The sequence below is a fragment of the Xenopus tropicalis genome, chromosome 10 (genome assembly GCF_000004195.4).
Source record: "Xenopus tropicalis strain Nigerian chromosome 10, UCB_Xtro_10.0, whole genome shotgun sequence".
Classification (NCBI taxonomy): domain Eukaryota; kingdom Metazoa; phylum Chordata; class Amphibia; order Anura; family Pipidae; genus Xenopus; species Xenopus tropicalis.
In genome coordinates, this window is record NC_030686.2 from 30,544,806 (window position 1) to 30,616,894 (window position 72,089).

At 41.2% G+C, this 72,089-nt stretch overlaps 1 protein-coding gene across 2 annotated transcripts; it reads left to right on the plus strand.

The window, feature by feature from the left end:
- Positions 1-24,603: 24,603 nt before the first annotated feature.
- Positions 24,604-52,465, plus strand: sox9 (SRY-box 9). Of its 2 annotated transcripts, XM_031894108.1 has the most exons (4): positions 24,604-24,691; positions 46,939-47,805; positions 49,553-49,806; positions 50,721-52,465. In XM_031894108.1, exons 2-4 carry the CDS (start codon positions 47,375-47,377, stop codon positions 51,482-51,484), a joined length of 1,449 nt encoding a protein of 482 aa, XP_031749968.1. In that variant the 5' UTR covers positions 24,604-24,691; positions 46,939-47,374; the 3' UTR covers positions 51,485-52,465.
- The last annotated feature ends 19,624 nt before the right edge of the window (positions 52,466-72,089 follow it).

The window sequence follows — 72,089 nt, forward strand, 5'->3', positions numbered from 1 at the left end:
TTACAACTCCTTTAAGGCACAAGTGAACATTATACCTGCCATTGATCAGATGCCATGGTTTTTAATCAGGGTAATTTGTAATTTTAAATTGCTTAATTTGAATTCTGCTGAAATATAGTGGAATGTGCCTCTCTCTTAGGTGAAGTGTAAATACAAAAAGTAACCCTTTCAATATATACATATGTTGGAACCTCTCTATTGATACCTATCTCCCTTTCTGTAGAACTGTAAGCAGGGAATCAGTAACCTGTAATCCTTCTAACACTTACTAGCCCTTCAGATCTTTGGGTTTGTACGAGGGATGATAGCAGCGAAGTCAGTAAACACTTTCACTTGTTTCATTCCCTTTATACCAAGCAACTGGTTATGGGACAGGGCCATGCAAAATGTGACTTTTTAGCACATTATTTATTTTTTTATATATATTTATTTATATGAACTGCTTATTATAAAGTAACATCAGCTGTTTATATTTACTGAATTATATCAGCGGCTCCTACATGAACTTTCCAGCAGTGGGATGACTGGTTATTGGGCCCCTACACTTATGTAATTTATGTACCTTATGCAAAAACTTACATTTCTTTCAAAGAAACTTACATAACTTATGTATTAACTCCAGTAACCCCCAATTAAAAGACTGACTTATTTGCACATTCATTATTTTTACTATTTTTTAAAAGCTATTACTGACTAGTTATTGGGCCCATCAGGCCCTTAAACTTACACAGTTTAGGTAACCATTGCAAAAACTTACACGATATCCATATCAAGCAATAACAGCACAGAGCGGGGGCAGGAAGGAGTGTAGGGTTTAGGCTAATGCCAGACGAGGCGTAGGGCGGATATTTTTGGCAAGTGGAAAAACGCTTGACAAAAATTCCACCCTAAGCCTCCTACATGTGCCTGCACCTGAATGAATGAGATACGCTCGGGTGCAGGCACATGTAGCGTAAATACACATAAAAACGCCAAAGTTTGAAAATCTTGTGTTTTTATGCGTATATCGGCTACATGTGCCTGCACCCGAGCGTATCTCATTCATTCGGGTGCAGGCACAGGTAGGAGGCGTAGGGTGGAATTTTCGGCAAGCATTTTTCCACTTGCCGAAAATATCAGCCCTACGCCTCGTCTGGCATTAGCCTTAAACTCCACTGCCCCCAATAAACTGACTATTAAAGTCCATTAATGGAACTCTTTATATGAACTGCTTATTATAATGTAACCTCAGATGTTTATATTGCACAAAATGTTGGTACAGCATGCTTGCGTTCATGGGGGGGTCCCATATAAATAACCTGTATGGGGCCCCAACGTTTTTGATGGCGGCCCTGGTGGGGGGGTAGGAAAAAAATATCCCAGTTAATAGGATTTGTGTCACTTTATGTACCCTTTGTACTATTATGTATTCTTGCATACTGTCTTGTGTTGCACAATAATTCCTATGTATTGTAGTGAAAATGGCAATAAATTCATATTTGGATTGGCTTGGGAAAGCTTATACACAGTTATGGCAGCATGCTTATCCTGGTTTTAGTCTCTAAAATAATTAGTTATTAGATGCACTGTGACTCTGATAATCAAAAGTGCTGAATTCATACTGTATCACCCAAACTGTAAAATACCCAATATTGACTCATGTGCAGGGATATAAACTGCTCCATCCATAAGGAACATTAGCTATTTCATACACATGTATATATATATGTATAAATGCCTGCAAGACACCCCCCACCCATTAATTGCTGAGACTTCTGTCTATTTTTATGCATATCAAGCTTTAGGTATATTTCAGATACATATATATGAGCAGAAGGAACTCCTATGAACTTTAGATCAATTTGTCTAGTGCCGGGGAATATTGTAGAAGTAAGCCAGCGCCAGGGACATCTTCCAAATTAAACAACGTATGTCCATGCAATCTTATTGCATCTGTTAAAGTAACCTCCACCATGCTCTAGAACTGTACAAAGGTAAGTGGGACTCCAAGCACCCATGGGGTGCATACTGTCAACAACAGGTAGCAGATAATCATGGCTTCAAATATGTGGGCGTATCACACTGAGAACTTAAAACAAGTAAAGCAATTCTAGAGTCACTTTTTTTTAACTATGGTCCCCCTTTTTATGGTATTTTACTGTACTAAACAGTGTCTGGAGTCATGAAATGTGATACACATTGTCACTTCATATTATCAATAACACAAGCCTAAAGGCCTCGTATAAGTGTAATTTATGCCCGCAGACATACTGGGTGGGCCTAGGGAGTGATTTTTTTTAGCTGCCGCTATTTAGGACACGGACTTTAGTCTCACCGTCAGTTGTGCAGAACCCTTGTGAAAAAGTATACTTCAGAGAAGTCTTGTCCCATAAGTGTGCCCAGCCAAAAGTGAGCTAATTGTGTTGACATGGTATTGAAATGTAATGCATACACTAGATGCATTTGTGGCTAGGGAAGGTAAACATGCTTGATGTGAAACACAAGGGTAGAATTTGGCTGGGACGATGTACTTGTTATGGGGAACAGACATTGAGGCAACCTACAGTATGTGTCTAGAACATATCCCAGTAAGGATCTGGAGGTTGCAGACAGGTAGTCATGTTTCTTTTCTTGGTCCCACAGGCTCTACATGATATTGATAATCCAAGGGCATTTCAACAACTCTTTAATCAGAATATGCATGCTTGCATTCACACAGTAAGGGGGGGGGGGGCAGCCAACTTACCCCCAACACTCCCTCCCCCCAACAGTGGGGGTAATAGATACCAAGTGTTGGCAACTGAGGTACCTGCCCAGCACTCCCTCACTGTCGCTCCCTAGGCAGGTACCTACACCTAGTTCCAGCCCTGCATTCAGTAGGCTTTTAGGTAGGATTTTACCAGCATGCTCGGGAACTGGTGTTTTTCGGATAAGGGGTAATTCCATAATTAAAGTGTACTATAAATTAATTTAAACATTAAATAAACCCAGTAGGACTGTTTTGCTTCCAGTAAGGATTAATTATATCATAGTATCAGATACAAGGTACTGTTTTGTTATTACAGAGAAATAGAACATCATTTTTAAAAACGTAAATTACTTGATTAAAATAGAGTCTATGGGAGATGACCTTCCAGTAATTCAGAGTTTTCTGGATAAAAATCCTTTACCTATATATATATATATACTGTATAAATTACTGCCACTCTTTGAGCAAGTGAAATGTTGTTTTTCTTTAAAATAAACCCTTGTCCATTTAGTATCCTTTACCAATATACTTTACATAGAGGTTAATCATTTACACTATTCCCTGCCCCTCTGGACCTTAGAATCTACTTTCCCTATAACACGCAAAAACACACACAAGACAGGGTCATTTACATGAGAAGACAGCTAACCTATTAGTATTTTTTGGAAACCAGAGCAACACATAGAATCTTACAATCCCAGTACTGTAAAGCAGAAATGTGTATCCCTTATATTAACACTCACAGCTAATAATGCATGAGGATCAGATAGATGGAAGCCCCTTTAACCCACCTGGTTTGATTGGGTTGCCATTTGGATTCTGACTATATGCAGTAAATTGTGCTGGTGTGATGACTTGATCGACCTCAGGGCTACTCAATTCCTGTGATATTGGGGGTAAGGCCTGTATTAGGGGAATATAATGTCTAAACCTGCAGCCTCCAGCTGTTACAGATCTACAATGTCCTATTTCCTCCAACTGATGTAGGATTTTGGGGGGCTGTTATCCAGAATGTCTGGGACCAGGGGTTTCCGGATAAGGGATCTTTCTGTAATTTGGATCTCCATACCATAAGTCTACTAAAAAATCATTCAAACACTAAATAAATTGAATAGGATTGTTTTGCCCCCAATAAGGATTAATTATATCTTAGGTGGGATCAAGCACAAGGTAATGTTTTACTATTATAAAAAATAAGGAAATCGTTTTTAAAATTTTTAATTATTTGATTACAATGGAGTCTATGGAAGATGGCTTTCCCTTAATTTGGAGCTTTCTGGATAATGGATCCTATACCTGTATTTATATTTAACAGAACCCTGGTCCCTCTGTGTTTCATGGAATGAGAAAGAGTTACATATCTTTCAGACCTGCCTTTCTGGGTATTAGTATAAAGTATAAAAAAAAATCATACTGGTTTTTACTCAGTTTTCTCTAATAGGAAATTATGGGCTGTGGCAGCCTCTTGTGTTTGTTTAGATATACATCATATTTCCACACCCTAGGTCCCCACAACTAGATGGTACCTCCAGACATCCCAGCTAGAGAGAGACTAAACACACGGGGAGGGGAGCCGAGCGAGTTTGCTCTTACTGTAGTAAAATTAACCGCACGGCTGCATTGTGGTAAATTTCCATTTTAAAATAACCCAGGAGCAAAAGCATTAAATGAATGATTGTGATAAACATGAGCCTTCTGTTACCCAAGATCCTTTGCTGCCCCACTAAGGGTTTTTTTAATTGAGTTTTAACATGTTTTTAGAACTGGCAGGATTCCTAACATTATATATTTAGGACAAATGTTGACTTTTTATTTATTCAATGGAATGTTTTAAATATTTAACTGGATAAGTCGGAGGTTAATATGAGAGGTGTCCAACGTGAAGTTCCTTCTATAAACTCCTCTAATCGTAAAGAAAAATGGGGCAAAAGTGAAAAGACGCCAGGGGAAAATCTGGTTTGTATTTAGGGATAGATAGGCCTCCAGACTTATAGTAGCCCCTGGGGGTTAAAACATAGATTTATTATACAGGTATGGGACCCATTATCCAGAATGCTCGGGACCAAGGGTATTCCGGATAAGGGGTCTTTCCGAAATTTGGATCTCCATATCTTAGGTCTACTAAAAAATTTATAAAACATTAATTAAACCCAATAGGATTGTTTTGCATCCAATAAGGATTATTTATATCTTAGTTGGGATCAAGTACAGGTACTGTTTTATTATTACAGAGAAAAAGCAAATCAGTTTTAAAATTCTGAATTATTTGATTAAAATGGAGTCTATGGGAGACGGGCTTTCGGTAATTTGGAGCTTTCTGGATAACGGGTTTCTGGATAAGGGATCCCATACCTGTATTATGTAAAAATAAAGATGTCAAGCTTGTGGACCTCCAACAATTAGTGGACTAAAACTGCCAGAATTCTACTACTACAGCAGATAGAATAACATTCATGTTACAGTATATGTTAAAGCCTTACCCCATAATGGAGGTTCAGCCTTTCTGTATTGCCATTGCCCTACAGTATTTTCTCCAATTGCAACTCTGTATAAAATATCCATCCTTGTTGCTCCCTAGCACAGTGTTTCCCAACCAGTGGCTCAGGGCAACATGTTGCTCCCCAACCCCTTGGATGTTGCTCTCAGTGCCCCCAAACCAGGGAGTTATTTCTGAATTCCTGACTTGGGGGCAAGTTTTGGCTGAATAAAAACAAAATTTCCTACCCAATAAAGCCCCCTGTAAGCTGATAGTGTGCATAGAGGCTGCCTAATAGCCAATCACAGCCCTTATTTGGCTCCTCCATGAACTTTTATGGTGCTTGTGTTGCTCCCCAAGTCTTTTTACATTTGACTGTGGCTCACAAGTAGGAAAGTTTGGGGACCCCTGCTCTAACTCCTATACCCTCTGTCTATATCTCTCACCCACTGCTAGATTGCTGAATTCTCAGTAGCCCACAAGAGCTTGACAAACAGTATCACATAATAACAATGCTATCCATATCATATAAATGCATTTCACTCTTTTAAGAAAATGTCCCTTTTCAACTGTGGTTGATACCATATAAATTGGTTTGAAAAATATACATTTCTTTTCCTATGCAGAATACAACTCACATGTATTCTACGGTTAATAGACTGTGAAAGCATTTTTTAATGTACACGTTCATTCTAGCTGTAATGGAATATTCCATATATGTCAGATTTGCTGTAACAGCCACAAACTCACATTGATTTGACCAAGGCAGCTATTCAAGAAGAATTTGGTAAGACTGAAACAGCGATTATTATAGTGCTTATTCTGTTTTACTATAAAAAAAATAAATGCAAGAAGATTATTGGAGAAGACAAGGTGCCTTTTTGTAGGGATACGGAAAAACAACTTTTTATTGTTTAAACCTCATGTCATAAGTCACGTGAGACTACTGCTTGGAATCATCCCAACACAAATCTTTTGGCTTCTGTACAGTCTTGTGTTTAAGAGTGTGGTTGGCGTTCTAGATCAACCATGATTGTGCTGTTATGTAGCTCACAAATGAAAGCAGATACCCAGAACAAAATGACCTGCTGATCCTGACCAATATCCATGTACTATGGCAACCAGTACAATATAAAGGGAACATGTGTGGCCCCTTATATGATCTCCTTCTTTTCCGCCTGTCAGCTGATTGGTCAGAGAGCATAATTTCCCCATATATGCCTGCCTTTATTTCTTTATTGAAATAACTGAGTAGAAATACAAGCAAGAAATTGATTGATTTCTTGTCCCGAAAGTCAATCAGATAAGTGCCGTAACATACTTTAGACACAGAACTTATAAAATGGGGCTAAAACCTAAAGCCCTTTATTCCAAGGCAACTTCCTTATAATCAATGCAGGAGGGTGAAATGTTTGTTTGTATTAACCACTGAATAAAGGGTTTCCATTTGAAAACTTACTGTTAAATATATATATATAGTAGCTGGTCTCCTTTGGCGAAAGGAGTCTCCCTAAACCACAATTTGGGTGCAGTGTGTTTTCCAATGAGAATGTTATTGGATTAATAAAGTTTAACTCTATAAATGTGTCCTCTTAGGGGTTAAAGTAATTGGCCAGGTAGTAGAGTATTTGGTGTGTTTAAAATGTTTATACGCCATTGTTTGCTTTGAGGAGAAGGCCCCCATTTTTTTACTTTTATTTATGAAATCCTAAAGTGCCTGGCCCAGGTTGGTGTATGGAGCGTGGCCAAGGGGGTGTATGGAGGTGTGGCCAAGGGGTTGTATGGAGGTGTGGCCAAGGGGTTGTATGGAGGTGTGGCCAAGGGTCTATATGAAGTGTGGCCAAGGGGGTGTATGGAGGTGTGGCCAAGGGGGTGTATGGAGTGTGGCCAAGGGGGCGTATGCAGTGGACCTTGCTGCATCTCTGGAAATATGGCTTCTCTCCCAAATTGTTTCTGGTTTGAACTGTAAAGAATAAAGTTTAAAGAGACTGAATTTGTTGATTGGTGTATTTTTCAGCCTTGCTACAGTCACAAAACACCATATTTTTCCCACAAGTATATTTTTATGTTGACAACATAACAATATGTTTAAGTAACAAGTAATATATCCAATTTCCATCTTTAAAGCGCTGTATCTGTCAACACACGTTCCTATGGCAGGATGTTCTATAGCTTTTGTTGGAAGAGGTGAAATGTCATTTCCTCTAACCTTATATGATCTCAGCCATATCTGTGTGCATTGCTGTCAGCATAAACCATCCACATGTTTTAATTCATATTCAAGTGGTTGTATATAGTTATCATATTCCTTGGCAAACAGTTCCCTTCCAATGATAACAATAACCCAGAATACTGCTGTGTTCAATTCCGGCCATTAGTTTAGTTCTCCCGTCAAAAAAACATTAGTTCTATGCATTACAAATATAGTGCTTTATTTATTGGCGAAACTGTCTGTACCCTAATAATACAATATTCTAAACACGGGTATACAAGGCACTTGTTGGATTGCTCATACATCTAATAGTAGCAATTTCTCTTAACTCACCTATGACTACAGGGGCATTTAAGCTGCTTAGTGCACTAGGGCCACATGAATATCCTAGTAGTGCATAACTGGCTTAGCACAAATGGGATAGCAATGCTTTAAAAATATCTTCGAGCTGGGCCCTTAGACGTTGGTGCTTTGAATTGCCATTTCTATTTAGGTTGTTCTGTTAAGTATAGGCTTCCATGTATCTAAATGCTTTCAAATACAAATATATAGAGGGAGATTAAGAGAATGGTAAATAAATTGATGCTCCACAACACTAATTGCCAAATATTATCCCAGAAAGAGTTGGGATGCACCAAGTTTAAAGGCTAATTTAAGAGTTTAACAATTTACCATTAAATTGTTGGAACTAAACATCTGGAGGGGTGTGTGTAAAACCCAAGTACGGGGCTTGAAACATGGTTTAGCAGTTTGCCTCCAACGTTTGTTCTGAATTCTTACAAAGCCACTCGAAGTCGAGCTGAGAAGTTTCCCAAGCTCTGTGCCTGCTGCAGAGGTCCAACATGCAAACAACAAAGAGAGAATTAGCGGGATTCTAGGAACGTTACAGCTTGCAGGGAGGAATTTCTAACATTCAGAGATAGCCAGAAGATTGGGACTCTCTCCTCTGTATGTCAGATTATAATTTATTGTCTACTATGGCAGCCGTGAGTTCCCACTGAGAACAGAACTAAAGAAACTTGACACGTGACACAGGATGGTCTGACATCTTTCATATACTCAAGTCCCCATCTCTAGATATAATGTTCTGCTAGATCCATTTTTTCTGCTGTCTCAGAACCCATTTGCCTCTGGAAAATGTTATAATTTCACAGCTTTCTGTCTCATCACCATGACTTTTATTTTAACGCTAATGTGCTTAAGCCTTTAGGCATAAGCTGGGACTAAATGAGTGACTTGATGTAACCAATGTTGCCTTATCTTAGCTGGCCAGCGCAAGTGCAAATGAAGTGTACAGAATGAACAGTATGGCGGCTCGTATTTGTATGAATGAGCAGAAATAGGAATCTAAATAAAGCTCCATAGGCAGTATAACCTTAAGGTGGCCATACACGTTAAGATCTGCTCGCCTGGTGAGGTTGCCAAGCAAGCGGATCTTCTCCCGATATCCCTACCTACCGGTAGGCAATATCGGGGGAATTAAGGCTAATTCAGTCGTTTGGCCCTGGGGGCGCAGTCGGTTCAATTCGGGGACCACACCAACGAGCCGATGCTGTCCCCGATCAGACTGAATTTTTTAACCTGCTGATAGATATCTGGACGATTTCAGGCCAGATATCGGTCGGGCAGGCCAGTTGTTGTTGCCCCTACACAGGCCGATAAGCTGCCGAATCAGTCCAAGGGAACGATATCGGCAGCTACAATCAGCCTGTGTATGGCCACGTTTAGATATGTTTTACTGAACAATTGTAATTATTTATCTATGTCTAATTATTGTCCTTAAAAATGTTTCCATGTCATTGAGGGCCCAGAATTGAAAAAAACTAGGATAGATTGTTCTCTTTAAACCCCATGCTAAACAATTCCGTTCCATAATCCCACACCCTTTCCAAAATGCTCCCAAAGTCTCCCAGTTTCTCTGACTAATTGGTCTCTGTTTATGTTTGGAAAGGGATCCTGAACATTGGATGTAATTCTCTCTGGCTTCTGCCAAGTCTTTTTAAATGATCTGGGATATTATATGGAAATCAGAGGCTGATTAGGCATCTCGCTCTGCTGCAATCACACCTTTCAAGAGTAATTATCCCAGACAGGATTCTGATGACATGAAACATCCGCCCCCTTGCCCCCACGCAGGCGTCACCCCATGCTTTCCGTCATAAGCCCAGGACAGTGATTCGAAGGGACAAAGTAACCCAGCACACCCTGCATCCTAAAGCTACAAATGGCAAAGGCTTAGGCAGGCTGATTGGCCCAAATAAGCGCGAAATGTTTGTGTGTAAATGCCCCATATACTCTGATTTCGGAGAAATGAAAGGGGTACTTCTTAGGGGGCGGGTTCCCTTTAGTGCAAGAAACCCACAGATTCTGTAAACTACCAATCCAGCAGCACAGCTGGAGGAAACTGGAATCATTTGCACTGTAGCCTTAGAACGATTGCTATACTTTACAGAGCCAGCATATGGATAACATTCATATTTTTTTCAGAATTCATGTTTTTTGTGCTAGAGCATGATTTCTTTGTGTAAAAAAACAAAAACAAGAATGTTTCATGATTTATTATATAAAAAAGACAAAAAACAAATACAAAACTTTGCCATCTAAAAGCTGTTGAGGTGATGTAGAAGTCAATGGGAGCAAATTGTAACAATCTTTACTAAACTTGTGCTTTAAGAAGTTTTTGGGATTTTTTTTGTTTGTAAAAATGTAAAAACCATGAAAACATTTGTGGTTTTCGTGTTCTATGTATTTGCATTCCGCAATTTGTTTGTGCTTTTTAAATTTAGATCTGTTAGTAAATAACTAGACACTCATGGTTTTAGTGAAAATGAGTTAAGTTGTGGTTTCATATACTCGAGTATAAGCCTAGTTTTTCAGCACCCAAAATGTGCTGAAAAAAGTCACCCTTGGCTTATACTCGAGTCGGGTGCCATGGGTCCCACTAGACTAGCACCCTCTCTCCTTTGTGTGCAAAGAGGCCACCTGCAACCAAACCCTCCAGTTCCCTGGCCTAGGCTCCCACTAGCAATACTTATTTCCCCTTACATCCCTCCGGGACTGGGACTGCTGCCAGTTTGCCAATGTGCAATGAGCGTGGGGTAGTACTCATATTGTTTTTGTTGACCCTCAAATATATACCCCACTGATGCCTCAATTAATGTAATTTTATTGGTATTTATTTGATTATTAAAACTTAGCAGTAGCTGCTGCATTTTCCACCCTAGGCTTATACTCGAGTCAATAAGTTTTTCCAGTTTTCTTAGGTAAAATTAGGCACCTCGGCTTATATTCGAATTGGCTTATACTCGAGTATATACGCTAGTTAAATATACATGACCAGCATAAAGGTACCATCGTGCCAAGGCTTTTGCTTCTAGACGTTCAAGTCCCCTTTTGGCAGGGGCAGGACCACCATCAGAAGCTTTGGGGCCCCGTACAAGTTTTTTTGGGCAAAATTTTGCCCAAGCCCCTTGTGTGTGCAATATGAACAGCTGATGTTACTCTATAATAAGTAGTTTATATAATGAGTTCCCTTGATTAAATTGCTAATAAACAGTTCACTGGGGGTCACTCGAGTTTGCCCTAAGTTTAAACCCTACACTCCATTCTGTCCCTACTCTGCTCTGCTGTCATGGCTCGATATGGAAGTTACATAAGTTTTTATGTAAGTGATGTAAGTTTTTGCACAAGTTACATAAACTGCATAAGTTTAGGGACCCAATGATCTTACCGTGTTGCCACAAAACTAGTCAGTAGAAGTTCATAAAAATAGAAAAAATAATTTAATAAGTCAGTCTTTTAATTAGGGGTCAGTGGAATTTATACGTAAGTAAAGTAATGTAAGTTTATGCCTAAGTTACATATATTGCATAAGGGTAGGGGCCCAATAACCAGTCATTTCCCTGCTGAAAAGTTCATGTAGGAGATGCTCATATAATTTACTAAATATCTCCCGATATAAAGAGCTGATGTTACTTTATAATAAGCAGTTCTTATAAATTAATAATTAACGTGCTAATATCAGTGGAGCTGACACTCAGAGGACCTGTCACTCTTTGCAGCATTGGGAAGTCCCCTGAATAACAAGAACAGCTTGCTGTAGAATGCAATGTAATATGTTGGCGCTATAGAAAGGTTACTAATAAAGAGCTACACCTGATGGAGGAAAAGCAAGGTGGTAAAACAATGTATGAAAGAAGCAAACATCAAGTGAGGAATTGGCACAGCAGGGAGGTGGAGAAATAGGTCAATGGACAATAACTATCAGGCAGATTCTTGAAGGGACATAAAATGCAGACAGGGACATTTGGAGGTTCAGCACAGTAGGAAAGTGTGGTACAATGAATGGAGGTGAAGAATAGGAACCATAGCAATACAGCATGAGACAGAAGTAATAAGAAGAGAGTAAGGTTTTTTGGCTAACAGCTAGAGAACAAATGTGTATGTATGGCCAGTGAGAAACCACTCTGTAAATCCACTTCCTGATGCAGAATTATGACAAGGGAAAACACATATTGTTTTGTTTGTTTGCATGAGGCTTGCCAGAGTGTTGATTTCCATGCCTAAGGAAACTACGCCACTGTTCCACTACAGTTAACCCCCTGTGTTTAGCATATAAACTCTCTACAGGCAGAAATGCTGCAGAACCTCCTCAATTGACCCTTCGCCTTGAGCCACCCCATTAAACCCCCATTGTTACGTACCTTAATGAAACACCAGGAGCCAGAAATGGGTAAAATGGCCACAATAAATAGGACCTTGCCAGTCTAACCCAAGGCAATATTCAAAACCAGAATTCCATAAGATATCACTACTATGATCTGCCATTTCTCACTGAAGACTTGAGATCAGCACTATGTCATTATACCGCTTATGCTTCTACCTACAGAGAGGATGGTCCCAACCTCTGCTACCAGCAGGAGCTGCATCTCCCACCATGGGAGAATTTCAGAAGCCCTGCTGCCACTCCTCATCTGCAGTCTCGATAATAGGAAATCCAAGCAGGCTGTCACCCAGCACAAGCAGTAGAAGCGTCTGTGTATATCAACCAATCGTGCAGTCACAGGGGAAAACCTCCTTTCTCCCTCTTCTAACATTTCCTGTGCAGTCCTCTGGCAAGGTCCTACCACCACAACAAGCCCAAATGAAAACCTTCTATTGAACTTACCCCACCATAACTTTATAACTATTGCTTATTAGTTAATAAAATGAATTAAAAACATAAATATTCACAAAACGTTTTCTTTGTATCAAACATACTGTACCACAGCATGGAATAAAATCGTCCATTAGCATTATAAGTTTATTTTCAACATTATATGCTGCTCTAAAACAGCTAATATACAGCCAGAGACTAACAAGAAGCCTGCTTGTTAGTGTGAGGAGTTAATGTGTATATACTGCAGCTAATAAAAATGATCCTACACAGAGAGCTTTCCCTCATGTTTCCACCTGCACAGAATATAAGGAAGTGGAGTTCTTCTTCCCCAGCATCACTTCCCTCCCCATCTATGCCCCCCAGGCCAGCCTTAACTCATTCCTTCTCACCCAATCACAGCTCCATCTAATTCTGCCAATCCCTAAACATACAGTAAACCAGTATAATCTGGCTGCTGGTCATTCAGATCCCTTGTCATGCCGCCCCTATGCTTATAGCTCCAGGGCTGTTCTTTACTGATGCTCAGCAGAGCTGCTGCTGGGGCAAACAAGTGCCAATGTGCCTATTGCAGGGTGTCCCACTTTTATCCCAGAGGCCCTCCTCACATTTCATCAACTAACCCGCTACCACTGTGGGGGCAACTGCCCAAGACCTACACCTACTCTTTCAAAAATGAAGTTTAGCTTCTACACTTCACCTCTCTCAGGATCTTAATGGAGTAGTTCACCTTTAAGTTAACGTTCAGTATGTTGTAGAATGTCCTATTATTCAGCTGGTATTCACTTTTTATTTTATTGTTTTTAATGATTTGCCATTCTTTCTGCCTCTTTCCCAGCTATCAATGGTCACCTACACCAGCAGCCAAAAAAGCTAATGTTCTGTAAGGCTCCAATTTTATTATTATTGTTACTTTTTAATACTGTTGTTTTTCTTCAGGAGTTCTCCCTTTTACCTTCCAGTATCTTGTTCAGCGAATGCCTGGGGTAAACTGGAAACGGAAAGCAAAATAATAAGAAAATGTAGACCCATTGCAAATTTTCTCAGAATATCACAGACTGCATCATACAGAGGTAAACTATCTAAAGACAATGACAGGCGGGTGACAATATGTCTAGAATACCTTCTCTGAAATTTCTCTGGATAGAATTTTTGCGCTATTATGCGATTTAACCATTTTCCAGTGGGTCAGCAATGGCAGTGTATTTTGGAGGTTTTTCAACCTGTGCTTTAACGTGGGTGACAAATCAACCTATATGTCCTAAGACTTCCCTACAAACCCACCCAGACCCAGGAAGACCCTAAGCTCAGAAAGGCAGTATGGGATGGGCCAATGAAGAGGCAGCATGGATCAGACAGGTTTCCCTTCTCATCAGAGAAGCCTATCATAGAGCAAAGCAGATCAAAACCACCACTGTTGGCTTAAATCGAAGGGCCAGCCTTGATTCACCCCTGCCTCCTTTTTGGGGTTCCTCTAGCATGACCCTTCTCTTCCACTAACTGCATGCTCAGTGTTCCAACCAGGAATTATTACTCCTATGATAATTTGACCACAGATAGATGGCATCCTTTTTTTCCATTTAATATTTGCACAGAAAGCAATATGACAGTAGTTATATTGCACTGAACCCACTTTGTTGGGTTCGGCCGAACCCCCGAACCCACTCTGAAGGATTCGGCTGAATCCCGAACCGAATTCGAATCCTAATTAACATATGGTAATTAGGATCGGAAGGGGTTAGAAATCGCAGCTGAAATCACCTATTTAACCCTTTCGGAATGCTAATTAGGATGCGGACCGCGAATTCGGCCGAAACCAAATCCTTAAAAAAAAAAGCCGGGATTCGGTGCATCCCCAGTAGTTAGAGATATGCAGCTATACAATGCTCTCTTATGTCATCATTTTGCTGCCTATATGGAACGTTCTGATCAGATAAGTAAGCTATATGGCAGATTCCACTACAGGTATGGGACCCATTATTCAGAATGGATAAGGGGTCTACTAAGTCTACTAAAAAAATATTTAAACAGTAATTAAACCCAATAGGATTGCTTTGGCTCCAATAAGGATTCATTATATCTTAGTTGGGATCAAGTACTGTTTTATTATTACAGAGAAAAGGGAATAATTTAACCATTAAATAAACCCAATAGGACTGTTCTGCCCCCAATAAGGGGTAATTATATCTTAGTTGGGATCAAGTACAGGTACTGTTTTATTATTACAGAGAAAAGGGAATCATTTAACCATTAAATAAACCCAATAGGGCTGTTCTGCCCCAATAAGGGGTAATTATATCTTAGTTGGGATCAAGTACAGGTACTGTTTTATTATTACAGAGAAAAGGGAATAATTTAACCATTAAATAAACCCAATAGGGCTGTTCTGCCCCAATAAGGGGTAATTATATCTTAGTTGGGATCAAGTACAGGTACTGTTTTATTATTACAGAGAAAAGGGAATCATTTAACCATTAAATAAACCCAATAGGGCTGTTCTGCCCCCAATAAGGGGTAATTATATCTTATTTGGGATCAAGTACAGGTACTGTTTTATTATTACAGAGAAAAGGGAATCATTTAACCATTAAATAAACCCCATAGGGCTGTTCTGCCCCCAATAAGGGGTAATTATATCTTAGTTGGGATCAAGTACAGGTACTGTTTTATTATTACAGAGAAAAGGGAATCATTTAACCATTAAATAAACCCAATAGGACTGTTCTGCCCCCAATAAGGGGTAATTATATCTTAGTTGGGATCAAGTACAGGTACTGTTTTATTATTACAGAGAAAAAGGAAACCATTTTTATCTATGGGAGATGGCCTTTCCATAATGCGAAACTTTCTGGATAATGGGTTTCCGGATAAGGCATCCAATACCTGTAGCACATAAATACAAATAAAACAAGCGCACTAAAGGGCTCTGGCACACGGGGAGATAAGTCGCCCACGACAAATCTCCCTGTTCGCGGGCGACTAATCTCCCCGAAATGCCATCCCACGGCAAAAATGTAAATCGCCGGTGGGATGGCATACGCGGCGCCGTGATTTCCCTGCCTTGAGAGGAAACTTCCACGTTTTCAGGGAAATCGCGGCGCCGCGTATGCCATCCCACCGGCGATTTACATTTTTGCCGTGGGATGGCATTTCGGGGAGATTAGTCGCCCACGAACAGGGAGATTTGTCGCAGGCGACTAATCTCCCCGTGTGCCAGAGCCCAAAAATGAAAAATAAACACAGCTAAGATAAACTAGCCTTAACATGATCCTATGGCATTTAATTTTAAAAATCAATCCTTTTTTTGTTTTGTTTCAAGGGAAAGCTTGCACAAATAGAACAACAATCTGTTCCTTTATGTGCAATTAAAGAAGATGGATTTTAGCATTTAACCACAAAAGAACAGGTACAGAACACTCTTCTTTCTCTGACACAGCATAGCCTTACGAGAGCCAGCAACCAAGAAATATGTGGAATTTTTTAAATGGGTTATTACTGAAACAGGGGCCCTGCAGAATATTCAGGAAAATACACAATATTGTGGGGCTGCCTACATATTTCCATTATGGAGTAAAATCAAACTAATTTTGACCCATTTTTAATACAGGAATTATGCATGCACTCACAGGCAGACTTCCCTTCAGCACACAGCAATTTCAGGTATTTTATCAAATCCCCAGTATTTAACCATCATGCCACAGTTGCTGACAATAGATATCAAGTAAAAATGGCAGCACTGGAAAATGTTTTATCCCCTGAAAATGTCACAACATGTGCTCATCTCTGTGCCCATGCCTTACATGGACCATGGGCTGTGCAAATCTGCTGAAATACTTATGTAATTACTCCAGACTTTCAGAACTTTGCATTACCACCCAAGCCAGTCTAAATGCCAACAACTGTGTCTGAGTTGTATTTTTTTTAAAATGCCAGAACATCTCTTAGGGCTCTGGCACACGGGGAGATTAGTCGCCCGAGACAAATCTCCCTGTTCGCAGGCGATTAATCTCCCCGAGTTGCCATCAGTTGCCATCCCACCGGCGAACATGTAAGTCGCCGGTGGGATGGCACACGTGGCGGCGCGATTTTGGCAAATCGCCCAAAATGCCTCGTGAGGCAACTTCGGCGATTTGCCGAAATCGCCTGCAAAGCGTGTACCATCCCACCGGCGACTTACATGTTCGCCAGTGGGATGGTAGTTCGGGGATATTAGTCGTCCGTGACAAGGGAGATTTGTCGCGGGCGACTAATCTCCCCGTGTGCCAGAGCCCTAAGACACGGAAGTATATATGAGCCAATTGCAGAATATCTAAAGAGCTGTGGGAATGGCAATAAAGGGTTGAACCAACAGGTCACCCAACATAAGACTCCATTCTCATGCAGGTTGGCCAGCTGAACCCCATATATCAGGGGTCCCCAACCTTTCTTACTCGTGAGCCACAGTCAAATGTAAAAAGACTTGGAGAGCAACACAAGCACCATAAAAGTTCATGGAGGAGCCAAATAAGGGCTGTGATTGGCTATTAGGCAGCCTCTATGCACCCTATCAGCTTACAGGGGGCTTTATTTGGTAGGAAATCTTGTTTTTATTCAACCAAAACTTGCCACCAAGTCAGGAATTCAAACATAACTCCCTGGTTTGGGGCCACTGAGAGCAACATCCAAGGGGTTGGGGAGCAACATGTTGCCCCTGAGCCACTGGTTGGGGATCACTGCCGTATATACTTTAATGGTGATCAACAACGCTCTTGCGGGGGTCACATGAACACAGAATTACATGGCCCATTTGCTCTGTACGTGGCCAAGGCTAATCATTCTGCCTTCACATCAGTGTGCCCACCCCCCCACCACAATTTCTTATGGTATATTTTTGTTTAAGGACTTGTTTGGCTATTTAATTTATAAAGTTATTTAGTTATTTAATTCAGAGATATTTTGAGTGGGTTGAAACTTTTGTCCTTTCCAGCTGGATAAAAGACAAAATAAACCCAGACAGGAACAAAATACAAAATAATGTTCCATCCTTTCACCCCTTTCATGTCTACCCACCTGTTGCTTCAGCACCCAACATTCTTTTTGTCCCACAAGCAGAGGGTGTTGTCTGTAATTACCCAATGTTCCTTTGTAAGCCAAAATCTACGACCTAAAACAATGGTACATTGTCTTCTCTTTAATTGGATTCACCTTAATTGCTTTACCTGATATAAGGAGAAAAAAGCCCTATAGGCTCTGCATATCACACACTACTAGGCTTGCATGCATGGTATTTGGGTGCCTAAGAAGATTAATCAAAGACATATTGCGTGTGTACATAAAAAGAAAAAGCCATGGGAGACACAGAGAGTTCTGCACATTGTGCAAAAGAGCCCTGAAACATTTTGGAAAGGTCTGTAAATTTACAAAAAAAACAGACCCTTTAGGTTTGGAAAGAATTGAACATTCCAAGAGGAGACCTTTTGAGGCTTGGAAGGTTTTGTATAGGCTTGCATCAATTGGGAAGTGGTGTATACATGTCATTATGAGACTTGTGAGGTTTGGAACACTCTATTACTTTTATAAGGGTTTTTTTTCTGCAGATTATTAAAAATGAGTCCTCTATGTATCTCCTGTAGCTTCCAGATATAACAGATCTGAAGAACATTCAATACAAATTAAATAGTGCATAGCCTGCTCCATTGCTGATAATCAAATGTTCCTTGTATTATGTTAGTTATTGCACAATATTTCCTACATTTTCTCATAAGACACGTCACTTCTGAAAGTACCTTAAATATCTTGCCATATAAGTGATTAAAGCATAAATGTCTCAAGTTGGGGACGATAGCCCTCTCCTGCTGGCCCAGCTCCTGACAATACAAAACAGAAGGACCTGCACCTTGCATTTCTTTTATGGACCGGTGAGGGCGGCTCACTTTTAACCACTTGAGATGTCAGGTGTTAGTAAACAGCCGCCATCACCAATAACACCTAGGGTTGTTTTGCAAAATGTACTTGGGTTTACAAGGTAAAACCAAATTGCGCTCCTTAAAAATAACAATGTAAGTGCTCATCAAGCTGTTTGCATGCCAGTAATAGCAAAAGGGTTGGATTTAGAGGCTTGATAATTAGGCACTGCCATGGGTGCTTCTGCAATCACATCAGTGTATCCGCATTGCTGACGCGTGGGAATCTGCAGGGCAGGCTGATAACATTGCTACACTGCCTGTTTGTTTTGGATGTCACTTATGATATTAAGGGCTGAGCCATTACTCAGTCTGACCTCTTCGTTACTGAAAACACCACTGCAGAACCAAGCAACATATGTTCTGCTTGCTTGCATATTTTGCCACTATTCCCTATGCTGGGCAAAAACATGCGTGTATGTACTATAAGGTCTGTTACACAAGGGATCCAAGAAGTGAGGGGTCTTCATGGAAACCACAGAAAAAAACTGTAATGTGAAGGGTCCAGTGAAATCTTACAAGTAGGGGTTATGGGACATGGGTGGATAGAGCCGGTAGGTATGTGGTGACATGGGACAGGGTAATGCCACAAAGATTAACTTATATCCATTAAGCTACCCAACAAACTACTGGTTGGTGGGGATGGGCTACTGGACTAGGGAATGTTTTGCCCATGTAACAACATCAGTCATAGGTGATTTACCATTTGTCTTAATTAAAGAAAGGCTAATGGCCATGACCCCACCTACACTACCCCTAAAGGCACCCCCCGCTGTTTCTTTCAGCAAGGCCCCCTCTTGACCCTAACTGGAATGAACAGGTGCTTTAGGGCTTCCTTACCTTAAACATAGCACTAGAAAGAAATAATACTAACAAACAGGCTTGTATATTTGTGCATTTATAGACTGGGTTTGGCTTAAGGGGGATTATGTAGTAAAACTCTAATATTTCAGCCTGGTCCAGTAACCCATGGCAACCAAATAGCAGGGTTAAATAGTTAGGGTTGAAAGATTTTCTGCAGTTAAAATGAAAACACCAGATCTGCTTGGTTGCTATGGATTAATGGACCTTGACACAAGTATGTAGTTATAGTGATGATAAATCTGAGAAATCCATAGGCAACAGGTGTTACGTTAGACATGATAAGGAGCTTTTTGAGGGGAGTCAATAAGAGTGGATAATGTATATGAATAGAGGAATAAACAATAAATAGGGGATGGGGGCAAAGGAAAGGTTGCATTATAATCTGTGCACCTGTGAGCAGTAATTATATAATTACTTTTTGATTCTACCCATTTTTTTTCAAATGCAGTATCCCTGTTTTAGAATATAACAAAGAAGAAGGAGTTCCATGGCCATGCCTTTAAACAAACACCAAGGTGACTTCTCATGTCCTTAGGTTTAGGGGTAGGGAGTATATTATTTGTTATAATATTCAACTTTTTTTTGGTGTAGGGATTTGTTTTTTGATGGTGGTACAGAAATGTAGCGCTGCCAGTGCCGCCAACTGGTGTTTTAATCCGTAACATAAAGTTTGCTTGCACCTACAGTTTATCATATGGTTCTTGATCTGCCTGCCAATGATACAAGAACTACGGCCTAGAAATTTCTGTAGTCAAAATAGTCCATGGCCACAAGCAATAAAATTCAAAAGGCTGAACAGAAGGGACAGGGGGTGTGCAGCGATGTCCCTTGGGTAACGGAGAAGACAGGTGAGGTGATTGATTGGCAGTCATTGGGAGTTAATTAGAGGAAATGTAACGACAGATAGTGTCAGTTTTCCTTTTGATCCAGGCCACTGGGTCACAGAGGAGTAAGAAGCGGGGTTGTAAGAGGTCAGAGATCAGAGGAGATATGTCAGCAGTAGATGGAACTACAAGGGACCCAATTTAACATTACTCAGAGGAGTGCCAGGGACTGATCCCCTGCCAAGTAGCCATTGGGAGACAGTCATTATCATTAACCCTTTCCTGACAAGCACTTAAGGCAGATATTATAAAATTAGCTCCTCTTTAAAGTTAATCCCCAATTTAAATAAGAGACTAATAGAGATAATTGTTTTTAATAAAACCATTTCAGAAGTAAGCTTTACCGGCGATTCTGAAAGATGTTTAAGTGACGCTACCACCAAATTAAATGATGTTACATAGTTCCAATTGCTCAGTCCCTGTAGTTCTTCAATGTGCGGCTTGTAGTCTACACATGCTGTACCTTGTATTCACACTGCTACCTTTCACTGACACGTTTGGTGATCCATAATTCATGGGAATCATTGGCAAAGTCTTAATTATAAATTGGGTGCATCTTACAAAGACGAACTACTTATCCCACAAAACTCTGGCACATAAATCTGCAGTTGGCATCCGTAAGCATCCATTTTTGGTCACCAAATTGATCTAAAGTATTCATTTGTACATACCTATATGTGTATTTACCGTAAAGGCAATGGCATATGCAGCTATTGGAACCAACTACTTTTGGTGGCTACAAAATAGAGAATACTGACAATTGTCTCTAAGTGTGACACAATATTCAGTATTGTCTATGGCAGGGTATTTTCTGTCATTTTGTAGTCGCAAGCTGGCTACAAGTAGCACTGTGTGTCATGGCTCTTAATGTCCCATATTGTGAGATGTATGGAGCAATGACCTGTTGTAGCTGAAACATTCTGTGATTAGTTCAGCAAATAATGGCTAGTAGTATACAAGAAAATGAGTAAGTCAACATAAAAGTCAACATAAAATGATTAGCAGAGTATACATTCACTTTCTTTTCGCTTAAATACACTAGAAATATCATTTTAATAGTTGATGTTGGTATATATGGTTTATGTATTTGAGTGTATAGATAGGTCAGTATGGGTCTGTATGTGAGTGGATAGATAGGTCAGTATGGGTCTGTATGTGAGTGGATAGATAGGTCAGTATGGGTCTGTATGTGAGTGGATAGATAGGTCAGTATGGGTCTGTATGTGAGTGGATAGATAGGTCAGTGTGGGTCTGTGTGTGTGAGTGGATAGATAGGTCAGTATGGGTCTGTATGTGAGTGGATAGATAGGTCAGTATGGGTCTGTATGTGAGTGGATAGATAGGTCAGTATGGGTCTATATGTGAGTGTATAGATAGGTCAGTATGGGTCTGTATGTGAGTGGATAGATAGGTCAGTATGGGTCTGTATGTGAGTGGATAGATAGGTCAGTATGGGTCTGTATGTGAGTGGATAGATAGGTCAGTATGGGTCTGTATGTGAGTGTATAGATGGGTCAGTATGGGTCTGTATGTGAGTGGATAGATAGGTCAGTGTGGGTCTGTATGTGAGTGGATAGATAGGTCAGGTGGGTCTGTATGTGAGTGTATAGATAGGTCAGTGTGGGTCTGTTTGTGAGTGTATAGATAGGTCAGTGTGGGTCTGTATGTGAGTGGATAGATAGGTCAGTGTGGGTCTGTTTGTGAGTGTATAGATAGGTCAGTGTGGGGTCTGTATGTGAGTGGATAGATAGGTCAGTATGGGTCTGTATGTGAGTGGATAGATAGGTCAGTATGGGTCTGTTTGTGAGTGTATAGATAGGTCAGTGTGGGTCTCTATGTGAGTGGATAGATAGGTCAGTATGGGTCTGTATGTGAGTGTATAGATAGGTCAGTATGGGTCTGTATGTGAGTGGATAGATAGGTCAGTATGGGTCTGTATGTGAGTGGATAGATAGGTCAGTATGGGTCTGTATGTGAGTATATAGATAGGTCAGTATGGGTCTGTATGTGAGTGGATAGATAGGTCAGTGTGGGTCTGTATGTGAGTGGATAGATAGGTCAGTATGGGTCTATATGTGAGTGTATAGATAGGTCAGTATGGGTCTGTATGTGAGTGGATAGATAGGTCAGTATGGGTCTGTATGTGAGTATATAGATAGGTCAGTATGGGTCTGTATGTGAGTGGATAGATAGGTCAGTGTGGGTCTGTATGTGAGTGGATAGATAGGTCAGTATGGGTCTGTATGTGAGTGGATAGATAGGTCAGTATGGGTCTGTATGTGAGTGGATAGATAGGTCAGTATGGGTCTATATGTGAGTGTATAGATAGGTCAGTATGGGTCTGTATGTGAGTGGATAGATAGGTCAGTATGGGTCTGTATGTGAGTGGATAGATAGGTCAGTATAGGTCTGTATGTGAGTGGATAGATAGGTCAGTATGGGTCTGTATGTGAGTGGATAGATAGGTCAGTATGGGTCTGTATGTGAGTGGATAGATAGGTCAGTATGGGTCTATATGTGAGTGTATAGATAGGTCAGTATGGGTCTGTATGTGAGTGGATAGATAGGTCAGTATGGGTCTGTATGTGAGTGGATAGATAGGTCAGTATGGGTCTGTATGTGAGTGGATAGATAGGTCAGTATGGGTCTGTATGTGAGTGTATAGATGGGTCAGTATGGGTCTGTATGTGAGTGGATAGATAGGTCAGTGTGGGTCTGTATGTGAGTGGATAGATAGGTCAGTGTGGGTCTGTATGTGAGTGTATAGATAGGTCAGTGTGGGTCTGTTTGTGAGTGTATAGATAGGTCAGTGTGGGTCTGTATGTGAGTGGATAGATAGGTCAGTATGGGTCTGTTTGTGAGTGTATAGATAGGTCAGTGTGGGTCTGTATGTGAGTGGATAGATAGGTCAGTATGGGTCTGTATGTGAGTGGATAGATAGGTCAGTGTGGGTCTGTATGTGAGTGTATAGATAGGTCAGTGTGGGTCTGTTTGTGAGTGTATAGATAGGTCAGTGTGGGTCTGTATGTGAGTGGATAGATAGGTCAGTGTGGGTCTGTTTGTGAGTGTATAGATAGGTCAGTGTGGGTCTGTATGTGAGTGGATAGATAGGTCAGTATGGGTCTGTATGTGAGTGGATAGATAGGTCAGTATGGGTCTGTTTGTGAGTGTATAGATAGGTCAGTGTGGGTCTCTATGTGAGTGGATAGATAGGTCAGTATGGGTCTGTATGTGAGTGTATAGATAGGTCAGTATGGGTCTGTATGTGAGTGGATAGATAGGTCAGTGTGGGTCTGTATGTGAGTGGATAGATAGGTCAGTATGGGTCTGTATGTGAGTGGATAGATAGGTCAGTATGGGTCTGTATGTGAGTGGATAGATAGGTCAGTATGGGTCTGTATGTGAGTGTATAAATAGGTCAGTATAGGTTTGTGGGTGCTGGGTTTACTTGGAAGGGTTGAAGTTGATGGGTCTTTTTTCAACCCTATGTAACTATGTAACAATGTGTTCTTGATGTTTATGGAGAAGAGGCAAGCAATATGGCAGCTCTGACTGATGTGTAAATATACAGTGAAGGAATGCTTTTGTCTAATAACAAAAATGTAACTGTTTGCAATGTTCCATTACATAGTACATTAATTACTCTATATATAATTACTCTAAATATACTTGTTAATCTATGTTTTAGTGAAAGCAGTATCTGTCTGTTCTTTGCACAGACTGCTGGTCTCAGCTACATGTACGTAAACCAGTCAGCTCTGTCCCAGCCCAGACACTTACTCGGACAGTGCCTTGCATGTGCTGTAACTAACAATCCTGGAAATCACACATCTGATTGGTTCCTATGGGTTAATAGACTTGGTATAATCTTTGTGAGTTTTATTTACCTTGTAAACATCCTTTAAAGCGGTGTGACAGCCATGCAACTGGTTAACTATGCCTAACTATGAGTTTTGCAAAGTCTGACTTATACACAATATGGCATAATACTTACGACTCTTCAGTTTGTAGTGCATCATGGGCACCTTGCTTAGTGGCGTTCTCCTAAACACTTTCACTGCTGGTTTAGCTCTATCTAAAAATTAAAATAGTAAACTGTGTTTAAGAAACGCCAACGCAGCTGAGGGATACCAGTGAAAAAGCAGATTCTTGCCTTTGTTCCGCTCTCCTGGGCTATACTGCTCGGTAACAATACCTGCATTCAAGCTGTGCCAAGGCAGCACAACGCACGTACCCTACCAGTGTAGATAAGAGTAGGCAGGCAAAATGACTTTCAACAATATTTTGCTTCATGTTAACTGTATATGAAGAGAGATTTGCAAAGGCAGTAGGATTGGGAGCAGGTAAAAAGGCTCTGCCTTAACCTCCTCTTCTTCTTTATAGTACAGACCTTACCAAAGAGACCTATAGGAATGCTGAGCACATAAAAGGTAGGTGACTTTCTCGCTGCTTTTTGGCCAGGGCTCTAGATGAATCTATTACTTCTGGTGTCAGTCTATGGAATATTATAGAATTAGCGGGGTTTCCTGTACAGCTGTACTCTGTGCTGTTATAACCAAGGGGATTCCCTTCCTACTGCCTTTTTGGCAAAAAACCCCTTTGTTGTAGTTAGTGGTTTTGTTACATGAATGGAATTTCATTGAGTGTTAAAATGAGAGGACATTTAAGGGGAGAAATCATATGATTTCAAATCCCAGGCAGATATAAATCTAATGTAAAAGGCTGTCTTTTAGTATCGCCGGCTGTTTTCAAACTACAGTTCCCAGTATATCCTATCAGGCTAAAATGAGAGTTGTAGTTGAACCACAGCAGTAAAGGCACAGATTAAGTGTTCATACAATGAGAATTGTTCCATTAAGCAAATGAACCCTTTACTCTATAGATACTCTGCATTAGGGGGAGCAGTAACTGTAAAGTGTTTGGAATAATGTTCAATTAAACTTCCATGGCTAAGTCTCCTGTAATGTGTTCCTGGCAGTTACGCCTTCCTGACCAGGGGTAATAGAAGTGGTGATTCAGCATGGGTGTTTAGTTCCAATTACTACAAATACGCAGGCTTGGACTGGCACACCGGGTCACTGGGAGAAGACCCTAAAAATCCTGTTGGGCCCCACCACCACCACAGTGCTTTTGGCTGGTAATCCGTGGTGGCAGGGAATTAGTGCTGCAGTGGGGGGCTATTAATGCGGGGGTTGTCCCTTGATTGAGGTCTGTTGGTGGGCCCTGGTACCCCAGTCTGACACTGCACATACATAACTGCCAGGTGTACCCAGTGTGATGGGAGTAAGGGGGGCAGACTATACATTAACAAGGCAACCATCAACAGTGGGCTCTGGGACATTCTGGAAAAATGGGGAACATTTCTATGGCAATTGCATAACTTTGTTTTTTCTTGACCCTTCTACTGTAAAAATAACAAACTATATTACTCCTGATAGTTACATATACAGGTATGGGATCTATTATCCAGAATTCTCTGGACCTGGGGTCTTCTGGATAAGGGATCTTTCCGCAGTTTGGACCTTCGTGCTTTAAGTTTACCAAAAAATCATTTAAACATTAAATAAACCCAATAGGATTGTTTTCCATCCAATAAGGATTAATTATATCTTAGTTGGGATCAAGTACAGGTACTGTTTTATTATTACAGAGAAAAAGGAAATCGTTTCTAAAAATTAGAATTATTTCTTTAAAATGGAGTCTATGGGAGATGGCCTTTCCGGAACTTTCTGGATAACGGGTTTCCGGATAAGGGATCCTACACCTGTATATAGTTACATAGTTGCTGGGCATACCCAGTAATACCAGGGAAAACCCACCTGTTGCTGGCGGAGGATGCTGGGGTATCTTTATCATTTGCACAGCACAGAACTATAGGTTTTGTGGGCACTTTCTTGTTGAGGGCTTTTAAGTCCCATGTTATCTTGGAATTAAATTGCTGAAACATTCTGGCTGTAGCTTTTTGCATAGAGATGTATGTGGTGTTTATAGGCAAACTATACTGACTTTACCTTTCATTTTGACTGTACATGTACAGCTCTGTATTGGCCTGCATGCCACGGCTTAAACACTGGCACATAGCTATGCATTCAGGATTTTTGTATCAAAAGGGTTCTGGACAATGTTTGCACTTTCACCTTCATTTAACTTCTAAATATACATTACACTGTGATTGCAATTTCTGATGAAATGCAGGGGTAATATTTTTATTTTTGTTTGAAAAAAAAACACACCAATTTTCACATAAATGGGACAAGGCTAACAAACAGTATTAATCTTTAAGATGTGCCATTTATAAAATCCACATTGCAAAGGGAAAGTGGTTCCATAGGAAGATTTTAATTTGGGCTATACATTTCAGGCTTTAGTTTGCTGGCTGCTCTGAATGCATTGTATTGCGGTTGAACTTTTTCCATATAATGGCCTGGTTATTTACTTTATATTTGGAAGACAGATTATAAACAAATTATGATGTAATCCCAAAATGTCAGTGAAGCTCTTGAGCAGTATGTGGGCCATAAAAAACCTTTTAAAAGACCACATCCAACCAGTGAGCCTCCAGTAAGAGGAGTGTGACATATGGAAAGTTGTCTCTATGTCAGGCAGTATGGGAAAGTGACCATCCCTAATTACATACTAAAAGGTCCTGACCCTAATGGATGTATCAGATTATAATCACAGTAGAAACCATTGAAAACTCAGATGGCCATACAAAAGCTGGTGTTCAGGTTCCCAAACTGAATGGTCCACAGGGTGCAAGCTGAATATCCTCCTGGCTGATAACACTTACCCACTCATTACATTCATTTGCCTCCCCATACTACCTTGGGAGCTGGGAACTACTAGAAAGGGGCAGTAAGTAGAAGTTGCTGGAGAACGAGTTTTCTCTGGTGCAGATTTACAGACAGTAACTTACAGTTATTTATATTTTCCAATCAGACCTTTGCTTTCATTCTCTGATTTATACTAGACGGTTCAAAGCTAATTCCTTATTGGGTCTTTTTGGTAGATGCACTTATACAATTTAGCACCTGTATTAAGGTCCCCATACATGGGCTGATTCTAGCTGCCGATATCGGTCCCTTATTAGGCAGCTAATTGGCCCGTGTATGGGGACTACCGACAGGTCTGCCCGACCGATATCTGGGCTGAAATCGGCCAGATCTCGATCGGGCAGGTTAGAAAGTCTAGTTGGATCGGGGACCGCATCGGCTCGTTGATGCGGACCCCGAACCGACTGCCCCATTGCCACCAATATAATTCGATGGTTTGGCCCCAGGGCCTACACGCTCCCCGATATCGCCCACCCGTACGTGGGGATACCGGGTGAAGATCCGCTTGCTTGGCAATCTCGCCAAGCAAGCGAATCTTAACGTGTATGGGCACCTTTAGTCCCTCTGTCCCAAACAACTACAACTGAAAAATAACATATTAACACACAGAAGGCTAATACTAATACAAATGGCTCCTTTGCCATGAGTTTCTCTTGAAGCAGGTTCATATTTTTTTAATTCCTGGCTTGGAGGCAAGTTTCGGCTGCATAAAAAACAGGTCTACTGCCAAACAGAGCCTCCCGAAGGGAGTCACTTCACTTAAGGGCAGTGACACACGGGGAGATTCGTTTCCTCTCAAGGCAACTCCAGTGGCTTCGCCAAATCGCGGTGCTGCGTATGCCATCAAACCGGCGATTTACATTCTAGCCAGTGGGATGGCATTGGGGGGATATTAGTCAACGAAGATTTGTCGCGCGGCGACTAATTTTCCTGTGTGTCACTGCCCTAAGTGGCTACAAAATCACAGTAGCCAACAGAAAAGACCTTCCTCGCACACCCTTAATTCTCCTGAAAAAACAAGCGCCCGGTGCTCACTGCCAGAGGGATCGGCACCCTCCAAAAGTACAATAGTGTCCGTAATGCAATGGCACTCAGGGCTACAAACGGGATAAACCCTTAATTCAAATTTTTATTGCGGTAGTGTAACGTTTCGGGGTAAAACAACCCCTTTATCAAGATGCTTGATAAAGGGGTTGTTTTACCCCGAAACGTTGCACTACCGCAATAAAAATTTGAATTAAGGGTTTATCCCGTTTGTAGCCCTGAGTGCCATTGCATTACGGACGCTACAAAATCACAGCCCTTATTGGCCACCCCCAGAAACTTTTTTAATGTTTGTGTTGCTTCCCAACTCCTTTTACATTTGAATGTGGCTCATGGATAAAAAATGTGTGGTCCCCCATTCTAGAGAGAAGAATCTGTGGGTAATTTTATAAAAGGTGCAGTTTTGTATAGGCCAAGTAACCAATAGCAACCAATCAGTAGTTAGCGTTTACTGATCAGCTGATTGGTTTCTATACCTGCGCAAATCTGTACATTCTATGACAAGTGACGAGTACATTCTATGACAAGTATGTTGCAGTAAGGTAACTGAAGGTACACTGTTTGCCCAGGTATATTAACCAACAGTAACCAATAAAATTATTGCTTTCAAAAAGCTGACCGTGCTGACTGGTTACTATGGGCTTTTTCAGTATTTTAGGGAAACAATATAAAATGATCTATATGTTTTCCAAAATATCTGCTTCCACGCAATGCATGCTCTGTAGAACAAGAACCCTTTAGAAGTTGCTCTGGAAGAGGCTGGTTCTGTATCATTGTATGCAGATATCTAAGTTTAAAGGGATTGACTTGTGGCAGTTCTTGCCAGTGGGGTATCTGAGGCAATGCTTGTGGGGCTAGGACAAGGTCCCAGTGTATGGGAATAAATACATGGGAGCAGGCCAGAAAAAAATATTCTGATATGTGCATGGGGGTGGGACTTAATAGAGGAGGAAGTTCCAGGAAAATATACTCCCAAGCCAGTCTGCTTTTAACTCCTACACCCATTTAATATTAATAGGATCGCTGGGTGGATTCTGCCCTACTTTAGTCATTTTGGAGTTTTTTAAAAGTGATGTGCCGATATTAATGTAATTTTTGCTAGGGTTATTTCCTTATGTCTGACGCAATTGAGGCTTCAGTGTAAAAATATGTGCAATTGCGGTTTCATTTTGACACAAGTCCGACACAGCTGTGCTAAAACTCTTTGGTGTTAGGATTTTGTCACTTTTGGCAAAATGATGTCTGTGCCCAATTCTGTAGTTGCAAGTGCCCTGCATCTATTATTGCAGCCTGCGCTGAGAAGCCTGGATCTACTATTAACTTCAGAGGCGGTAGTTGCTCCAGGGTTCCAATGTGTCAAGCACTGCAAGCAGTATACAAGAAGGGTTGGCTTAGACCTTGCTGACAGTGGCAAACTTGTGTGACCTTAACTGCATGCAGTGTTCATAAATGACCCCTTATGTCTAGCCACATTCAGTTAGCTATCCAGTGCAATGTGCCAAATGCAGAGAGGCGCTAGCTACCACTATCAGAACCCCATCTTTATACAGTTAGGTCACTTGCAGTACCGCTTCTCACCATCAATGCCAGAAAACAAATCTTTACGAGTTGAATCTGAATCTGTCTTGATCATTTCAGGCAACATGCTCTAGACATTGGCTAATTCTCAGGGCACTGTTCAGCTTCAATGCTACCAATCAACCACTTCTGTTAAAATACATCATTTCTGTGCAGAATTCCCTTTTTATGATGAAGATATATGACAGACAGACAGGCTGCAAGGCAGAACTGAGGAGCAGCGTTACAATGGAAGGGGAGAAGGTGTACAATGTACGTGGTTAACTGTCCAAACATTTGCAGAACAGGACCCCACCCCTCAGACCTAAATGTCTAAATAGGGTACGGAAAAACCTGCAGATACATCCAGGAAAGGGATGATTCACTCAGTTACTAAGTTACTGAAACACTCATCACTATACAAAAAGGTTAAAGAAAAATAAATTATCTCCTGATTATCCCTCTATTAACAGCCAAGGGTTTTCACAAGTCTCCACTGAGACAGCATCTGTTTGAATTTCCTTTCTGTATTGCCATTAAACCAGCCAACCCTGCACAGACATGTGCTAGTAGCTATGGTATTGTGCAGGCCAAGGTGTAAGCATTGAGATATTACCTGCTTATTGGTTGCTAGGACTGGAGTAAACGTTTGTGAAGTTTTGATGGGATTATTCACGTAATGTATATCAAAAATAAATTAAATAGGTTAATAAGGCAATATTACATAAATATGTAGGTATACCCTAAGGTCCCAACACATGGGGCATTGAAGTAAAATGACTGCACACATCTAGGATACATAGTACAAATTCCTCTTCTGGTGATATGGAGCCTAATCTATTCCAAAAATCAATAATATCCTTGACTCATGGCATTAAGTTTGTAATCACCTCCTGCAAAACCTGATCCATATGAATTGCCAAGGACCCAACATTTGACACTATGGGCCAACTAGTAGGCTGCTCAAATCTTTTGTACATTACTGCAAGGAAATATATTTGAGGAAGCTTAGGGTTCACATACAATTGACAAATACTTTCTGTAATTTCCCCTTTTATTACAGGCTCATATTTCCTATTGATCTGATTTTAAAAATTCTTACTTAGGTGGGTCATTAGTAAATAAACTATAACAAGTGTCTTTAAATAGCTGTCTTTGACCATCCCTCATATATTCATTCATATTCAGCAGGGGTCCCCAACCTTTTTTACTTATGACCCCCGATGTCCTCCGGAGAGAATCCTCCCTCAGTCTTTTTAAAACTAAACTTAAAGACTACCTTATGGAGCACTCGCCCAGCACCTGATCTGGAAACTGGCACTTATACTGTAATGTCACCCACTGTGACCTATAGCACTTATATTTGCCTATTTGTGTCTGTTAGTTACCCTCCCATATAGATTGTAAGCTCTACGGGGCAGGGACCTCCTTCATCTTGTGTTTCTGACTCTTATTGCAACTGTACCTTGTATTTATTTGTATTTATTGTTGTACTTTGTATTTATCCATTATCTTTAACCCCCCTGTCTGTATTAATGAATTCTACTGTACAGCGCTGCGTACATAAGTAGCGCTTTATAAATAAAGATATACATACATACATTGTCAGGACAAGCCGGGCGCGTCACTGGAAGAACTCGTAGAGGAAGGACCTCTCCTACACCTCCCACTAAGGATCACAGCCACTGAGGATGGAACAGGACTTGAACCAAGTGGAGGAGTGGCAGGAGTGCCGAACCGGAACGTCAGAGCAAAATCGGCAGGCAAAAGCGAGGTCGGACAGGCGGGAAGTCGGTACAGGCAGCAAGTTTTCAAGATCGAGAGTCAGGCCGGGTCAGAGAGTCAAATAGGCAATCACAGGAAACAAGCTTGGCGTCTTTCACAAGGAAACGATCACTTCGCAATGCTGGTAGGCCTTTGGCGTCCTTTTGAGCGCAATGCGCCTGCGCCGGCGTCAAGACGCACGCCGGCGTCATGACGCGCGCCGGCGTCATGACGCGCGCCGGCGTCAAGACGCGCGCCGGCGTCAAGACGCGCGCCGGCGTTAACGCGCGCGCGGGCGTCACGACGCACGCCGGCGTCAATACGTGCGCGAGCGACGGAGCGCGCGCGCCCGTCGGAACGTGCGCTGGCGATCGGACGCGCGCCTACCTTAGGCGAACGACCAGGTACCTGACATACATACATACATACATGACCCACAATCAAATGTAAAAAGGGAGCAAGACAAGCATCATAGGAATTCATGGAGGTGCCAAATAATGGTTGTGAATGGCTATTTGGTAGCCTATATGGAAAATATCATCCTAGGAGTACATGTGCCCTTTAGACTGTTTTATAGTGAATCTGGCCAGTGCATCCCACTGCATAACTGCTGTGCAAATGCATGTATATATTACTGTAAATGTCATTCAGGCTCAGCTTTGGTTTACTCTAAACAGAACATGTTACATTCCTGAACCCGTACCTTCTGGAGATGCTATGCAGTGTGGTGCCAAATAATATTAATATATTAACAGCAAAGGTAAATAAACTTGCCACAGGACATGGACAATCTTTATTGCCAGTACCAGCATTAACACAAACACAAAGCAACAAGTTAAAGCACTAACACCTGAGTCCTTAGTCCAACAACAGCTATTACAGGGAATTTTGTTTAAGGGAATCTCCCATCTACCAAAGGAGCTTATTTATTACAATGCACTAATTGGTACCAATATATCCTGCTCGTAGAAAAATAATTTGTATTTTTTTTTAATGCAGACGTTATTTATACACATCATTAATCCAATACAGCAGTGCTGAGTACTAACGCCACTCTGAAAATGAATGTGTTAGACCAGGGGTCCCCAACCACCGGTCCGGGGACCGGTGCCGGGCCATGGGCTGTGCTGAACCGGGCCATATCTGCTCCCAATTACTTGTGATCCCAACTCCCTGATGCGTTACACAGCCATGACAATAGCTATACGAAGCCCAGGAAGATTTCTACTGATTATGACAAGGACCAAAGTACTTTATTAAGCTGTATGTAATAATAATATTAATAGTAAAGTGCATAATATAAAATTTCACTAGCACTAGTTGCGCCGCACCCCCCATCCCCGGTCCTTGGAAAAATTGTCTTGCTTGAAACCGGTCCATGGTGCAAAAAAGGTTGGGAACCATTGTGTTAGACTACTCAAAGTAGTTGAATACATGTGGATGATACTGGTGCCTTTTTTGATAAATTGGTCAACACCTGACAGTCAGAATAGTATTGGCAAATGGAAAAGAATTGAAATACTGAAAATTCTTTTGGATTTCCCAGTTCCATCATTCATACATCTGCACCTAAGTTTATGCTCCCTATGCTTCTGGAATTAGGAGCCAGAAACAGGGCTGGATTTCCAAATTTGCCGCCCGCCTTGCGCGCGCATGCCCAGTGGGCCAAACTTGGATACGGAGCAGTGGGGAGAAGTACCCCCATTGCTCCGTATGGGTACAAAACTTTTTAGATTTTGGTGCAGCGGGGCGGCATGCCGCCCCCAGGTTTCTGCCGCCCTAGGCCCGGGCCTTTCTGGCCTCTCCACAAATCTGGGCCTGGCCAGAAAGGTGCTTTTCCCTTCTGAAGCAAATTAGTTTTTGATCAGGATCAACTAGAAAGTTAGGTAGGATTTACATGATGGATACATCCTTTTTTCAACGTCAACTACTGGTGCGTAATACATCAAGACTTCTCAGAGGAGCTATTCTTGCTCTGGGGCCAACCAGAATACACCTTCCTATACTTGAGGGGTTCTAAGTCAAAGAAAGTGACATTACCCATACATTCGAGGGTCACCAGATACCAGTGGGCTTTTGTGGTACTCCCACACATCCACTTCAAGGTGACACTATGCTGCAGTTACATATATCAGGATGGACAGTGAAGCACTAATGCTGCCTGAGCGACTAACAACCTAAACCTCTGTAGGCCCCATAACAAACCAATGCGCATTATTTCCCAGTATCCCCACCCCTAACCAATATATCAGAAAATTGCCATAAATATCCTTGCAACCCTTTAGTATCAGTGAACCCTTTCATGAAGAATAATATCTTTGCTGAACACATTTACAAATGATACAAAATATACAGTATGACCTCACCCCTGTTGCCTGCCCAAAACACTCCCACTGTTATGGAGTTTCTAAGTAAGAATGGCAAAGGAGAATAGTCAATGGAAATGTAATAAAAGTCGTATATGTTGTGATTGCACACTAAAGGCATGCAATTGTCTGCTATAAAATATTTAATATATATTTTAAAATACATATTAAATTCAATGTATTGTATTAAAGCATGCAAAACACAGCCTTTGAAAGATGTTTTGACCGGATAGAAACATCATTTTACCCCCCCCCCACCCCCCTCCCCCCCCCCCCCCCCAGGCCACTAGGCCACAACCCATGTTCTCTCGTCTTCTTGCAAGCAAATGATAATGCAACATGTTTGTTATATGAGGTGACAGCCCGAGTCAATGGCAGTTTAGGCAAGTTAGTAACTATTCTATGGAAGCTAGGAAAAAAACAAAAGAAAGAGAATAGAGTAACTATATTTCTATATTGTTATTTCCCAGACAACCTATTTCTATTGCTTGTGTAAGCAATAATTATTGCTTGTAATTGCTTCTACAAGCACTGTGGAGTGTTGGTTGCACCCCAACACTGCCTTTCTTTGCTATTATTTCAGATATTATCAAATTCCTATTCTAGAACCTGTACCCTTAACACCTTGCCAAATACCATTATCGTTTAACGTTATTATTTCCTAGCAACGCAGGTTTGCACATATTGTACTGTTGGAATGGTGACTCTTATTATCTGCGGATTTTTTCCGTTGATCTTGGAATTCCAGCCTTCTCTAAGATTAGCTTCTATTTTCCTTTCCTGGCTGCTTCTGAATGTGTAAATAAATGGTATAAAAAAGGGACGACATGAAGGTGAGCGAAACCCTTCTGGTTTCAGGGGCCTGCCCAGACCAGCGCACCGATGCCCCCCTCAGTAACCAGGGATTAAGACTTGGGCTAAAGCAACAGATATAAGTCACTGCCAGTTGCCCTGTCTTTCTTAAATAAGCTGGAATCATGTTTATTATGCAGTGGCGGAGAAAGGTGAAGTTTTCAAATAAATAAAGCCTACATAAATAAACGGCCCCCGCCCTTTGCAAACTGAACTGATCTGGGAGCAGTCCTCTCTATTTTTCAAATAAATCATAGTTTCAAATGAACCTGAGCCTGGCAGATAAGATTTCCATGCAATGCCGAGTTGAACGCAGGGTTTAGGATCAGTGAGGCTGGCTGAACAGAACCAAAACAAACATTTTTACAAGTTCCAGAAGTCACCATTTCACCTCCCCTCCTTGCCTTAATACTGGGGGCTGAAGAAGGCCAGGAGTTAAAACTTGCTTTAGGAGCATTTGCAAATAATAAAAGAAAGGGGAGTAAACATATTTTAAAAGGAAAAACTGGGTAGTCATATATTTTTTCAGAAGAACCTTACCTATAAGTGGTTATTTATCTAAAGCCAAGTTACAGCAGAGACTTCAGTTTGTAAAACAAATAATGTGGGTCACTTAATTGCAGTAAAGATAAAAGTAAGCAAATCTATTCTGTGTTGCCATGATGATGCCAATTTCTGTAGTGGCCACCCAAGGGTAACATTATAGCACTTTGCATACTGCCTTGTTGTCCCTGGGCAGTACATGCCAGGCATAGACTGGTATTATACACAGTGCCAAGGATACTTTGGGATAACACTGAGCACCCTTTGCCCTAATCCCCTGGCAATGCCTCCTGCAAAAGCCCCCTAGTGGCATGTTGGAAGAAGTGCCATGCAAGATGCTTATCTACTGCTATTTTCCATTCTTCATTTCCTGTTTCCATAATTTCATGAGATGCCATCAGTGGGTAGGAGTTGTTATCATAACAATGTGAATTATCCCAACAGGAGCATTTTCATGCAAATAGTCCATTTCTGACCAAACCTTATAATGATCTGTGCTGGCACAGGCCCCAAATTGGCACTGGCTATTGGCCAAATAGCATACCACACTGACCTGTTACTCAGTATAGCTCACATATAGGTCACTGTTAGAGCTGCTGTTTGACCGGTGTTTAACATACCTGGTGGGTAATAGTGCTGCCTGATACCAATGTTATTGATTGGAAAGAAAGAAAAAAATGTAGGAATGCCAGTATTTTTATTTTTTTTTCAAGAAAATGTTGCAACCCTAGTCACTGACTGGTCAAGAACTGGTCAGTTTAGGCTGGATAGTCTGAACTGCCTACCAGAATAGGAATAGGTGGAATAGACTCTTAAACCTTTCTGCCTTGCTGTTCCTTACATTTGGAATGCCCTACCTGATTTCCTCCGGAGAGGATCCTCCCTCAGTCTTTTTAAAACTAAAGTTAAAGACAACCTTTTGGAGCACTCACCCAGCACCTGATCTGGGAACTGGCACTTATATTGTAGTGTCACCCACTGTGACCTACAGCACTTATATTTGCCTATTTGTGTCTGTAAGTTACCCTCTCATCTAGATTGTAAGCTCTACGGGGCAGGGACCTCCTTCCTCTTGTGTCCTTCCTCGACTCTTAACTTATTGCAGCTGTATTTATCTGTATTTATTATACTTTGTATTTATCTATTATTATCTTATTAACCCCCTGTTTGTATTAATGTATTCTACTGTACAGCGCTGCGTAAATAAGTAGCGCTTTATAAATAAAGATATACATACATACATACATACATACAAATGCGACCCTGGGTGTTTAAGAGCACATTGTCATCTTAATATTGCAGATTACCCTATTTCAGGAATGTTGGCAGATATGCCGTCCATCAGATCAGTGCAGTTTGGTGTGTATCCTTAACCCCATATGTACTCAAAGGCACTAAGTTTGCCCAGGTGCAGTAACCCATAACAACCAATAAGATATTTGTTTTTAAACAAGTGACCAGTAAATGCAACCTGCAGTTTGGTTGCTATAGGTTACTGCACCTGGGCACACATAGTCCTTTTTATTACATCACCCCCAAATTGTGCTATTCTCCATCTGACTTGTGCGCCCCTGGAAGGCAAGCTTGTGTGACATTACCTACGGGTGGCAAAGGTGGGGAGACAAAAGGTACACTGAAAATTCTTATAAAGACAATGTAAATAATGAAAACATAGATTCTTTGCAGTATTGCTCAGATTTTTCAGCTTGAGATAAAATATCTAAATCAGAGCTGTACAATAGTGATGAGCGAATCTGTTCCGTTTCGCTTCGCCGAAAAATTTGCGAATCTTTGAAAAGATCCGCGAAACGGCGAAAAATTCGCGAAGCGGCGAAAATGTCGTGCGACAAAAAAAATTGTCGCCCGCGGCTATTATTTTGTCGCGCACGGCTCTTGTTTTGTCGCACGGCTCTTGTTTCGTCGCGCGGCTCTTGTTTCGTCGCCCGCGGCTCTTGTTTTGTCCCCGCGGCTCTTGTTTCGTCGCCCGCGGCTCTTGTTTCGTCGCCCGCGGCTCTTGTTTCGTCGCGCGGCTCTTGTTTCGTCGCGCGGCTCTTGTTTCGTGTCGCGCGGCTCTTGTTTCGTCGCGCGGCTCTTGTTTCGTCGCGCGGCTCTTGTTTCGTCGCCCGCGGCTCTTGTTTCGTCGCGCGGCTCTTGTTTCGTCGCCCACGGCTCTTGTTTCGTCACGCGGCTCTTGTTTCGTCGCGCGGCTCTTGTTTCGTCGCGCGCGACTATTCTTTTTTGACGCCGCGACAATTTTTGGACGTGCGGCGAATTTTTCCGCGGCGAAATTTTTCATCCGTTTCGCGAAACAATCCGCCAATGGCAAAACGCGGAAATTCGCCGCGAATCCATGCCTGGCGAAACTTTTCGCCCATCACTACTGTACAACCTAAAGACCTCCCTTTGGGACATTGGTCACCCATATTCAGAGCATCTTGTTTCTAAAGAAGGAATGCCCAGACTAAATGGACCATCTGCTACTATACTTCTATGAAATCAGGATTGTCTCCAACCAGCATTATTTGTGGCACGCAAGCGTCCCATTGAGTGGCTGGCTATTGTGCCTGCCCAGCGTGTAAGTGTGCCAGTACTGAGCGAGCCAGAGGAGATTTGCACTGGTTTAGCCATCTTTATATAAGCCTCTTTTGTGCTCCGACATCTGAAACCTATTAGAGAACACAGGTAGCTCATACAAACATGTGCTGACCACATTACACCCTCCAACTACATTTCCACAACTTTACTTCTCCAAATAAACAATTAAGTTCTCTATACATTAACAGAGGTTCTGCACAAACAGGTAGGGGGAATGTAAGTTTTTTTTGAAACCCAAACTGCTCAGCCCCTCTCTCGCCTGGTGCCGGACGGTGATCCGAGCTGTTATTTTGGAAAACATAGGCAGGCAGTGTTAGATTACCCAGACAGTTTCATTTATTTGTCTGAGGAGAGATAGGAAGCTTCATGTACAATTTCAGGGTGACAGATTAATACTGCTTTAACCCCTTGTTTACAATAACTACAATTCTCTGCAGCAGGAAATGTATTTCCAAGGATATTTTTTTATTTTTGGAACCCAAGTAAACCAATCAATAGGGATCAGTGATGTCTTTACGGGGTGTCAAACCAGTAGCTACAAGCCCCATTGAACTATATAAAATCTCAGTAATGTACAACAATGTAACTTGTGGATGTTCTGGCACCACAGCAATTCCTATAGTATAAGTGGAGATAATAGCCTCTGGGAAGGGACTGTGGCTGTTGGATAGCAGGTATAGTAGGGAGAGATGGTACCTATAGTAGCAGTGGGGGGATAATAGCCTCTGGGAAGGGACTGTGGCTGTGGGATAGCAGGTATAGTAGGGACAGATGGTGCCTATAGTAGCAGTGGGGGGATAATAGCCTCTGGGAAGGGACTGTGGCTGTGGGATAGCAGGTATAGTAGGGAGAGATGGTGCCTATAGTAGCAGTGGGGGGATAATAGCCTCTGGGAAGGGACTGTGGCTGTTGGATAGCAGGTATAGTAGGGAGAGATGGTGCCTATAGTAGCAGTGGGGGGATAATAGCCTCTGGGAAGGGACTGTGGCTGTGGGATAGCAGGTATAGTAGGGAGAGATGGTGCCTATAGTAGCAGTGGGGGGATAATAGCCTCTGGGAAGGGACTGTGGCTGTTGGATAGCAGGTATAGTAGGGAGAGATGGTGCCTATAGTAGCAGTGGGGGGATAATAGCCTCTGGGAAGGGACTGGGGCTGTGGGATAGCAGGTATAGTAGGGAGATATGGTGCCTATAGTAGCAGTGGGGGGATAATAGCCTCTGGGAAGGGACTGTGGCTGTGGGATTGCAGGTATAGTAGGGACAGATGGTGCCTATAGTAGCAGTGGGAGGATAATAGCCTCTGGGAAGGGACTGTGGCTGTTGGATAGCAGGTATAGTAGGGAGAGATGGTGCCTATAGTAGCAGTGGGGGGATAATAGCCTCTGGGAAGGGACTGTGGCTGTGGGATAGCAGGTATAGTAGGGAGAGATGGTGCCTATAGTAGCAGTGGGGGGATAATAGCCTCTGGGAAGGGACTGGGGCTGTGGGATAGCAGGTATAGTAAGGAGAGATGGTGCCTATAGTAGCAGTGGGATAATAGCCTCTGGGAAGGGACTGTGGCTGTTGGATAGCAGGTATAGTAGGGAGAGATGGTGCCTATAGTAGCAGTGGGGGGATAATAGCCTCTGGGAAGGGACTGTGGCTGTGGGATAGCAGGTATAGTAGGGAGAAATGGTGCCTATAGTAGCAGTGGGGGGATAATAGCCTCTGGGAAGGGACTGGGGCTGTGGGATAGCAGGTATAGTAGGGAGAGATGGTGCCTATAGTAGCAGTGGGGGGATAATAGCCTCTGGGAAGGGACTGTGGCTGTGGGATAGCAGGTATAGTAGGGAGAGATGGTGCCTATAGTAGCAGTGGGATAATAGCCTCTAGGAAGCTACTGTTCTGGCTGTGCGGTAGCTATAGCATTATGCCTGCAGTGGTGAGATTAATAGTCTCTGAGAAGGCACTGTGGGTATAATAGCCTCTGGGAAGGGGCTGTGACTCAAGGATAGTAGGTAGAAGAAGCCAAGCTGTCAACTGCTGTGTTGTTATTACTGAAGTAACTGAAGTAACTGCTGGAGGTGCTGGGACTTGGCTTTAAAAGCAATTCTTTATATAAATAATCGGAACACCCTTTCAGCCTCGCAAAATCTGTTCAGTGCCTATGATGTTGGTACTATCACAAACAGCTTCATATTAAGAAAGCAGCACAACTTGATAGGAATATATTTGATGCAAATACACAAGACCCCATGTGGGGTGCGTAATGTTCTTAGGGTTAATCAGGTTTGTGGCATTATCAGAATTTCTCCTGGGGTTATGTAGAGTTAATGACTCTATCCAGCTGCTCAGTGTGGGGCAGGACCTTCTTTGATACCTATAAGTCTCTTCAGGGTCCTACCCACAGGCATGCTGGCTTCTGTTTGTAGTGGATTTTTTGACACGAGCTGAAACACCAGTGGGTACAGAACCTATTTATGTCTATCAGAGATTTTTAAATTGCTACTCACCCCATCTTGCTTCCTACGGGGAACCCCAAAAACTCCTATTGCCTGAAGAAGTGTAGAAAGCAAATTGCAGCAAGTAAGTCATTTTGGCCACTGTAGGAGCCAGCAAAAAATTTATTGCACCAGGTCCTGTAACCACAGAGTGGCAACTTATAGTCTGTGTGGCATGCTCCATAGGAAACAGTGAAAAGTATTTTAACCATAAGAAGTAACCATTATCCTTATACGACAACAAAACAGCCAATGGAAATACACAGCTGCACTGTAGTCTCAGAATAAGGGTCAGATTTATCAATATTTGAGTTTAAAGCTTAACATAAGACTCACCCACGTTCTGTTCATTCCTATGTGATTTTTAGAAGCGTATTTTTCAAATGGGGAGTTTTAACTTTCACCCATTGATAAATAAGCTTTTAAAAACCCCATAGGAATAAATAGAACGTGGTAAGTTTTTATGTACTAAGCTCTAAAGTCACATTTTCTACCCCTAAGTGACACACATACCTCATCCTGCTCACTGCACTATTACCTCCAAGCAAACAGATGCCTTTATTTGATTTTGGTCTGACAGTCTATTTTTTTCCTTCTCGTTACAGTTGTCTAGAAATGCTGAGCTTTAATCCCGCAGCCCATTAAAGGCTAAGTAATGGCAGGCATTTTATAGATGAAGACGTTAATAAATCATTTCACTCTGTGTGAGCTGCCTGGGAAGAAGTTAATATGTTAATAGGTGAAGGTGAGATAGGCAGCTCCGGCCAGAGGCTGATAGGCAGTGCAAGGACAGGGCAGGAATGCACTGGAACAAATCCTGTGCTGAGCGCAGATGGGATCCACGGCCCTGGAATGAGATTGTTCCCCTATGTGGAGGTTCCGCATTTGCCACTTTGCAACATAGTATAAACTCATGGAAATAAATACTATGTTAGTGATTGCTGGATTGCGCAGTCAGGGTCACACAGTCTCATTCCCTGTAGCAGGGCTGTCCTACTGCATGTGGCCTCATAGAGATTGATGTGACCCCCTATGCGGCAAAATTGCCTTGTCTAAGTCGCATCATCCTTTTACTATGATTGGACCCTCAAACCATAATGGATAACTGACTAGCAAGATGGAATTGTGTATATTGCTGCTCTGTGCAGTCTCCTTCCTCCCTCTCTCCCACACTGAGATGCTAATGACCCACTGGGAATATGGAGAGGTGTAGTCCAACATCTATAAGGCCACCAGTGACTGTGTAATACTAATTTATAACATCTATACCAAACCTGTATGTCTCCACTTGTTCTGAAACTACAGCTCCCAGGAGGCATAGCAGGCTGATACTGCTGGCAGTTATAGTATCATCCAGTTCTACTGAGGAATACAGTACTGAGCAATATATTACCACCAGTATACAATTAGAGATGTAGCGAACTGTTCGCGAGTTCGGAAGTTCGCGAACTTTTTGCGTATGTTCGCAATTTGGGTTCGCGTGGCGTTTTTCCGCTGCGTTTTTTCTCGGCCTAAAAACGCCGCACAAGCCACACATGGCGTTTTTCAGCAAATCCCGTTTCCATGGTGCTAATAGTGCGAAATAGCAAAAAATGCAGCGTATTTCCGCTAGGTCTGCCAGCTATTTCAGAGAAATTTTTGCCCTTGATCCCCCTCCTGCATGCCACTGTCCAGGTCGTGGCACCCTTTAAACAACTTTAAAATCAGTTTTCTGGCCAGAAATGGCTTTTCTAGGTTTTAAAGTTCGCCTTCCCATTGAAGTCTATGGGGTTCGCAAAGTTCGCGAATATTCGCACTTTTTGGCGTAAGTTCGAGAACTTTTTTTTTGAGGTTCGCTACATCCCTATATACAATAAGGGTCTGTCCTGCATCTTTTATTTTGTTGCTTGCTTTGTACCAACTACCTCACCCCCCCTCCCCCAGAGGTATTAATGCACCACCCCAACCATCTACAGACACAATAAACTGGCAGAGGGGATAATTATATTTAATGACCCTGATTTATTGCCTTTAGCATACTGAAGGAGAGAAGACACTGGGGACACTGAAATACACTGCACTTGGTCACATTTTTAAAGCAGAGACATTTCCAGGGACACACATTTTCTGGACTAGTGAGTCAGAACTGGCACCTATGACACCATCATTAGTACTATATGGCACAATAATATCCAGTACACCTATAGGGTGCAATAAGTAATATTGTATTGTGCTATAAGATTACATACTTAGATAATGATGTATATAATACAAATACAAGCATTACAGTAATGAATACTGTACTGACTTTTACTGCTCTATGCAAAAATCAGTATCATATACAGTAAAATGCCACTACTATACCCCATAAGGATGAAGACCCTACTGCACTGCGACACAACAAATAATAAAATATACTCTGCTCTATTCTATACAATGCAATATCAGAATTCATATACTTACATGCACAACAGCATAGAGAGGAGATGTGCTCAGCACAGCAAGGCACTTATTGAGAGGAGTCCTCCTCAGGACTTTTCATATCCCAGCTAAGGCTTAGGTACCTGTCAGAAAAAAGGACTTTCTGAAATACTGGGTTTTAAGTGTTCAGAGAGTAAGAGCAAAGGCCTCTGACCATAAATTATATATATATATATATATATATACACAGTGAGTCATAGTGTAGTACCTGCAGCACTGCATACACATGTAATCATATAGGAGAAATAAAGGCATTCCTTGTATTTCATTTGATATCTGACTCCTGCATGGTCCCACTTTATCTGCCGGTCTGCTGGGAGTTCAGCCCAGTTTTTAGTGATTTGCACGAAAGGGTTATTAATTATTTTATTATTTTATTGTTTATTATAAATTCACATCCTACTTTATGTGTTATTGACTGTTAGGCATAGCATAAGCAAAATGAAATTCTAATAGAATTCTTTTCTCCAAGAGGGATTTAAATCTATCATAGAGCCCTATGGCTACAAAGCCCCTGGCACTATCATACACACCTGGCCCCAGGGGCAATGCTTGTGCCCTTTCTCCTGCCTGAAATAAATGGCAGAGTCTTAAAAGTAAAGATATTTCTGTAGAAAAAGAAAATGAATGCTTCAATCAGTGCAACCCCCAGCAGCACCCAGAATTTGCCTCTATAATACCATTTGACTCCCCATCTCAAACACAAAATGCCAAGAAGGATTGGCAAATGTTGGAAGATGTACCAGTCATAGTAAGTGCGCACACAGCATGTACTAACACTGGGGTGTGTGTAACTCCATTCAAATAACATTCTATGCCTGCTAACAATTAGTATTTTATGTTGTAAATAAATAGGGAGCAAACACAAGAGTTTGTAAATGAAAGTTGAAAGCGCATTTGTGTAACCCATTAAGCGCTGCGCCCTACTTAACTCCAGCGCTGCGCCGCGCCACTGACGGATGCTTCTACTCTGCGCCTTTTAACAAACACTTGACAAACGCCGTCCCTTAGCTCGGCTCCACTTCAGCTACAATAAATATTTACCAAACCCGAGAGAGCAAGATCAAAACGCCACAGAAACGATCCATCTCGGCTCATCTGGGACCGAATCCGCAAACAGCAATTTTGTCCCACAAAGCCCTGTCTGTGCCGCTGCGACGGGAATCCTGCGACTCGCCCGGTCACCCAATAATTCATGAACTTTAATCCGAACTGCAGAAAAGTTACCGAAGGCAAATATTTGTTCATTAATCAGTTATATATAATACTGGGGTACACTTTCCGATTAATACTACAACTTACCCATCGGTGCTATAGGATATATCATTCCAAGCAACTTTTTCAACGTTGTATTTTTGACGTTTTATGACGTCATTTTTAAAATTATATATTATAGATTGTCATAGCATTTAGTTTTGTTTGTTACAGCTGGAATTGGGGAGAAACTGTAATAATCTGTGCAGAAATTTTTATCTACTTATCTCTGAGTTACTACAAATATGTTTTGTTTATTAATTATTATTATTATTATTGTTATTATTATTATACAATCATGGTTGTGATATAAGCCCAACTGACTGCCAAGTAGACTTGTTTAGCATTGAAGTTTACCTCATTTTTCCTCAGTTAAATTCTAAATACAGGACCTGTGCAGCCTCAGTAGATAGAGGAAACTAATTTATTTTATACCTGTTCATAGTGCAAATTCACCCCCTTTTAAATGTACTTTTTAATTATTTGCCTTCCATTCTCCATTTTGCAAATTTCAAGAAATTCCAAATGAACATGTGTGCATTTATGGGGCTATTATTATTATTATTATTATTATTATTAATAATAATATTAATAATAATAATAATAATAATAATAATAATAATAATAATAATAATGTTTTGGTGGTGGTGTTGTTCAGCTGCGTTTTTTCCCCAAAACCGATACCACAATGGGTTAAATGTAGACTCGACCCCCAAGTCTCTCCTGCAGCAGATCGGTAGAGAGAAATCGTACATAGATATGCGCTAGAAATTGCGTCGTATAAATTAAACTTTTCGCAATCAAGATCGCCTGTGTATTAATTAGTAACTCTTATTTGTATTTAGTATCTGTCATAACGTTGAACATTTTTAAAGAGGAGGGTAATGTCCCTGAATAAATATTTGTAAATCGATTATATTTATTTTTCAAATTAAAGTTTAAAATCCTCCACTTTACTCAAAGTTGATTGAATCAATATTCAATAATAGTAAGTTTTTTTTATTGAAACGAAATTTAAAAGACGTAGATGCCAGAAACCTTCATAAATTGCCCTATTAATTAAAACGGCGCAATGATGGTGACGGCGCTTAACGCTTCCCTGGATATGTGTGTGAATATGTGTTTGCACACAGTAGATGTATGTACTTGTATTGTACTTATATTGTACTTATTAGCCGGTATGGCGCTAACCGATGTAAAATCCTACAGGATCGCTACTTTGTTGCCAAATTACCCAGTAGTTGTTGTGGTAATAAAGTCTGGCATCCCAGGTGGGCTTGTCCTATTTGCTAGAGATAGGTGGCAATTAACAGCAATCAGTGGTCAAACATTGCTACCTATTCTCGCAAGGTTACTATGCGACGCTTATTAAAACTAGATCCCTGTCTAAAAAAAAAATACAGGGAATAATATCTCTTTCCTCTTCTCCTCCCCCAAAAACCCTTCAGCCTCCAGAGGGGAAAAAAACAGTTGGTTTGGGTTTCTGTGACATTGGCGCCCTCTACGTACAGAATTGAAAATGACATCCCAAATCCTTATAGATGAGCCCTGAAGGTCTTTTTTTCCACGTTACCCCTGTCGATTCTAACTCATCAACATACAATCTAATCGATGTACTCTATGGAAGAAACGAATTCCAGAATAAGACTTGAGATATATTCTCTACCTACATATTGTTCTGCTAATTCCTTACAAAAATCAGTTTATACCATGCACCCAAAATATATTGTATGATTTTAACTTTATGTCATTATGAAGACATTAATTTCCTGGAAGAAATGAGAAAAGACGATAGATGATAGATAGATGATGATGATAGATAGATAGATAGATGATAGATAGATAGATAGATAGATAGATGAGAGAGAGAGATAGATAGATGATAGATAGATAGATAGATAGATAGATAGATAGATAGATAGAGATAGATGATAGATAGATAGATAGATAGAGATAGATGATAGATAGATAGATAGATGATAGATAGATAGATAGATAAATGATAGATAGATAGATAGATGATAGATAGATAGATAGATAGATAGATAGATAGATAGATGATAGATAGATAGATAGATAGATAGATAGATGATAGTCTTATACCTCAGTCCTGCTCTACAGCCCCTGTGTAACACTGGACTCTCTGCTTGGCAGCCAAGTCAGATGGATTGTGCGAAATGATCGGACGAGCTTACTGTATGATGCCCTCACTCGCATTTTCAACGGTATTATGCACAACCCCATACAATCATATATAAATATATATACATATATACATATCTGCAGTTTATATGTGCCCAGCTAAAATTCCCAGCAGCCCACAAAATCAGGTAGCCCTGGAATACTGGGCGTTGTGGTGCAAAAAGTAAAGTAAAGGAGTCGGGCTGTAGAAGTGGTGGAGCTATAAGTTTATAGGAGATATGAGCTCTCTGTATACACGTCCCTATAGGTTTATAAGACCAAAACGATTGTATAGCTCTCTATAAAGGCAGATGTTTTGGAAAGGAATAAAACATGAATCAGTGTTTGGTACAAACTATTACATAAGGAGATTACACATATAGCTGGAATGGCATCACTCTTCCCAAGAGCTTACAGTCTAACAGTAGCTATTTCTAATAAAATGCCATTGGTTTGAGAAGTGCTGCTCCAGGACTTGCATGTTGTTGAATAGCTGAATTCCTGCATACAGTGCTCCATGCTATGCCTGCTGGGTATAGGTGCCAGCCAATGAGCTGTTAGGTGTATTGGAGTAGAACAAGACACATTACATAACAGCGTTTATATCCTGTATCTATTATTTGTTATTTGCTTGTTCCCCACAAAACAACTACATCTGCAGCGAGACAAAAGCAGAATTTGCTAGTAGATATCTGAAAAAGTTCAACTGCACAAATTCACTCTCTTCCCTGATTTTTTTTTTTTTTCAGCAGAGCTTTCTACTACCCCCACCCTCTCCCCTCTCCAAATCCCTACAGCCAATCCGTGCTCTCCGCTGGGGGGGGCGTGGCTCCCAGTAGAGGAGGGTATTTATGGCAGCGCTCTCCGCTTGTGGAACAGATCTGAAAGTGGAGCTGTGTGCGGGCAGAGGCAGGAGAGGGGCTTTAGCTACAGCCAATATTGCCAAAAGCCATAGCAATTCTGCATTGGGGGTGCTGACAAGTGAGCAGAGGCTGAGCCCCGTGCATGTTTGAAAGGCCTTGGAGGGCCACTCTCCCCATTGCTTTGGGTGCCTTTGCTGAAGAGCCACTTCCATTGTTCCTGTGAGAGACTGGGGTGCGGGAAGACGCGGCTCTGCCCAGACAGTGCCAGCCGCTCAACTCTCTTCGCCAACTTTCTCTCCATTCTCTTCGCACCGTTTTGCGCATGAATCTCTTGGATCCCTTCATGAAGATGACAGAAGAGCAAGATAAGTGCATGTCCGGGGCCCCCAGCCCAACAATGTCCGAGGACTCGGCTGGCTCCCCATGCCCCTCCGGCTCTGGCTCCGACACGGAGAACACCAGACCCCAAGAGAACACTTTCCCCAAAGGGGACCCGGAGCTGAAGAAGGAGACAGAGGACGAAAAGTTTCCTGTGTGCATCAGAGAGGCGGTCAGCCAGGTGCTGAAGGGATATGACTGGACCCTGGTACCGATGCCAGTCAGAGTTAATGGATCCAGCAAGAGCAAGCCTCATGTCAAGAGACCCATGAACGCCTTCATGGTGTGGGCACAGGCTGCAAGGAGGAAGCTGGCCGACCAATACCCCCATCTGCACAATGCAGAACTCAGCAAGACTCTGGGCAAGTTATGGAGGTAAGTGGCCACCTCTGTGAGCTTGGGGTTGAAGGTGTTAACATGCATGTAACCTCTTTTCATATGGTGGGAAATTGGGGAGGAGTTGGTTTTGATGCAAAATGTGGTTATTGCTGTGCGCCTCTGTATTGCGCAGCTGTATTGGCACTTTGCGCTTTGTGCGCGTCTGTAACTCTCTTGCCTGTCTGCTGGCGGCTCCCTTGGCACTGTATTCCAGGCTTGCCAGGGATGTGCTGTAGGTCTGTATCGGTACAGCCAAGATCTGCTAATTAGCTCTGGTTAGATGAATCATAGATGGTGCCAGTCTGCCAGCTCTCAGTCTGACTGTGACAGGATCTCCTTACCAGCTGAGGCCCTCTTTTGTAATTATGGTTTTGGAATAAAAGAATAAGGATTGTAATAGCGAATCTGTTTCCCAGCTTGTTGTGCTGCTGGGTTGGGGCAGAGCGAAATGCAGTGGGCGGTGTGGGTTCTGTGGGTTGTGTTCCCAGTACATAATGTAGAATGTGAACTTATGTATGGGGCAAGGTGGTGGTGGTTGTTGGATATTGCTCAAAGCACAAGGCAGGGGATAACCAATAATGCAGTTAGTTGTGGTTGGGCAGTGGGTCATGCAGGAGACTTAGCTGGTGCTAGGATCCCTATAATATATTAAAATATTAATGATGCCTTGCTATGTGGACATTGCAGAATGCAGCGGGTAGTGTAGACCAGAGTGTGAGTGATGTGATTAATGCAGAGGGTGTTATGCAGAATGCAGAGGCTAATAACTAATGTGTAAAACTGTCAGTGGTTATGCAGAATGCAATAGAAATGTGCAACTGGCAGAGGGCTCTGCAGACCAGAATGCACAACATTAAAGTGAAGGTTTTATCATTGCTCCTGCACGATTATGTGTAAAACAAACAGCAAGTATTTGCACTTTATAAACTACGGCTTCCTTGTTCTTTCTCACATAGATGCATGTTAGCTACATTTATACATGCGGTTTATGCAATAGTGGTACAATTAGGGTTTGGTGGACTCCTATAAAGGGGTATGTGCTCAGGTGGGCCCTGTACCTCTAACTCATAAATTTGTCGCTTGTTATAGGGTTTTTCCTTTTGATTGTATGCTGTAAACCATACCATTTTTATGGGTGTCAGGACCATTAAGGTTAACCCCTTGTTGCTGTTGCAAGGATCAGGTGAATAGGGCAATATAATTATAATTGCGGGCAATTAGAAAATGACTCAGACCACTTTAAATAAGCCTTTGCGCTCTTATCAGATGACTTAAATGCTTCCTGCACTATAAAACTGGATTTTTCCAGCTCAGATACTGTTAGTTTTCATTTTACCAAAGCGATGCCTCTTGCAGCACCCCACTTTAGATTACTGTTCAGGGCAGAATATGTCCTTTAAATGAATTTATGGAAATACTGGACTTTGAGAGGAGAAGGGTTTGTGATTAAGAATAGGGGGCCCAGGCAACACTGGAAACCTGGGACCCCCTTACTTTAGAAGTAGTAAAAAGTTATATAACTAGCCTTTTACTGTCTCTCTAACTATAGAATAATCCTTAAATGTGTAGGTCACAATAATATGCCCAGAGGGATCCAAGGGGTCCTTTTCTGATGCTGGGGCCCTGAGAAAATCGTCTCTAAAACCCTGGATAGGAGTGTAATTAATATGCAGTAATTAGAAAAGTCATTCTCTGTACTTTGAGATTATATGTATAATGACCACCAACCCCATTGCTTTTTCAGACTTCTGAATGAGGGCGAGAAACGCCCTTTCGTGGAGGAAGCAGAGAGGCTGCGAATCCAACATAAGAAGGATCATCCAGACTACAAGTACCAGCCACGGCGCAGAAAGTCCGTAAAGAATGGGCAGTCAGAACAAGAGGACGGCGCTGAGCAAACCCACATCTCCCCTAATGCCATTTTTAAGGCCCTGCAGGCTGATTCCCCACATTCTGCCTCCAGCATGAGCGAAGTCCACTCTCCTGGAGAACATTCAGGTATGGAGCCTTTACTTGTATTGGATAATAGAGGGTTAAATCATTTTAACATACTGCAACGCATTGCGCATTTGTTTAGCAGAGAATAGGTTAAACTGCTTGCTCCTTTACTTTGGCATTGCAGAAAGGGAAATTAGCCCCTTAATTTGTCATTCTAAGGACTTGCTGTGTTCAAGGTCTCCTGATCTTCTAAACACTTGGGTTTTGGCTTTAACCCAGGTTGTGTGTCACTAAGTGCTTCTGGGCATCCATCTACTTTATGGATGCTGGGACTACAACTGGCTGAGGATGATGGGAATTGTAGTTGAGTTTGGGCATGTCTGGGTTAATATATTTCTAATCAGGGGGATTTGCAAGGAGGTATCAGCTGTAAGCATCTTGGCATTTGGAATGTGCAATTCAACAACAGATGGAGAGCCACCGGTTGCAGAAAGTGGGCTACCCTGTTAGCAGTCTGGTCTCAGTGCGTGATCTGACAGATTAGTTGTTGCCAATGTAAATACACAGCAGTGTGAGTTGCACAGTCTCTACCCAGGAACCCAGCCTCCACTCTGCTTTGCAATGAAAGTGCTAGTATGGCTGGTCTAAAGCCAAAATCTGGAATTACCCATATTACAGAAGTGTGATTCCATGATTCACAGGCACACATGGGATATTGAATATTTAGTCATCATGCCTATAGGCAAGTACAAATTTTACTTCAGAGCTAGCAGCCCATGGCAACCAATCAGCAGTTAGCATTTACTGGTTGTTAATAAAATAACAGTGAAGAGATCGGATTGTTACTATAGGTTACTAGACCTGGAGCAAACTCTCCGCAGTTTACTATATCACCCCATGGGTACTCATTGTAGAAAAATAGATTCAACTAACTGACTCGCATTCTTATCATCATTTGTCTTTGATTTTTACAGGTCAGTCCCAAGGCCCACCAACTCCTCCAACTACCCCCAAGACAGACGTCCAGCCTGGAAAGCCAGACCTGAAGAGGGAGGGCAGGCCACTGCAGGAGAGCGGTAGGCAGCCACCTCACATCGATTTCCGAGATGTAGATATTGGTGAACTGAGCAGTGAGGTCATCTCTACCATCGAAACCTTTGATGTCAATGAATTTGACCAATACCTGCCACCCAATGGCCACCCAGGTGTTGGCTCCACACAGGCCCCATACACAGGCAGTTATGGCATCAACAGCACCCCCAGCGCTACTCCGGGTGCTGGCCCTGCCTGGATGTCTAAACAACAACAGCAGCAGCAGCAACAACCACAGCCTCCCCAACACTCACTGTCAACCATAAACAGCGAGCAAAGCCAGTCCCAGCAAAGGACACACATCAAGACTGAACAACTGAGCCCTAGCCATTACAGTGACCAGCAGCAACAGCACTCCCCCCAGCAGCTGAACTACAGCTCCTTCAACCTGCAGCATTACAGCTCTTCCTACCCAACCATTACCCGTGCCCAGTATGACTACACAGAGCACCAAGGCTCCAACTCTTATTACAGTCACGCAAGCGGTCAGAATTCTGGTCTCTACTCCAACTTTAGCTACATGAATCCAAGCCAGCGCCCCATGTACACGCCTATTGCAGACACGACGGGAGTTCCATCCATCCCCCAGACACACAGCCCACAACACTGGGAGCAGCCTGTCTATACACAGCTCACCAGGCCCTAGATATGTGAATAGGACAATGACTTTTTATAAAGACATGAAATCCCCATTTACTGGGAAGCAAGTGGCGCCCTCTGCTGGTTACCAGCAATAACTGCTGTAACTCTCCAACAAGAACTTGCAACAAAGAGAGCAAGCTCAGTGACAGTCATAAGGGGTTTAACAAAAGCAGTTGCTTGGCTGCTCAGGTGACTTTATCATTAAGGCATTTTTAGCCACATTTGGGGAAAATTGCTAAAGCAGAATGTCCTCTGTGAGGACTATTGTCTAGCTCTGTCATTTAGTATGTACTGTGTATGTTTCATTGCCTTTACGGGGGTTTTTACATTTATACTTTAGACAACTTTTTGTAAAAAAAAATGTTCTTAATTTCTTCCCTCCGACCGCTGAACTAGTAGAACTCTCCAGCTTTTCTGCAATTTCATGTATTTTTGTAATTCAAATCGAAGAACGTTTATTTTCAAGAGTAGAATTGAATCTGGCCTTATACTGTGTTAAGTAATCCTGACAAGCTTCTAAGAAGCAACTAGAGGATCCGAAAGAGCATCAAGTAGGAGATTCGCCATGGTACATCATGAATGTAGGAAATATTTTTCCATATAGATATATACCCAAGTGCCAACAACCAAGTTGCCTAATAAACAAGTGCCCTTTTTTACCTTCACTCATATCCAGCAGTTAATATTAATTGCCAGTTTTGCCTTAGACAAAATCACCTGCAGATTTTTTTTTTCAATTCCTAAATTATTTATTTTATATAAAAGCTAAAATGAAAAAAAATAAAAATAAAAAAAAAAAGCTTATTGAGATCCCTGCTCCTTCCCATGACTTAAATATTTTAGCATGCTCTGATTCCATTCTCGGAAACTGCATTTTTTTTTTTTGTTAAATTATGGATTCTGCTGTTTCTTCCATCTGTTATTATTCTGTTCTAAATTCCTTGGCAAATATGTTCGAAAAAGATCAGACCATTGAATTAGATTTGATCTAACAAGACGCATTTTATAGGATACAAATGGAAACAACCGAATAGCGTTATTAATCATTTTTGAGCCGAGAAAAAAAATATTAATTTATACCGAAATCGTTACCTAATGTTTTAAAACAAACAAAAAAAACAAAACCTCGGTGCTAATTAGATGATACAGTGAACAATAATGTCATATAAAGTGCAGTCTGACTAGTGAAGTTTTAACCCTTGCTTCAAAAATTGTATTATTTTTGTATATGTTTAGATCTGATGAAGCACTCCTTAATTATTGCATTTGTTACAAAAAAGCAGGCCTTAAATATTTCTTTAACTTAAACAAAAAGAATATACGATGTTTGTTAGTCGTCGCTGGATTTTTGTAAATTGTATTGTGCGACTTTTTTTTTTTTTTTTGACTATTTCTATGTTTTGTGTCTTTTGTGAAACTTACCCTCTTGTGTATTATTTTGCAATAAATATACTATGTACTAAAAGTTAGAATGGCTGTCTTTTGCATTTGGTCAGTTTTGTATGGAGCAAGGGGGGGGGGCATTAAGCATTAGAATAAGTGCCAACAAATTCTTAAGTGCTATAAAACAACACAAACTATGCACAAATAACATGTAAAATAAAATACAAATTACCACGTAGGTGGTAAATACAACCCTGCTCAACTGAGTTTACAATTAATAATCTATTTATATCCCCTAGTATATCATTTCCAAATAGTATTAAACATAATAAAGATTTGCCCTTAATGGGCTCTTATATATTTTTGAGTTAAACAATGGAATAATTCTCCTCTTATACAACTAAAATCCTTTTCTGTATTATTGTGTTTATACTTGGGTGGGACCTGCCATATTTCTTCACTTAGCTGAGGTATTTTACATGGGCTTTGTAACCACTAGGACCTATTTTGTTAACATGGTATTCTAAGGAGAATGCATATAGTCAGGATAGATATAGTCAGGATGGATGAATTATATCCCTCGTGCCTTACTGCATGGCAGTATTTTCTTTTTTGCCCATGACTATCCTCAGGAAAAGACTCAGTGACAAGTTATATGAAATTTCGTCGGGCAGGATTTAAGATTTTGACCAGCCGCCATTGAAGGTGCCCGAGCAAAATCTGCGCTTAGGGCTGAATCGTCAGGTGGAGGTCGAATCCCTATTATTTCTACCTCCGTATCTCACAATTCAGCCCTGAACATTAATGGAGGGAACGCAGGAAAGATTGTAATTGGTATGTGTATGGCCACCTTTACTGCACTGGATAATAACTTTCATATCATTTCCAGTTAAAAATTTACTTAAAAGCCACCTTGATGCTGCTGGGGGCCAAGGTGCATAAAGGGCCTTGGAAAGTCCTAATCCATGATGAACAAATTGACATGTGGCCCTGTAACTTCTAGTTACGCCACTTGTTGTAGGACTGTTAATATCATAATAACATTCTGATTTTGTTTGTTTGTTTTTTTAAATATTTAGTTGTAATTAGTCTCCTTTATTTTATGTCTCATTCTGACCTGACCTGGAATTTAACATACAACCTGGTATTTTTTAACCCAATGCCTACATTTCTTCTGCTTTTCTAATTCAAAATAGTCCAATAATTAGAATGCTATTAACATGGACCTGGCATTTTGTCATCAAAGACCCAGCATGACACCGATAGTGGATTTAGACTGACCATACCTAAGTGCTGATTGGTTGTTATCTATACCCGCACTGGTGCAATGTAGGCAGAGAATAATGAAGGATTAGGGAGGCTTAACCTCCCCAAAGAAGACCAATTCCTATATAAAATACATATATGAATATAAATTTCACATTAGAAAGTCTGTATCCATCCTCCCCTGATTCATCTACAGATTATCTTTATTGACTCCCAATCTTGTTTCTGCTGAATAAAATACAAGATATCTTTCTTGACCTTGCACTGTATCCAGGTTGGCTGTAACACCCCCTGCCGCCACTAACCAAGAACTGACAAATCCTTACTGGCAACATTTTACAAATAGTTAACTAATGATTAGGTGCATTCTTATGATAATGAAATATTCGTGGTTTTGAAGGATAACTACACCCACATCTAGGCAAGTTTACAATATACATTAATGACACAATTTGATTGATTTTGAATGTAATGGCAACTGAAAGTATTTTGCTGTTCCCTGTAGCATTAGGTGTTAGCTCTGCAGCCAATACTCCAGTTCTCACTATGCTTTGCACACTTTTGATTCTTTCTCTTCACCAGTCTATAAATCACAGAACGTGTAAGTCGTTGTGGGAATTATAAATCACTACATTTTTAAATACTGTTTAATGGAAATGATAAGCATATTTACAGTTGTTAAGACCAGTTTGATAGTCCCGGCTTAGGGTTACATGCTGCCTAGAGCTGTCCTCCCCTGCACCACAGAGTATTGTCCAGCTGTGTGATATCCAGCTCTGTCCATTGAAAAGCAAGTGTCTCAGCTTCAGCCACTGGGAACCCTGCTGGGCACTTTCTAAATCTTTCTAGTGGATTCTCCCCACTGACTCAGGCTTTAGGCTGGGATAAGGCTAACATGAAGATAAAGGCATACCAGTCAGAAGGAGGAAAACACACAAAATAAATTACCTGTTAACATATTTCTGCCCTTCTTGGTCATTAGTGACTAATCATACAGTTTTCTGCCTTACTTATGAGACAGGTATTTAACCATTTCAGTGACTGCTTAGTGCAGAATAACCTCAGCTTGAGGCATCTTTTTAAATGTATTAAAATCTTTAAAAAGGCCTTATATAAATGATAAAGTATTCAACCCCATATACAGCCATCAGTAAGTATTAATATGTTGTTATTAACAATGTGATTTAGGCTGTTGTGTATTATCTGTGTTCTCATCGTTAGGCCTGAAGATCACGATTAGTCTTGTCACATCCATGGCCAATTGCACCAACCCAGTCGTATAGCTAGTAATTCCCCTAGTGACTAGTTATGCATCCATTTGTGTTGTCTGCATCAAACCTTTCCCACTACAATATCCTTGGCTGTCCATTTATACAAGTGCTGTGCTGCCTGTCCCATTCATTGTCTATATACCTATCCTTGAACTGCCTGCCTCTTTACCTATCCAAAAACCTGTGCTTTCTACCCCAAAGTTGTTTGGGATCCAAGCTTAGAAATTCTGCACTGACTGAGATATCTTTGGAAATATCTTGCTATAACTGAACCTCTACCTCCTACTGTAATTGTCCTTTAGTACCCATATATTACAGCAGTGATCCCCAACCAGTGGCTCGGGGGAACATGTTGCCCACCAACCCCTTGGATGTTGCTCCCAGTGGCTTCAAATTAGGTGCTTATTGTTGAATTCCTGCTAAGTAGACAAGTTTTGGTTGCATAAAAACCAAGTATAATGCCAAACAGAGCCTTCTGTTGCTCTGTTGCCAGTCCACACAGGGACTATTAAGTAGCCAATTATAGCTCTTATTGTCACCCCAGGAACCTATTTCATGCCTATGTTGCTCCCCAATACTTTTTCCATTTAAATGTGGCTCACGGGTATGAAAGGTTGGGCATCCCTGTATTAAAGCATCCATAATATCATTTGAATTTATTGTCCAATCAACACACACATAAGAGAGTTTGAATTCCATGTTACTATGATAGTTTAAACCACTAATATCAAAACTGTTCCCCATCCGTGTGTTGCTAAACTACAACTCTTCAACATGCCTGCCCCCAGAGGAGCTAGCTGCGGCCCCACAAAGCACCAGTTGCATGAAGAGGGAATTACAAACTCCCCATAGAACCCAGAAGTCACCTGAAAGCAGTCTTTATCTACTGCTGAACTACAACTCTCAGAATCCCAGACCAGCTGGAGATCTACAGGTTGGATTGCTAGTAACTTGAAACCCCCACTATGCCTAACTGTCCAAGTCACTTTAAAAGATAAAAACCCAGAATAGCATATTTTGGGTCTAGAGAAACTATTGAATTATACATATGTTGTTTAATGTACCCTTTTGTCTCTCTGAGCTTGGTGTCTCAGACAACAGGTTTAGAGTGTTCAACCCCTATTTTATTAGATTACAGTTAATCTTCTATTGTGTGTTACAGGCCCAGAGGGGTCTAGACGTGCCTAAAGACATTGCAATGTGCTGTTTGTGTACGATGGTATCTCAAGTGCTCTGTAGTCATTTCCCTTTTGGTATGCAGGAGGTGTTACTCGAAACCAAGTGAAGCGAGCACAGAGTGACAGCTTCCTCTCCCCACCCTGAGCCAGACCTCCGTGTCACCTGCTTCACCTGCATCAGCTGACTAGTGCGGCCCTTGCACTCTACCTGACTGCACTTGTCAGAGGAAAGGTATCTGCAGGGTCAGAGCATCACATGGGGTATATTTCGGTGAGAAAGAGAGAAGAGCTGCAACAAGAGCTCAAAGAGTGTTTTAGGGTTTTAGGTCATGTTTACAATCAGGGAAATGTAATTGCATTCCTTATCTCTGAGTAAAAGAAATGAAAAACTCAAAACATCAGCTGTGGATGGACATTGTTTTCTTAATTCTTTTATACAGAACACTTTGCATCTACATTCAAAGGGCCAGATTCAATTTGATGAGAAAAATGTATCTAAGTCAAAAACTTAATTGAAGTCTTTGGCTATTACCACATGGAGCTGATTCTCGGTCTGTGGATAAACGCAGGCCAAAAATGAGAATTTACGTCAGCCTTTCCATGTTCCTGCACCCAAGTAGGAGGCATTTGCTGCTAAAGCAGTGGCTCTGGGTGCAGGGGATGTGCCTTGACCAACCCCTTTTTGAATGTGATTCGATACAGCATCCAATATGCCAAAAAAGCCTTAAACTAAAGAACAAGTACAGGTATGGGATCCCTTATCCGGAGACCCGTTATCTAGAAAGTTCCGAATTACGAAAAGACCATCTGCCATTTACTCTATTATAAGCAAACAATTCAAATTTTTAAAAATGATTTCCTTTTTCTCTGTAATAATAAAACAGTACCTGTACTTGATCCCAACTAAGATATAATTACCCCTTATTGGGGGCAGAACAATCCTATTGGGTTTATTTAATATTTAAATGATTTTTAGCTGACTTAAGTTATGGAGATCCAAATTACGGAAAGATCCCTTATGGGGAAAACCCCAGGACCCGAGCATATTTGATAACAGGTCCTATACCTGTACAAACATTTAAAAATGGCCATGTTTTATACCATATCCTGGCCTACCCTGGCCACAAATACACACACCCATGCCTCCATAGACCACTTCTGCTAAACCCAACCTATCTTTGGAAGGTATTTTACCTTTAGTTTATGGCAGTTAAACTACAACTTCTTGGCAAGGTGTTGGGTGCTAAAATTCTACACATTAGGAATATAAGGAATTTAGAGATATAAGGATATTTGAGACAGAGTCAGGCAGAATGTATGCAGGGGTCAGAGAGCAGATGGAGAATGCTGATTTATAGGAGGTAGGTACACAGCAGACTGGGTGGGCTTATATTTCTTTTTCTACCTATAAATCTATGTTTCTGTGTTGTGAGAAACGATAGCAGGCACAAAATACTTTATCAAGGAATTTAACTAAAACCAAAAGATTCCTTATGCCACAGATCTATAATTCCTCTTTAAGTTAGTACAGCAAAAGCTTGGCATACATGCTCAGATCCCTGCCATCAATAAGATTTGCCCAAATATATCAGGACAGGTCATAGTGAATAAATGTACCAAGGATGGCCAACCTTAAGGAAGGGGCACATGTGGAGATTAGACGCCTGTGATAAATCTTCGCTATTGCTGGCGACTAATCTCCCCGACATACCATCCCACCGGCAAGAATGTAAATCACCAGTGGGATGGCATACGCATCGCTTCGGTTTCCCGAAGTTGTGTCGCAAGGTTAGAGTCCTAGCAAGTACGCTTCCACTTGCTATGTGACTTTAACCATACACCGGGACCCATGTAACAGTGCTTTACCTGAAAACCCACACTCCCAAATCATATGGGCTGCCGAAAGAAGCACATGTGCACCAGTGGATAAGTCGGATTTCTTGGGTTGCAGCATGGTTGCGAGGAAGTTCGGGCTCTTAGGTTAGTTTTCCATTTATTTGTATGCCAATATTCTTCACTTGGTCTGTTGTGATTTAAAGGGGTGAGATCATTATTGCAATCATGTGTAGCATGTGGGTAGCGATGGAACCAAATCTTAGCCAATTAGAGAAATCAATGGGCTAGACCAACCTGTAGTCAGTCTGAACATTAAAGTGTTCATTGTGTGAAATGGAAAAGCAAAATATCAAACATAAAACCATTAGAGAAAATTTGAAACATTAATGTTGCCCACTTGCAGCCAGATTCAGCCATTGGGCCTGATAACCGGACATCTAGATTTATTGGCAACATGGTGGCACACAGTGGTTTGGTTAGCCTTGCTGCCTCACAAAACTGGGGAATATGAGAATATTATATATAGAATGCTCGGGACCTGGGGGTTTTCGGATAAGGGGTCTTTCCGTAATTTGGATCTCCTACCTTTAGTCTACTAAAAAAAGTTTTTAAACAGTATTTACACCCAATAGGATTGTTTTGGCTCCAATAAGGATTAATTATATCTTAGTTGGGATCAACTACAAGTACTGTTTTATTATTACAGAGAAAAAGGAAATCATTTAACCATTAAATAAACCCAATAGGGCTGTTCTGCCCCCAATAAGGGGTAATTATATCTTAGTTGGGATCAAGTACAGGTACTGTTTTATTATTACAGAGAAAAGGGAATCATTTAACCATTAAATAAACCCAATAGGACTGTTCTGCCCCCAATAAGGGGTAATTATATCTTAGTTGGGATCAAGTACAGGTACTGTTTTATTATTACAGAGAAAAGGGAATCATTTAACCATTAAATAAACCCAATAGGGCTGTTCTGCCCCAATAAGGGGTAATTATATCTTAGTTGGGATCAAGTACAGGTACTGTTTTATTATTACAGAGAAAAGGGAATCATTTAACCATTAAATAAACCCAATAGGACTGTTCTGCCCCCAATAAGGGGTAATTATATCTTAGTTGGGATCAAGTACAGGTACTGTTTTATTATTACAGAGAAAAAGGAAATCATTTTTAAAAATGTGAATTGATTAAAATGGATTCTATAGGAGAGGGCCTTTCTGTAATTTGGAACTTTCTGGATAATAGGTTTCCAGATAAGGGGGTCTGATACCTGTATTTTACAAATGAAGCAGTGTCTGATTGTAAGTAAATTCAGAGAATCAGGTTCTTTTGGGCACTGATATCATGCCAGTTTGGCTAAAAATATTATCCAGATGGTTCTGGTGCTGTTAATGCAGAGGATGAGGCTGTTTGTACCCTGCCCCCAACTATTTTTGGTTCTGATGAGCAACATGATCACAGGCTGTGCCCAAATAATATATATATTATTATATTTATTATATATATAAATATATATATATATATATCACTACATGGCTGCAAGTACAATGCAGTTATGTTCTTGTATGATGCCTACTAAAGCTGTTTAACATGGACATCCATTTAAACTTTCAGGTCCACCATCTCTCTTTAAATTTTAATGGCACATAAAATGTCTGGGGGGGGGGTGGTGAGTATTCTCCGTTCCCTATTTCCCATGTACTGCCATTCCCTATGTACTCGTCCGTGACTTGTTTTTGTTCCCCCCTATTAACCTCATTTGCATAAATCCAGTTCAGCTTCATTGTTATGTAAATGACACAAATGACAGCATTGCATCCTGGACAACACAAGGCGTGCAGAGATTTCTCACGCTGGCTCAGCCAATGCAAAGCGCAGGCTCCCAAAGTGTGCAGTGCTGAGCTTGACCCCCCCATTGTAAAACAGTGCATGGCCGTGCCCCCTCTCCAGCATAGCGTTATTGTGGCTGTTTATATGGTATAAAGGAATCAACATCATTTTGGATCTTATTTATTTCAGTCTAGGAACAAGATATGCAGGTGAAATATGTCTAAGCATGTGGTTCCTACATGCATGTATGCTTCCAAATTATATATATATATATATATATATATATATATATTGTGAGAGATGCAATGGGAAAGAGTATTATTTGGTGTATTTCCACCAGTATTTAAGGTGGGTAAAATACCTGGTTTTACAGCAGGTAATGCTGTTTTGGAGTAAATCTCCTTTAAGGTTTGATTTGGCCAGCTGTAGGGAGCTGCCTGATTAGGCTGCAGGTGAGCAGCCAATAAAAGGGGTTGTGTGATTTACAGGGTTAGAGTTGGAATTGAACTTTGACTGAGTGAAGGTCACTCTCAGAGCAGGAGGGCTGCCTGTGTTAGGAACTCCCAGAGGAGCTGGGGGTGCCACTTGCCACTGCCAGGGAGCAGAGGGAGTTCTGCCCAAATGGATGAGTGCTGAGAGGGCTCAGCAAGGCTTACTGTGAAGCCTGAGTGTTCCAGAGTGTGGAACCAACCCTGGAAGGTGAGAACCCTGAAGGAGGGACATATCATAACACTGAACTGTTTATGAACTTATGTCTTTATGTTTCTGTTGAACTGGCCCTAAATAAACCTGTGTTTTGCCTGAAGACTTGGTGTCCCTGTCTCTATGCTCCAGATCCTCTGCATGCCTGCCTACCTACCATTGCTAATTCCCCCAAAATTGCATGTACAGGCATTCAGCATGTCAATATATATATATATATATATATATATATATGTGTGTATGTAGTCCCTACATTCAACTGGGGGCATTTAGGAGCAAGTGCTCTACATAGGAAGGATGCATACTGCCACTATTGTCTTCATCATTGTGCTGTGCATTCATAAGGCACCATTTTGGAAGTAGCACAACCCTAGTCAATACACCTTTTCTGGGAGCATTTTGTTTCCATTCTGTACCAGAATGGAAAATATCCTTTTTGAGTGTCATTCTGTTACCAGTATTATCCCTGATTTTTTTCCTCTCTGAATTTATAATTTAATCTGTTTATGCTTAATTGCAATTGGGACTGTAAATGATTCGCCTAGAGGGGGGCGTAAATGGTGAAATTACACTTTAGCAAGGAAATAGGATTTTGTTTCTCTATCGGCTGCAGTGGAGATGTTTAGCCCATTCTGTATCTCACAGGGAAAATATTAACACATGCAATTAATATTTGGCAGCCAATCACACAAAGGTAAATATAATAGAACGTATTGCAAAAGTACAGCTATGGGACCTGTTATTCAGAAAGTTTGGGACCTGGGGGTTTCCGTATAAGGGATCTTTCCATAATTTGGATCTCCATAACTTTAATCTGCTAAACATCATTTAAATATTGAATAAACCCAATAGGCTTGTTTTGCCTTCAATAAGGGGTAATTATATCTTAGTTGGGATCAAGTACAGGTACTGTTTTATTATTACAGAGAAAAGGGAATCATTTAACCATTAAATAAACCCAATAGGGCTGTTCTGCCCCCAATAAGGATTAATTATATCTTAGTTGGGATCAAGTACAGGTACTGTTTTATTATTACAGAGAAAAGGGAATCATTTAACCATTAAATAAACCCAATAGGGCTGTTCTGCCCCCAATAAGGATTAATTATATCTTAGTTGGGATCAAGTACAGGTACTGTTTTATTATTACAGAGAAAAAAATGAAATCATTTATAAAAAATTATAATTATTTGCTTATAATGGAGTCTATGAGCAATGGCCTTTCTGTAAATCGGAACTTTCTGGATAATAGGTTTCTGGATAAGGGATCCCATACCTGTATTTAAATAGCACTTAGTGAACTGGCAACAGCTTCCTGGAACATACATTTTTTTTTTTAGGTCACAATAGATGAAGCAAGTGTGGTAGCAAGGAGACTAGGGAAAAGGTATTGGAAGGGTTACTGACTGCTATGTTTTCAGCAGAAATAAGGATTAGTAGCATTGCATAGGTGCTTGGCTACAATCCTTTCTGGGGCTTAAGAACATTTATATTTCCAACTTGGGCCTTGCAAGGGAACCAGAGGGAGGTTAGGGGAACTAAAAGGAGCCAAAAGCCCTTTTTACTTTTTACCCCTCCTTACAGTAACATCTATGTTTTTTTTGCAAGGCCTTCAGTATAAATATGAAAGTTCAGATATAAATGACTGGGCTGAGACCCATGAAGGCTTGGGCACACTGGCAAAGTCTCTGGTTACTCTGGCAGACCCTGCAAGTAGGCTTGCCACCTGGCCAGTAATTTACCAACCTGATCAGTGGAAATTATTTTTGATTCCAATTTTTTACCTCGGGAGAAATATAACAGAGACGGGGATTTCAGGATTTTTTTTCCAGAAAAAGTGGCAGGGCAGGGTACCTCTGGGGTAATTTATATAATGTATGAGGAATTTTTAGTAATTTCCAGGATTACTATTATTATAGAGGCAGAATATTGTATGTTTAGGGTATCTGCCTGCTTTTTTTTTTTTTATATTGTGCCTTAACTACTCAATGTGGAGGGGAAAACCCAAAATAGAACAACCTGATCTCTGGGCTATAAGGTAATTATAGGAGTTGTATTTAACAAGCGCTGGGGGACAGTTTCACAATATAATATTTCCTTTATACTTTTATTACCATTACTTCTGTTATGGAAAGAAACTCTCATACTGAGCAGGGCTTAAAGAGGGTGGAAATAGGGTGACTTTCCTGGGTCCCACAGAGTAAGAAAAAGTAAGGATACCATAAAGGTAGAAGAAGGGCAAAATAGAGACCGTAACCCTTTAAATTAGTGTAGTCCCACCTTAGGACGATAGGATAGTCATGCCTAATAAATAAATGGTGCCTCCCAAAGTCTGTATTGCCCTGGGCATCTTACCCACTCAGCTCGGCATGCATTTCTCTGAATTAAACAAGAGGCAAGTACCTTGTGCCTTTTCTCCATCTCGCCAGGTTTGTTTTCTTTCCTGCCAAGTGGGGGACTAAATGTTGGCAGGGACTATATACATGGCTGAGACCTTCAGCTCTTATGCACGGGAATGCAAACAACACAGAGTGTTCACATGAGGCAGAAAGTGTTTTGCTAAGATAAAGCATGTACCCTTTAGTAATCAGCAGGGTTGAAATGCGAATATATTGTACTAGTGAGGTCACTCGTGCATAATTGCCAGGGGAATACAAACAGAAGGAGTCATCTGTTGGACGTTTGTTTTGTAAATGTGCAGTTCTAGGCTGTTCTACCAGGAGCAAGTTTGCATTATTGTGCTTTTTACTAATGAAACGTCACATACTTCTGTTGGGACTTTACTTGCACTTTAAAAGAAAACAAATTCACTAAAAAATCTGTAGACTTGCTTAAAAAAATCTATAGACTTGCCTAAAAAAGCTGTAGACCTGTCAAAAAAATGTATAGCATTGTCTACAAATCTCATATTTTTACCATATGTGTGTTCAACCACAGTGTAGGGATTTGGGAACATGTTTCCACTCAGGGACACTTTGCTGTGTTGCCTTCACCCCAAGTACTGCAGCAGCAAGACCCACAATATAAGTGCTTCACTATCTCTTCCCTACCATAACTAGGTTTCCAACCACTGGGACCCCAAGTAATGAGGGGCATAATTCAACTCTATTGGGAAATCACATCCAATCTTAACAGACATGGTAGGTTCTATGGCTGAGTGCAGGGTAAAAGCTGCCAGTCCTGTTTATCCGTGCCAGCAGTTGGTACAGCTGCACTTGCAGATAAAATGAAGATGTATAGAGCCATATGGATTCCAGCTCTTCAAGACACATATAAAATCCACATGGTGAATGGCTAATTAGCAAATAAATTAGATGCATGCTGCATAGTTGCACAGACACTAGTAGACTCTGCAGCACACATCAATTTATTTGCTTATTAGCCATTTAACATGATTTTATGTGTCTGGTTCTAAATAGGTGAGGTAGGCAACACATTTGTCCCATTATGACATGTTCATTCTTCACCTACCACCTGTTTTCATCTTTACATTTGCCCCTTATCCAGTATCTGCAGTGCCAACTTCAACAACCCAGTAGAGAGCAGCCCACACCGTACAGGACAAAGCAGTTCCTCTGTTCCTCGGATCTTTCATCTAGAGGTTCTGCAGAACAACCTGGTGTTTTATATATCGGGTTCTGGGCCAGCAGCTCTGTAAAAAGGTATGAACTTAATTATACAGACTGGTAAGTGGAATCACTACCCTGGTGTCCCTGTGTTTCAGGACAAGCTGGTATAGGGGAATGCAAGCTTATGAAATCTGTTGCTATGCTACTGTGATGGTATGCACCTGTCACCTTTTGCACTTGGGTGTGTTGTTTATTTTAGAGATTACCCCCTGCTGTGAAATATTAGGATATTAGGAGCCACTGCAAGGCTACAGGCCAGTTAGTTTATACAAGCAGGGGGGTTGTAATTCCATATAATGCCAAAGCATTGATTCTGAGCCTGTGTCATTCTGCATCGATCAGACAGTCATTACTAGTCTGCAGTCATTATTCTGAATAGTTTAGAAGTCAAACAGATGTCTAACAACCTTAGTTTCTGTGCAGTTTTACTAGTTTGTGTTCTGATTAAAGAGGGTATAAAGTCTTACTCACTGGGGGTGCCATATATTAGGCTTACCTTAGGCCAGTGATCCCCAACCAGTGGCTCGGGGGCAACATGCCAACCCCTTGGGTGTTGCTCTCAGTGCCCCCAAACCAGGGAGTTATTTTTGAATTCCTGACTTGGTTGCAAGTTTTGGTTGAATAAAAACAAGATTTACTACCAAATAAAGCCCCCTGTAAGCTGATAGTGTGCATAGAGGCTGCCTAATAGCCAATCTTAGCCCTTATTTGGCTCCTCCATGAACTTTTATGGTGTATTGCTCCCCAAGTCTTTTTTTACATTTGACTGTGGCTCACGAATAAGAAATGTTGGGGACCCCTGCCTTAGGCTTAGCTAACCTGATACCCCTGACTGGTGCTCCTGTTAGCAGAAAGCTGCACCGGCCCAGGGGTAGTTTGGCTTTAACACTACTGCGCGTGTGCTCAGTGTCGGACTAAGATGGCAGGGGCCCAGCAGAAAACCCTGGACCATGGGCCCACTCTCAAATCGTTAATTCCTTCTCTCTTCCCTTTAAAATCTTTATTATCCTAGTCTCTATTCTCTACATACTATACTCTATTCTTCCATCTATCAAGCTTCCTTGTTCCCATACAGAAACAGGGAATGACGATTAAATAGGCCTAATAGTTAGAAGTAAGAGGGCTCACTGACACCTGGACCCACTAGGAGTTTTCCTGGTATCTTGGTGAGCTAGTCCGACACCGTGTGTGCTTGCCTGGACTGAAACAAAATAAAAAGATGGAAGAAACCAGGCGCACCGGCCCGGGGTATCAGGAAAGCTATTACAATCACTGGGGAGTGCCTACATTTTGATTTAAACTTTAGTTCATCTTTTATTGTGCAGTTACCAGTAGCAACCAGTCAGCAGTTAACTTGTTTGCTTCACCATGCCCCAACAAGCAATAGTGGGAATTTGCCAGATTAGACAACCTGAGCCATATCAGGTTGTCTATTTACAGCATTGTTCCTTTAAAGGGGAACTCCAGTATCAGCACCAACATTTGTTAAAGAGAACCACGCAACACAGAAACCCCCAATGTACCTATCATTGTAATTTGTTCCTTCAAAAATCATGAATAAATACCATTTTTATATGCTTAAATCCAGCTTCAAAACAGTTCATTGTGCATCATTTAAAATCCTGGCAGGGGAGGAGGGACAAAAACACTGATGTTACAAACTGTACCAACTTCTCGACAGCATGCAGGGACTACATAACCCACAATGCATTGCACTGCAATGTTACTTTTCCATATTGACATCAGGTGTGCAGGGAATTGTGGGATTGGGAAGATGCAGGCTGGGGACAGTTGACTACTGTTACATTTTTTTGTGTCTCAAAATAGTCAGCCAGATCAGCAAGAGAACAGGGGGTGGGGCTTAGGAAACTGTTCCAAACCATATTATTAAATAAAAAATAATGGAAAGGCTGCATATTTTTATTTGATGTACATTGCAAAGTTGCTTGAAATTATATTTAAATTTCAAATAACTTTTAGTTGTGTTTGGGTGAAGTTTCTCTTTAAGATGGCCAATAAGCATTTATTATCTAAACAGAAACAAATCCCAAGGTTTCAGGGGAAACGGCAGCCTCAATGTATACAGAACAAAGTACTGTACAATAAAAACTTTAGAGTTCATCAGGTCTGTAGATGAGCAGATTCTGAGACTAGAGACACCAGGAGATTGCAAAATCTTACTTTATTAGCATTGATTCCTATTATCGGAGATTCCTTAAGAGATGGGCTAGAGGTTACTATAGTATATTGTAAAGAGGAATACTCCTGGTACAAGCTATGTTATTATTTTAATATAGCTCTTCTTATAAAGAACAATAAAACAGAAGATGCAGTGAAGTTGATTGCCATGCATGGATCCCTTTATTCCTTGTAACATTTCAGATCAGAAAGGTGGGATTTTTTAAGCCATGCCTACTGATCCATCCTGGCCTTGCCTAAAGCCTCACCCACCTTGCCTATTTCAAACCTGCTGTTGCTGGCTTGCTGCAAATATTATCATTATTACATTAATAAGTTGTGTCTAGAGCATAGTTATAGAAGGCTTCAGGGGGACACTGCAATAGATATTGGTAAAACAGGTCATTGTGTTGCCCTAAAGTTGATTTGCTATAGTAACTAACATGTAGTTTATTTGAGTAACCTAGTTATGCCACTGGTGGCCTCTTTAAACGCAGGAGCTGCCACCATGTTTGTGGAGAGTGGAGTCAAATCAATTCAGAAATGCACGCTAACAAGTTTTAGAAACACTGCATTGGAGTGGCAATTTGCTGGTATTTCTGATGGTTTATGTCATTATCTTACTCAAACAATGCTATGGAGTAGATAGCTGTCGGCCCTCTTATGTCCTTAGAGCACACTAAAGCGTCTGTGCCCCAACCCAATTGCACTCGTTGCACTATAGCAGTGATCCCCAACCAGTGGCTCGTGAGTAACATGTTGCTCTCCAACCCTTTGGATGTTGCTCCCAGTGGCCTCAAAGCAAGTGCTTATTTTTGAGTTCTTGGCTTGGGGGCAAGTTTTGGAGGCATAAAACCAGGTGTACTGCCAAACAGAGTCTCCTATAGGCTGGCAGTCCACATAGGGGCTGCCAAATAGCCAATAACAGTCCTTATTTGGCACCCCCAGGTACATGTTTCATGCTCGTGTTGCCCCCCAAGTGTTTTTACACCTAAATGTGGCTCACGGGTAAAAAAGGTTGGGGATCCCTGCACTATAGTGTATAGCAGCAATCCTCAAACTACAGCCCGTGGGCCAGATCCAGCCCCCCAGGGGAGTTCACCCGGCCCCCCCGCTGTGTCCTCGCCCAGTGGAGAGAGAGGACTAAGCGGGACGGACGGCAGACCAGGGGAACTGGAACAGGCAGGAGGGTGGGGGGGGCAATGGAGGTCCGGCCCCCCAACAGTCTGAGGGGTCCTTGATACGGCCCCTTAGTTCAAAGGTTTGAGGACCCTTTAGTGTATAGTTTCCCTGGCTTTGACCTAGATTGGTAACATTAGGTCATTTTCAGCTAGTAAGTTATTGATGACTGTCCCCTGTTTTGTTTATCCAATGTCTACCCATTTATAGAAAAGTATAAATGCAAATAATTGTAGAAAAAGATTGAAGTTTTGCTATTTACATGATAGCACTGGGGCTCAGTACCTTGCTTGTTGGACATTCTCGGCTCTATAAGAGCCTATATAAGTGATTGCACCTCTTGCTGATGCTGTTGCTGCTTCTGAAACAATTGGAGAAGAATAGATCACACCACATACTTCCTCAAGCAACCCATAATTCCTAAACCACAACTCCCAGGTCCCCTTTGGAGTTCATCTGAAACACACATAGCTGGACCTTATCGGAAGTTGCCTTGGCTCTGCCCTGAAGAAAAGAGGCAGTTTCATAACTATGCATAACCTGACATGATAGTACAGCGATGAAAACCTAGAGCAAGGTTACATATTAACCACGTTAACTATTTAATAATCCTTTAACTTTTGCTTTTCGGACTCTGCTTCCCGCCAGATTTATGTAATCATTTATTGATGGCTAGACTGCACAAGTTTCTTAAAGGCATATTCCGCCTATACCATTTTTTTTTGTTTTTTTTGTTTTGTTTTATGGGGAATTTCTCTTGAACTGATTTTACAGAATCTCGTTGTAATATAAACTGTTGTCTAATAGACATGGGGATGGCCATCAAATCAGAGAATCTGCTTTTTATAAATCAGTGAGAATCCGCTACACTGGGGTAATCTAATAAAAAAAAAAACCAATAGCAACCAGTTAGGTGTTTACTTTCTATCAGATGATCAGTCAATTCTTCCTGCTGGTTGGTTGTTCTGTGCTATATGACCTAGGGGCAAACCTGGACTTTTATTACATTAAACCCTTATCACTAAACAGAAAAATCTCAGTTTGTCCAGTGGTGGAATGTCACTATGGAAGTTCCTGGTATTGTTCAACAAATCTCCAACCAATCTCTTAATATTTCTGTTATTTATATGATCCCCCCAATAAAAGTCTGAGGCTTTACAATTCTACATACAGCACCTTGGTAGTTACACCTATAAATTGGTCAGGTCCAGGAGAAGCCATATACATGGGTATTTTTCATTGTTTCCAGGACCAACACAGCTTTTCAGCAACTGGTACCAGCTGCCATATGGATCGAGAAATCATTAAGTACAGCTAAGTACTAAGTATCAGTACCAGATAGAGCACAGAAAGCTTAGCCCTCCCCATCTGTAGAAAGTATCCTATTCGCTCTAGCACTAAGTCAGCAGTTATCTTAATGTTATTATTATTATCCTGTATCTATATAGCACCAACATGTTACACAACTCTTAACAGAATGTTAACTCATTGGAGTCAATGCTTGTCCCAGTTCTCTTTCTTACGCTCATAAACACATTAGGGGCAGTTCCATCCACAGTCAATAAACCTGCCTATAAGTTTTTTTCAAATGTCGGTGGAAACCCACACAGGTAAACATACAACATGAAGATGAAAATCAAACCCAGGTCTCCAGCCTAATATCCCTTATGAGTCTGCACCAAGTCTGCAAAACAGGCTGGCAGGCAGCAAAACACTTACAGTAAGGGAACAAATTTTTTCAGGGTTGGACTGGGGGATTCAGGGCCCACCGGACCTTCTGCACCCCCCAATGGCCCCCACCATTTTCACCCCCCCTGCAGGGGCCCCAACACACCCCCTCCCCCTTGCAAGCCTAAATTAAACCAGCGGATCAGTGGAGGACCAGTGGGGATCAGGTCCTGGCTGCTGGGGCCCACCTAGGTTTTTTTCCCTGTGTCCTGGCAGCCCAGTCCGATGCTGGAATTATTATTGGAACAGAATTATTATTATCCGTTATATAGCCCCCCATTGACACAACTTATAGGTTTTATAAGTGTGGAAGGAAAACCTTGAAAGCATGGGAAGAAAATACAAACATCTTGCAGACAGTTCCCTAGCTACAACCAAACCTACAATCCTAGTGTTGTGGGAGCAGCAATTCTACCTCTGCATCACCATGCTGCTTTGCTTTTTAATCAAGCCAATGCTCTGACAGGGAACCATGGAAATTTCCATTCGGTTACATGTACTTAAGGTAGAACTAAACCGTAAAAATAAATATGGATAGAAATACAATTTTTTATATAGTGAAATTATTGCACCAGGCTCTCTATAACAGTAATGATCCAAACCTTTAAAGTTGTCACACGAGCTCCCCATCTTGGATTTTGTTAGAAGTGTCAGTGACTCTGCATATGCCCAGTGTACTCTGGACAGCTGTTGAGAAGCATAGCTCAGCTAGTCATGTCATTATCAAGTTCCTCTGGCATATAAACTAATGCTACAGGGTGGATTATTAAACTCTGATGCTAATTGCACTACTTTCAGGGCTGCCATGTACTAATAATCTATATTGTGTACCAACCAGCCTTATTATGTGATATTCTATATATACAGTATATTGTGAGTCGGTCCCTAAGCTCAGTAACACTCAGCAGCACAGAGTATGTGCAGTGCGTAAGTGGAAAAGAAGATGTGGAGTTACCGGGGGCATCTTTGGGTGTACAGATCTTCCCTGCTAAAGAGCTGTAGTTGCCTAGGGCTGGCACAGAAGCCCAAAATATAATGTACATCATTTCTAGCCTACTTCTTTAGTTAGGTTTTAGTCCAGTATATGTCTAGTGTCCAAGCTGCATCCAAGAGTTGAAGTTCAGCAGCAGTACTTGGGTTACACATTCCTAATTGAACTAATATGATAATACTGCATTTAGAAAAACCTACAAATTTTACAACAGCCTCTGTGGCACAGAAAAGCATCTCTGTTAAATGAATAGTGTTGATTCCTGCTTAAAGAAATGCACTTACTTTTATTTTCAGGAGCATGATGAAGAAGTTAGTCATAGAATGTATTTAAACTATTAGTGACAGTTAGGCAAAAACAGTTTCCATCAGCCAGCTGAAAATGTAGACAGAAAATGGAAATTACAGGTACTTTGTGCCTCTGAATGTACCAACCTTAATATGTATATGAAAGCTTCTTAAAAGAGAAGTGAAGCTGGGACCTTTGAATCAGCTCCTTTCATTCAGGGCTGAGGAGCCCAGGTTACAATGAATATAGAGGTAGCATGTCTTATGAGATATAACAGTAGGAGTGTGAAGTATAAACACATAAATGTTGGAGGCTCAGAGTCATACATTCTTATTTAGATTGTACTATTAACCAACTGCTTGTCTGGCAATGGCTCTTTCCTGGTCCATGACGAGTAAAGTTAGCTAAAGTCTTAGCATCTTCCCAGGTAATAAAGGTTCTGGGAATTTATTGCCTTCTGTATACATAATTGGATGTCCCTTTATGCCCAGACCTTAATTTTTAGTTGGTGAAACTTCCCAAAGTCACTAGAACAATATTAACACAAATTGCGCCCCGTGGTCTATCTTAGAATCCAGTTTATGGTTAAGTTTTCTCCAGCTGGTCATCGGAGTTAATATCACAATCAGCCACTTTCCACGCAGTAAGTGGTAAAAAATGTCTTTTTACTTTACCACCAAACTAAAAAAAATAATATAATAGCCCAGTTCTGTGGCACACCAATCCCCACGTTGATTAAAACTTGGTGACCATTTTACCATTAGGCTGACTGAGGAGATGGTGCATCTACGATCTGCTTATGTTTATGGCTGAAGCAGAATGATAAAGTAAACCAATCAATATCTGATCTGCATGTGATCTGAAAATCTTCTGTACGTAGCTTTTAATCCACAGGGGGCCTGGTTTGCCACAGAACTTCACTATCTGGGCTATTTTATTTATCTATCTATTTTATTTATTTTTATATTTTATATTTTTTTTTTATTTAGGCTGTTGGTAAAGTAAATAGACTAACACTTACTGCAGGGAAAGTGGCTGATTGTTATATTAACTTTAGGAACGTCAGCAGGAGGGACCACGGAGCGCCGTCGTAAAGGAGAAGAAAGGTTGAATCACTGGGGGGTGCTGAGATGTTAAGCACCCC

Bases quoted from the DNA above. Each gene is read 5' to 3' on its own strand.
- sox9 (XM_031894108.1), top strand. From the start codon at position 47,375: ATGAATCTCTTGGATCCCTTCATGAAGATGACAGAAGAGCAAGATAAG. The intron at 47,806-49,552 runs GTAAGTGGCCAC...TTGCTTTTTCAG, and splicing joins ACTCTGGGCAAGTTATGGAG to ACTTCTGAATGAGGGCGAGA. The intron at 49,807-50,720 runs GTATGGAGCCTT...TGATTTTTACAG, and splicing joins CTCTCCTGGAGAACATTCAG to GTCAGTCCCAAGGCCCACCA.